The sequence below is a fragment of the Dysidea avara genome, chromosome 4, assembly GCF_963678975.1.
Source record: "Dysidea avara chromosome 4, odDysAvar1.4, whole genome shotgun sequence".
Taxonomy (NCBI): domain Eukaryota; kingdom Metazoa; phylum Porifera; class Demospongiae; order Dictyoceratida; family Dysideidae; genus Dysidea; species Dysidea avara.
In genome coordinates this window covers 10,314,285-10,368,859 of record NC_089275.1, presented here as the reverse complement: position 1 = coordinate 10,368,859, position 54,575 = coordinate 10,314,285, and the positions used below count along the sequence as shown (strand labels likewise).

Genomic DNA, 54,575 nt, shown 5'->3' with positions numbered 1-54,575 from the left:
GCCTTCAGACAAGTGTAACTCAATAATGGCTAAGGCTACTGGCTTGATTTTTTCACTATTCAAGGTTGTGCGAGATGGCTTCCCTTCATAACGGAAATCATCCATATTTTCCATAGTAGCTATTTTAATTGCAGAGGCACTTTTCAAACAGATCTTGATTCATAATGCTGTGTAACAGGCTGGACATAGCTGACAATGAAGCATAATAGATACTTCACTTTTCAGACAACAATTTATAGCTGGACCATTCCTTCTTTTGATGCGATATGCAATATTAGAATTTTAAATTTGAGTAGGGACCACGAAAAGGAAATGAAACAAGTAGAGTTGCTTATACCATACTGGTGTAAATTTATCCCTACTTTAGTTGTTTCAGGATAGCTTTAGCTATAACCATGACTAAAGTAGGAATAAATTTGCACTAGTGTGGTTACATGTGTAGGAAACTTCCCTTGTTTCATTGCTTTTTCTTTCTACTGTGGTCATTTAAAATTGCTAATTTTTCCATCCACTTGTGTTAATTATGGATGTTGCTACCAGTACACATTCAAGATATGGGAGTACTAGTGTTCAGCGATCAACACATATTCAGAATGGCACAGAGTTATATGTAGTACAACTTATGGAGATGGATTGCTTGAATAAAATCAATTTGTGGATGATGAAAAATCTGCTCTAGGCACCATGAACATATATAAGTGCAAGAAGTGGACAAAAGTCAAGAAATTGGTAAGTAAGTGATCAGTTTGCAAGTTACGTATACAGTAACTACGTGAGTACAACTTCATCAGTACCTATTTTTAGTTCATCACTTAGACTAGCATCAGAATCATCATCTTCACCAATGCTTATATTATTTGCATCCACTGCTTCCACTCATCCATTGAAAATGGTTCACTTTTACCATCATCATCACCTGAGGCTGACTGATGTGCTTATGCATTGCTAGTGGAAGCTCTTGGTGTAGCGGTCACTCTTCTAGATTTCTCCTCATACCACATGTTTAGGGAATCGGAGGCATCCCACTTCTCAACAGGTGGACTATCAACCTTGATTAGTACAAGTTGGTCAAGTCAGTTTTCAGATAGATGAGTACGGCTGTCATGTTTGATTATCTTCAACTGTGAGAAGATGCTTTCTAGGTGACCATTTGAAAGAGAAGGCAAAGCAATAATTCAGTAACGCCTAATACATTACACCAGTGTTTCGCATCAACATAATTGAACAACTTCCACCAGATAACCTTGTAGTCATTTTGTATTGTTTGCTGTACAGGACCATGTCATCCCATTCATCTTGAACAGTGGAAACACCGATGTCTGCCTTCTCTAAAGGCACACTAAAGTGATGGCATATTGCCTGTAATGAGTTATGCCCGAAAGAAGGAGAAGTCATTTGTTCCCAGCCTTGTGTAGCAAAAACCGTCATGGCATGTGTGTAAAGGACCAATTCTTCATCTTGAGCTTTCATCCTACTAACCAGACACTTACCTATATCATTGAGCCAGACTTTGTAATCTTTACTCAAAGATGAAAGTGCTTGTGGGTGTAAGTGCAAATCAGTACCCTGGTATGTGACAATTGTACTACTGCCACTGGAGGCTTCTTTTTGTTGAATTCATCCTAGAACTTTCTTGACAGTTGGAAAGTCTTCGAAATTTTTCACTTTAAGTTCCTCTAGACTCTTCTTTGTTCTTAAGAGCGCTTCAATAGCCCTTACAATGCACAGCTCCTCCTATTGTAATATTTTGCTGAGTATTCCGATAGGCTTTAAAACGTCATTAAATCACAAAACCTTTGACTTTCTCCATCGTAACACGTAGCCCTTTAATTTCTCTTGATCATCTGACTTGGCTTTTCTGTCTTGTGACAACATCGTTAGGTGATTCAGGTAAGCTCCGTATCTGTCAATTAACCGTGCCAATGCAGCCACTTTGTGAGAAACAAACCTTGTTCCACATGCTCTGGGTGGCCTAGTACCTCCTTTCATAGGCATCTCTGTTTCTGTCAAGCACTCCTTCAGGTTGTCGACAATCTCCTTCAATTCATGGCACTTTTTAGGTGAATTCTCATAGACATAGTAAATCTGCAACAACAATTTCTTTGAAGCAAGTATCTTTCAAAGCATCTTTAATGGACAATTCCAACCTGTGGGCAAAGCACCAGGAAACAACTAACCATAGGATGTTTTTCAGGAGGTAACTCTTTCAGACCACTATCACTTCCTATGTTAGCATTGGTGCCATCACATCCTAGCCCTACCATCTAACTCCTCCATTCTACTCCCATGTACATCAGAGATTTCTTCACACAGTCATACAAACCCTCTCCAGTCCCATGTGCAAGGTGATGTACTGCAAAAAAGTTATCCCTAACATGCACTGTGCCTTCCTCAGCACTGCTGTATGGATCAGAGAAAAAAGCTAAAAATAACTCTTCCACATTGCTGCAATCAGTGCTACCATCCAACAGCAACGAGAAAAACTTAATGTTACTCATCTTCTCTTTCAGTTTCCCTTGTAGATCTGCAGCAATAGCTTCCACAAACAAGGCATAGCCATGATCATTCCGGTAGCTAGCTCCAATCTCTACTCTGTGTTTCTCCTCAATATCACATAGAGGCTTCATCTTTTTGAAAGATAGGATTTCTTTTGTTACCATATAGACTTCTAAGCTAGTTTGAATTTTCGCTTCAACTTATGCTTGGTGGCTTCGTCCATCGATGGTTGCAACAATGCTTTAGCGATAGGCGCGTAATCACAAATATTTGTTGAGTGCTGCTTCCAGTACAAGGGCATTGTGCACTTGTGCATTTCCCTGTCTGCGTGGTCCTTGAAGGCTGATGTTCTAGTGTTCTTAGAGCCATTAATAAACGCTAGGTTGTAATTTCAAAGTGAAACTAACTGTTCGTTAAACTGAATACAGATGGCACACTTCAGAGCTGACACGTGCTTGCGGTCACCTTTGACAGCATCATACTTCAGCCAAACAGTCATGTCCAAGTCTTTTTCATTTTCAACGATCCGTTTATCTACAGTTCTTCTTGTTAAAACTCTTTGTTTTGCTTGTCCTGACATAACTTCCGAATAAATGACGAGTTTATCGTACCACAAATCTCCGGAAACTGTCCAGTGACCAACCGTTATTTCGCACACCAGTACTGTATGCTCCACTTCTACCAATCTGTACACAAATTAGAAGGTAAATGTGTTATAATATGCTCTTTTTACACCCTCCTCCAAATTTGAAAAGAATCCAATAAGGCTTGCACTAGTTATGACAATTTTTGTCAGTATTCTGGAAAGAAAATTATCAGCAGAAAAAATATGAAGAAAATACGACAAACTTTGAAGACATGTATAATCACTGGATTGAATTACCCCAAAACAGAAGATGTCATACCCTGAGTGACTTTTATTGACTATTTTTGCTTAGCTGTTACCAGTGTTGGGCGTAACGTGTTATGTAACATTGTTACGTATTGCAGTACTGAACTAATATACAGTAACGCGCTACATTTCTTAAGCTAGCGATATCTATTGCATAGTTATTTTACTGAAGTAGTGCATTACTATCTGTTACTTAAATATTACCTAATGAAGTATCTTTATACATTATCTAATATGTAATATAACATAATTATTACTAGTTATAAACTTTTAAACTATAGCAATATATAACTGTAACACATTTCATCGCAGTGGCAGTGACGTGTAATAAGTAATATATTGCTCTTTAAAAGTAGAGACCCAACACTGGCTGTTACTAAGACACGAAGGCGTGAAAATAGCATTACTTGCTTCCTGTAAAATGCACGCTTGTCGTGTGCCCGAACACGTTGGTTTCCTTTGACCACACAACACACTATTGTGTGCCCTGATAATGATGACAAATTACATGGGTACTAGAAGACAATACTAGATAATACTGGGTACTAGATGAGTACACTATGAAGACAATAATGATGGTGATACACACTTCTGGTTATTTCACTAGTTACTAAAGTTTTCTCCTTTAGCAAGCAAGCTTTGACTAAGTGTGATACATGCCAAACAAGCACTAGTCTAGTATAGTCCTTTGCAGAAAAACTTAGTTTCATGCATGCATGACATGGTGGACTGCTTACAGACTGTCAGTTCAAAAAGCAATTTTAATTGCTACTCACCATCGCGATTATGTGCCTTGGTTTTCTGGAATCACTTTATAAATATATCATGTGCTTATGGTGCAGAAATCCAGCTGAATATGTAACTATAAATAAATGTTTGTATGTGCTTGGAAACATGTGTGAATTACTCAAATGCATACATATAATAGTGTACGTTTGTAACAGTTCACAATGCTACTGGTGTGTGCATATGTACATATGAAAAATCGAAATTATAAAATATGCTTGAGGGTCATTGCATTATGCTTTTTATAAGTCAAAATTCACAAGTGGTTCCCTCATTTTGTTAAAGTATACTTTAGGAGGTACATGTATATCTTCATAGTAGCGAACTTTCCCTAGATTGAATAACATAGCGAGTTGTACATTTGTGGTAGCTGCAATCTTCTGTATCCTGTGTCTAATCACTCCATTACAAGTATAAGTGATGATGTGGTATATGATAATGAAAGTGAATTGAACTGCAGCTATGGCAACCACTATATTGGTAGAAGTATCTGTGTCTTGACTGTACAACAAAATGAGAAACATCATTTGAAGATAAATTATAAACATTAACTCATTCAAGTTTTTAAATTTTATTTTAAATGGTCGAAACCATCCCTGCAATACTGCTATGATAGTAAGCAACATAATGCTAATGGTGAGGTTGATATTCCTATCCAGTGATGATATTCCATAGAATACAACTCTTATCACAAGTTGTATACCAGTCCAGTAGTAGAATTTGATCTTGTATGGTCCTTGATAAGCATCCAGTAGTGGTTTAAATTTTTTGATGAATTTAAATCTTGATAAGGTTTTTGTGAACAGGAGAATAATATTGAATGGTAGTAGAAATGAGAAGAACACAATGCATGTTATAAACAATATGGCAAATTTAACTCCAAACAGAGGTACATTAGCATCGACTGACCACACCATTGTTGTATGTTCACTGGGTAAGTGGATTATTTTTGAGTAATAAAATAAAACACTGGATATTGTAAGGAGTATTTTAGTATAGGACAATAGGAAGAGTGTAGCAAGTACTGGTAGTGCTCTACGTGCAGTGAGCCTCTGTATTGTAGTGGAGTAACGACTTGTTATGATGAGTGATGTAGCAATGAAGATGAGGTAGAAGGGAAATGCTAATTGTAACCACATCTTAGCATAGTCATCCATACCATTGTAGAAACATGTTTGAATACCCAAATCAAGATTAGCTAGTGAAATGAATGTGTGGGCTGGTGTAACTTCGCTTGATGGAGGAAAGAACACTGGAGTGTTGATAATGATGATGTTAACGTATAAAATAAATGCATTGATAGTTCCATCAGTTACTGTGAGGTTGAGAATAAAGAGTAGTAACACCAACACAAGACCTGCTATTGCAATGGGTACAATTAGAAACAGGTAGATATTTGAACATTGTTGACAGTGAGAGGAACCAAATACAGTACTGAGACCTTGTTGACAATGTCCACACAATATACCAGATCTGTTAAACTGACATTGTGAGTTAGGAGTGGAGAAGTGAAGATGTGATGAGTAAGGTAGGCAGTAGTGGAATGGACAGTGTAGTGAAAGGCTGTATGTTTTATGAGGTATTGGTACTATCCATATATTGGCTGGACGTTGTAAAGTTTGATCATTGATATTACATTTAATATTAAACTTGTAAAGAAATGAAGGGCATTGACATACACCATTCTTCTTGACAAAACCAGGTGGACATGGCAGTTGTTCAATGTAATAAATGTCTGTTACATCATCACCATCACTAAATCCTTTAAGGTATAGTTCACACCATCCTTGTGTTGGGAATGCGATTGTGTATTTTAATGATGTACGAATGCCGTTTTTAATGGTTTTTGTTAACTCGGAAGAATTAGTTACAATACAAGCTGTTGATGGTAGCCAGTCTGCATCATTCACAACAGTGATTATTATTATGCTATTATAAGATTTGAATTGTTTTGGTGTATTTACGTTTTCTGGATGAATATTTAGTGTCATTGTTTGACCAGGATATATGGCGTCCAACAAATCTTTGTAACAATCATAAGATATTTCAGTGTCACAAAAGCATAGGTTCTTCTTTTTCACAATTAATTGTGATGGTGAATTGTATATCCCGGATTGGTTTACATATCTTATGTATTTACTGTTCACTTCAAGTGGCATCGCAGTATTAAACGCTGATCCTGGTAGCCATCTGCAGTGTGTAGTAGGCAGGTTCTTAACAATGCGCTGTACTAACCATTTATTACTGTCATCTAATAGTATAGAATAGTTGTGAGAGCTGTACTGATCATCTAAAGACACATCACTTAAATATTGGAAGTAACAAGGTGGATGCTCATACAGGTTTGGTTCAGTGGTTCTGTGTGACACAAAACTGAGAACATTATTTTGAGTGATATTAAGTTTGGTACACTCCTCCATATAAATAACAGGGTATGTATGGAGATGGGAAAGTTGGTAGTCAAAAATTGATTCTGTACTAATGTTTGCAAATTCAATGTAGTTAGAACTTGTGATGTTAGTATATCTCAGTTCAATGATGCTGCTGGAATTACTTATGTTCTTAAATATTATTGGACCTCTTAGATGTAGGTCAACGTTTTCTAACATGACAAATCCTCTTATTAAATTTCCTATGCTATGCGAAAATGTTGTATTAGTAATGGTGACTTTAGTAGTAAATGTAAGCATCCATATAAATGCTACCTTTGTAAGGATCACTACATTCTTATTTTGAGTAAACCTGCAATTGGCAATGTGTATATCCGGACCACTTTTTATATGAATAACTCCATTATTCATGTGTGGATTTACATAATGATTGGAAACTGAACAATTCTCAAGGCATACAGCATTACCTTGTTGAATCGTATAAGATTTTATGTACAATAAATTATCATGATTATTTGAAAAACTACATGATTTGATTATAACAGTACTCTTTCCTAGTCCTGTGTTATTGTAGCGAATATGAAATATTACATAGTTGAATTGAATTGATGAATTTATGAAGCTAACTCTCACTTTGTAAGTCTGCTGGTTGAATGTAACCTTTACTTTTGCTTTAGCATTGTTGATATCATTAATGTGATAGTGGTCTATTGTAAGACTGTGATTCTCCATATCCACTGTAGTGTCATTGTAAATAGTTATCATGGCATTGTTTGTGATATAGGAGAAATGTGAGTCACCCAAAATGTTGATGCCAACTATACCATATGAGTTATGGCTCTCTTCTATCACGACATGTCTCAGTTGAACATTTGTACATTGTTTGATCAAGACTGTAGCATTGTTATATTCATTACCCAAGCAGCTCCTAATTGTTATATTAGTTGCTATCAAGTTAGTAATATTAGTCATTACAATACCAACTGATGAGTTACACTGGATGACCGTGTCTGGTGTTGTACCATTAGTTGTACTACCAATGAGTGAAATGTTGTGAACATTTTGTATGATGAGATCAGTGTGAAGATGATGTAGTCCTGTTAGGAAGAATAGTTGAGTGTTAGAGGTGAAGTATTTGGTGGTATTGAGCAGGTAGTGTTGTAGGTTATGACAATGATGACATGTAGTGTTAGGGTAGTAGTGATCATCAGGTGTCACATTGTAGACATTACTAGTTGTAATGTGAAGTAGTGATGATAGTAGCAGCAGTGGAAGTGTAAACATGATGACCTAAGAATTGCCAATCATACAGTATGGTAGTATTGTATAGTAGGTATCATAAAGATTGACACTTTAAAGTATCACTTAAAACTAGCCTAACCTTTGCTTCATGACAGCTTACAGCTACTATATGGACACATACCGTAGCTACAATGTATGGTAATTGTTGTGTATGGGTTTTGTGTTAAATATAGAAAAAATTTAGGTATAGAAAAACAAAGTATGGTTAGATGTAAATACAGTATACAAATACTGACGTGTGTACAGTATCAAGACACACGATAGTGTGTCGTGCGGCCCAAGAAGCCGGCGCGCCACACCGTGAGTATATTGACAGGAAGAACGAAAACGTCATTTTCACATCTTTGTATCTCGGTGATCACTTATCTGATTGGAACCAAATTTGCTACACAGTTGCCCGCCAGCCAAGGGAGTCTACATTCCAAATTTGAAGGAAATCGCTCCAGACATTTCCGAGATACGAGCTGCCAAAGTTTCGTTTTTTTTTCTTCGTTTTTTTTTTCTTCTTCGTCTTTTCGCACACTTGCAAAAATTGCTATAACACGCAAACGCGTACTCCTATCGCCTTGAAATTTGGCACACAGAAAGGGAGTCCAAAGGCGAATCCTAGCATCAAATTTGGTACAAATCCGATGAATGGTTCAGGAGTTATGACCGATTATTCGCGTAAAACAAGATCGATTTGTTGTCACGCCTACAGGGTAAACCGCTTCATGGAATGAGTTGAAAATTGCTATGTAGATGGAGTAACATCGTAGGAGTGCCTTTTGGTGGTTTGAAATGAATCAAGATAAAGACCACGGAGATATGACACAAAACCCAACCTGTGTCACAATTACGCGATCGATTTTTATGAATAAAAAGGTATTAGTTTTCACGCCTACTAGGCAAACCGCTTAGAGCAATGAGCTGAAAATCGGTGTATAGCTGGAATAATCTTCATAGAAAGTCCTTGCAGTAGTACAGAAGAATCGGATTACAAACCACTGAGTTATGATTCGAAAGCCAACTCCGTGTAGCAAATGCGAGATCGAGATACTCTAATAGAACAGTCACCCTAATAGAGCATTTGGCTAATTTATTTACTCCATTATAGAATTTTATTACATCACAAGTTATTCTGTAGGGAGTTCAGCTGCAAACAGTTAATCTTATAGACAGTTCAGCAAGAAGACAGTCACCATGTGGAGAGTTAAGCAAATATATCACTATAGAGATTCAGAACATTACAAGTCACGCTGAAGAAAGTTCAGCTATAAACAAGTCATGCACTGTGTAGAGAATTCAGCTACAATTAAGTCACTCTCTAGAGAATTCAGTTACACAGAATTCAGCTACACACAAGTCACTGTGGAGAGAGTTCAGCTACAAACAAATTACCCTTTAGAGTGATCAGCTACAAACAAAACACTTTGCAGGGTGTTCAGCTGCAACAAATCAACCTTTAGAGCGATCAGCAATGAACAAATCAACACAAATCTACCTGTAGAGAGATCAGCTAGAAACAAATCACCCTGAAGAGAGTTCAGCTACAAAAAATCACCCTGTAGAGACATCAGCTAGAAACTAGACACAATGTAAGGAGTTCAGCTACAAGCAATCACCTTGTAGAGAGATCGGCTATAAACAAATCAACCTGCAGAGAGATCAGCTACACACAATTCAACTTGTAGAGAGATCAGCTACAAACAAATCACCCTGTAGAGAGATCAGCTAGAAACTAGACACAATGTAAGGAGTTCAGCTACAAGCAAATCACCGTGTAGAGAGTTCAGCTACAAACAAACCAACCTGTAGAGCGATCAGCTAGAAACAAATCACCCTGAAGAGAGGTCAGCTACAAAAAATCACCCTGTAGAGATATCAGCTAGAAATAAATCACCCTGAAGAGAGGTCAACTACAAAAAAATCACCCTGTAGAGAGATCAGCTAGAAACAAATCACCCTGAAGAGAGGTCAGCTACAAACAAAACACTTTGCAGAGAATTCAGCTACAAACAAATCAGCTTGTAGAGAGATCAGTTACACACAAATCAACCTGTAGAGAGATAAGCGCTAGAAACAAATCACCCTGTAGAGAGTAGCTACAAGCAAAACACTCTGTAGAGAGTTCAGCAACAAAGAAACCACCATGTAGAGAGTTCAGCTGCAAACAAATCACCTTTTAGTGAGTTCAGCTACAAACAAATCACCCTGTAGAGAGATCAGCTAGAAACTAGACACAATGTAAGGAGTTCAGCTACAAGCAAATCACCCTTTAGTGAGTTCAGCTACAAACAAATCAACCTGCAGTGAGATCACCTACAAAAAAGCACCTTGTACAGAGTTCAGCTACAAACAAATTACCCTGTAGAGAGATCGGCTACAAACAAATCAACCAGTAGAAAGATCAGCTACACACAAATCAACTTGTAGAGAGATCAGCTACAAACAAATCACCCTGTAGAGAGATCAGCTAGAAACTAGACACAATGTAAGGAGTTCAGCTACACAAGTAAATCACCCTGTAGAGAGTTCAGCTAAAACAAATCAACCTGCAGAGAGATCAGCTACAAATAAATCACTTTACAGACAGTTCAGCTACAAACAAATTACCTTGTAGAGAGATCGGTTGCAAATTAATCAACCTGCAGATAGATCAGCTACACACAAATCACCCTGTAGAGAGATGAGCTAGAAACTAGATACAACGCAAGGAGTTCAGCTACAAGCAAAATCACACTTTAGTGAGTTCAGCTACAAACAAATCAACCTGCAGTGAGATCACCCACAAAAACGCACTTGTACAGAGTTCAGTTACAAACAAATCACCCTGTAGAGAGATCAGGTAGAAGAATTCACCTTGTAGAGAGTTCAGCAACAAAGAAACCACCATGTAGAGAGTTCAGCTGCAAAAAAAACACCCAGTAGAAAGATCAGCTAGAAGAAGTTACCTTGTAGAGAGTTCAGTTACAAAGAAACCATCATATAGAGAGTTCAGCTACAAAGAAATTACCCCGTAGAGAGTTCAGCTAGAAGAAGTCACCTTGTAAAGAGTTCAGCTACAAAGAAACCATCATGTACAGAGTTCAGCTACAAAGAAACCACCTGCACAGAATTCAACTACAAACAAATTACCCTGTATAGAGATCAGCTAGAAGAAGTCACCTTGTAGAGTGTTCAGTTACAAAGAAACCATCATGTAGAGAGTTCAGCTGCAAACAAATCACTCTGTAGAGAATTCAGCTACAAAGAAACCGCCATGTAGAGAGTTCAGCCTCATACAAACCACCTTGTAGAGAATTCAACTACACCAAATCACCTTGTAGAGAAGAAGTTACCTTGTAGAGAGTTCAGCTACAAAGAAACCATCATGTAGGGAGTTCAGCTACGAAGAAACCACCATGTAGAGAGTTTAGCTGCAAACAAATCACCTGTAGAGAGTTCAGCTAGAAACAAATCACCCCGTAGAGAGATCAGCTGGACGAAGTCACCTTGTAGAGAGTTCAGCTACAAAGAAACCATCATGTAGATAGTTCAGCTGCAAACAAATCACCCTGCAGAGAGTTCAGCTGGACGAAGTCACCTTGTAGAGAGTTCAGCTACAAAGAAACCATCATGTAGAGAGTTTAGCTGCAAACAAATCACCTGTAGAGAGTTCAGCTAGAAACAAAATACCCTGTAGAGAGACCAACTAGAAGAGGTTACCTTGTAGAGAGTTCAGCTACAAAGAAACCATCCTGTATATAGTTCAGCTACATTTCAAGTCACCCAGTAGAGAGATCAGCTGCAAAAAAATATCCTGTGGGGAATAATGGGCATGTAATAAATATATGTATATAATTTGTATAATTACTAATGAAATCAAAAGTAATTTAAGTACTAAAATTCTTCTTTAAGTTCTTTTCTTCTTCCTGTAGTAAAGAAAAAAACACATGGGTTAAAAAATCCCCAAAGCCAGCCATAGGCCGGCTTTGCAGTATACAAATACAAAAAAAAAGTGATATCTAATCAAAAACAGCCAAGCTGTAAAAAAAGGTGCGGCCCCCAAAAAGGCCATGGTGAAAAAAGATGTGAAATCCAAGGTGGCGGCCAAGAAATGGCTGTGATGGTAGGTTAATGGTTACATTTTAATAACGACAATTCAGGTGAATTTTGTGCCGCTTGGTCTTGGCACCAAATTCACCTGAATTGTTGTTATTAAAATGTAACCATTAACCTACCATCACAGCCATTTCTTGGCCGCCACCTTGGATTTCACATCTTTTTTCACCATGGCCTTTTTGGGGGCCGCACCTTTTTTTACAGCTTGGCTGTTTTTGATTAGATATATACATAGTCAACATATATAAGTACTGCAACCTGTTTCTTATCTGTTTCTTAGCAGTTATACGTAGTACTTTTGTATTTGTCTGTGTATCTTAAATCAGCCACTGTATTTTTGTGGTGGTTTTGTTTTTGATTATATACGTACGTACAGTGATGTATACATACTCACTGAATGCAGACAGAATAACGTAAACAGTTTCAGCATCTATTTTATTATTGTCTTTCAACAAAGAAACATTCAAAAGTTTCCATGTTGTGCTCAAGCTTCATTTAGTGCAAATAGTATTCAGTTACTCTAGTACACACAGGATGTTTTTTTACTATCTGAAGAACAACAATAGTATAATAAATTATTCACAACTTTCCATTGTAGCATTTTTGTTAACATGTTCTCTATGGAAAGTAATACATGGATTTACCCAGGTTTAATGCACTGAATTGGTAAAATCTAGAATGACGGTAGTTTGTCGTGCGGCCAGTAAGCCGACATGCCACGCCATAAGTTTATTGACAGGAAGAAAGTGAATGCGATTTTCACACATATGTAGCTCCGTGATCTCTTACCCGATTGCAACAAAATGTACAGTAGAGATGCTCGCCTGGTAGGGGAGCTCACATACCAGAAAATGACTCCAGAGATACAAGCGACTAAAATTTTGGCTTTTTTTTTTGCACACTTTGGAAATGTTATAAAACACATTATCGCAATGAAATTTGACACACCTAAAAGGGTTCCAAAAGTGAATTTTAATATCAAGTTTAGTGCAGATCCAGTAAAAACTTTAGGAGTGATGACCGATTATTCATGTAAAAATAGAATGATTTGTTGTCTGCCTACAAGGTAAACTGTTTCATGGAATGAACTGAAAATTGGTTTGAAGATAGATTAGTTATCATAGGAGTTCATTTTGGTGGTTTGAAAGGAATCAAAAAAGACCATGGAGATACATATAAAGCAAAACCAAAGGTGTGTAACAATTGTGTAATATTGTTTTGTGAATAAAAAACATAAGTTTATACCAGGTAGACCACATAAGGGAATGAGCTGAAAATTGATTTGTAGATGGAATAATTGTCATAGAAGACCGATTAGTAGTATAGAATAATCAGATTAATAGCCAATGACTATGATGCAAAATCCAACATGTGTAGAAAGAGCACGATAGAGATATGTACAGTCACCTATTAGAGCATAATTATTTACTCTATTAGAGCATTCAGTTACATAACAAGTCACTCTATATAGAGTTCAGCTATGTAAAGTCACTCTATAGGGAGTTTAGCAACAAAAATGTCATCAGGTGAAGAATTCATCAACAAAAAAGTCACCGTAGAGGGAGTTCAGCTACAGACATATCACCCTGTGTAGAGTTTTAACTACCAGCAGGTCACCCTGTAGAGAAATCAGCTATCCTATAGAGAGTTCAGTTACAGACAAGTCACCCCAGCTACAAACAGTGGAGAGTTCATCTTCAAACAAATTACCCAGTATAGAGTTCAGCTACAAAAAAAATCACCCTGTGGAGAGTTCAGCTACCAATAAAGTACCCAGTGCCGATTTTGATAGTGTAGGCCGAAGCCTTTGGAGAGTTCGGCTGAAAACAAGTTACATACCTAGTGGAGAGTTCAGCTACAAACAGGTTGCCCTGTAAGTATTTAGCTAACTGCAAACATAACCATCCTGTCAAGAATTCAGATACAAACAAGTTACCTATAGAGAATTCAGCTACAAATAGATCATCCATTAGAGACTTTGGTTACAAGAACAAGTCACCCAGTAGAGAGTTCAGCTACAAAATGTCACTCTGTAGAGAGCCCAGCTACAAACAAATTCCCTGTGCTGCGAACAAGTCATCCTTTAGTAAGTACAGCTACAAAGAATAGAGGTTTTAGTTCCAAACAAATTAATCAGTAGAGTTCAGCTACAAAGAAATCACCCTGTGGGGAGTTCAGCTACAAACAAGTCACCCTGTGGGGAGTTCAGCTACAAACAAGTCACCCTGTGGGGAGTTCAGCTACAAACAAGTCACCCAGTAGAGAGTTCAGCTACAAAAGAAATCACCCTGTAGAGAAAGCAAGTAACTCTGTAGAGAACTCAGCTATAAAGTGGAAATTTGGTTACAAGCAAGTAGGGAATTCAGTTACAAAAAGTCACCTGTAGAGATTTCAACTACAAGCAAGTCACCTGGTAGAGGATTCAGTGACAAAAATTTCATGCACACTGTATAGAGAGTTCATCTACACACAAATCACCCAGTACAAAGTTCACTACGTACTGTACCTGGTAGAGAATTTAGCTACAGACAAGTCACCCAGTAGAGAGGTCATCTGGAAACAAGTCACCTTGTAGAGAGTTCAATGAATAAATCACCATGTAGAAAGATCAGTTAGAAATAAGTTATCCTATAGAGAATCAGATAGAAATAAATCACCCAGTAGAGAGATCAGCTACATACATACAAACCACCATGTGGAGAGGTCAGCTAGAAACAAGTCACCCTGTAGAGAGATCTGCTAGAAACATATTACCCTGTAGAGAGATCAGCTAGAAACAAATCGCCTTGTAGAAAGTTCATCTAGAAACAAGTCATCCTGTAAAGAGAAGAGCTGGAAACAAATCACCCTGTAGAGAGATCAGCTAGAAACAAGAATCCTTGCTACTGGTAGGATAGATTGGTACATGTGATTTAGACAGATTTGTTTTGTTTAATACATAGATATCATTTTAGTGTATTGTGGTTAGTCAATTATAGTACATCATAACGCATCAGGCAAAGAAACTTGAGTATGCGTGAGGTGCCATTATAGCGACAGAAGTGTCCATGTACAACTGGATTTGATTTAGTTTCATGTCATATCTACCATAACAACTTGAAACACAGTAAACTTGACTACAGCCAGTTACAAGCCTACTGATGAATTTATGCTGGTCTTAGGGCACTAGCCTCGGGTAATTTGTTTCAGTAGCTGGTACCCTCCAGCTGTGTAGCACTTGACAGCCAATGCTGGGGGTGGTAGCCAAGGGAAGTCTGTCTTGGGGTGAAGAACACCTGTTAAAGGGACTGTAAATCAACAGTACAGTGGCCGAAGCACATTTAAGTTCATTTCTTGGATGTTTTGAATAGAGCATATTCATGTGACATCACAAATGCAGCGTTTGTTTAAGACACGTGCAGCATTTATTTGAGACGTGTAGATAAAGCCCCAATGGTACAATAGGAAATAATTACTTCTTCGTTCTTTCTAACAGACCTTGTACAGGAGCAGCTATTTCGTAACTATGTGGTAACCACCTATGAATAGGTAACAACGTACTAGAAGCATGAACTTGTAGCTGGCCTAGTCTACGTCCTGATGTAGCAGTGGAACACTTCATTTTGTGTATAGGCCTGGCGGGCTCCATGATCTTTTTTTTCAGAAACCATACTAATTATGTTCGTATCCTTGTAGTACTTTATTTTCTCCATTGATAGGCAACTACTGCACTTCCACTAAGTGGCTGTTCAGTGCATTTGTGACGATGAGAAAACATGTGGAAGAATTGTTTCATCTTGGCCCATGCATAGTTTGTTGACACCAAAGGTAGAAAGAAAACCAATTCGTGCAGTACGGCAACAGTCTATTAATGGATATACTACACAGTCTATTAATGGAAAACACATACTAGAGGTACAATGGAGTAGCTGGTCTGTTTTTTGAAATATTCACCACAGTGCCTGCCATATCGTGACATGCGTGGGTATACAGATGGGGTGTTCTAATACAATATCAGAAAATAGGCTAGCTACAAGATTGTACTTCTGGTATACTATTACCCATCCACTGGTGATTACCACATATAGCCACGAATTGGCTGCTACTGTACAAGATCTGGTGGAAAGAACAAAAACATTATATTTTGTGTTGTAGCATAGGGTTTCCCTTATAGTGCTGAGCGATAGTAAAAATTTTACTATTACGATAGTTACTCATTAAATATTGCGATAGTGAATACTATCCCGATAGTTTATGAAACACTTTGCTCTTAACAAAGTCTTAGTTGTATAGCTATGATTTGTAGTCATATAGAAACTTACTTTGCATGCACAGGACATTTGTTAATTAACTGTGTGGGCGGCCGATGAATATGTACTTTGGTATAGCTTTTATAGGCCACTACTTTGTAAGAAAGCTGGTATAATTAACTGTAAAACAGTATAGAAGGGTTGTTGATACCATTTTAATGCAGATCTGAGCTTATCATAACTATCACGATAGTGATATCCCTACTATCGCGATAACGATAGTGATTTACTATCGCGATATATCGCACTATCGATACTATTGCTCAGCCCTAGTTTCTTACCACACATACTTTAAGTGCCTAGTTTATAATTTCTTTGTGAATACGCTCTATATGTTTAAGGATCCAATGAAGGTAGAGAGATGCGAGGAAACACAATTGCAATGGCACGGAGAACGACGATTTGACAATTTTGTTTACATCTACCACATCATAAAGTAACACGCATACTGTTGGGGCTACAGATTTTTAAACTCTCCATGGGCATATATTTTTAATCTATTTGAGTCATTTTTCTGTAAGCGATGGTTTGAATAAAAAGCTTGCCTATTTTTTTTGTAGCATGCTTTTTTTTTTTCAAAATGCATGCTTGTGGGAACTACTGTAGGTGGGTTTTTGCTGAGACGGTCACATTTATGTTAACAGTCACTACTTGTTTAGGTTTTATGATGATATTTGAAGTGATTCATAGTATTGTTTCAGTAAAAGTGTTACTGTGTCACCTGTTACATATTATATTTACTACATTAATGTTGTTTGTGCACCTGTGTGCAGGATAAATATGGCCGTACACCACTGCACATGACTGCTATAGATGGCTTCTATCTCAGGACGGAAACTCTTATTCACCATGGTGAGTCCTTCATGCTTAGTGTGTAAAACACCATGTATTACCACAACGTGTACATGCGTGATTATGCTATTATATAACAAGTAAAATTATGACACTTACAAAGTGCCATTGCAAATGTGTACATACGTAGGTGCACGTGTGGAGATAACTGACAGTGAAAAGAACACAGCATTGCATATTGCTGCTAGACATGGCCATGGTGTGGTAGTGAAGACTCTCATTGGTAATGGGGCTGACATCTTCAAGTAAGGCCGTTGTCGAAATTTTAATAGAACTGTAACAACTGTAACAACTTTCTTTAATAACTGTCAGGATTTTATAGTGCAATAGAAATGTTACAATAAACATTTCATAGGGTGGGAGCTAGTGGTATGCTGCCAGTTCACATGGCTTGTCTGAATGGTTATTCCAACTGTGTGGAGAATTTACTATCTACTGGTAAGTATGGATTAAAAGAGAAACAAAATTCATGTAGGGGTTCTTTAAAGTTCCCCAGATTAATTTTCATGGTAGGCTATTAATTTTTATTGAATGCAAAAAAAAATTAAGTATCCCAATTACTGTTCTTTGTGATTTAGTCTCGTGCATTTTTTTACTGCTTTTGTGTCTTCTATTTTTGTGACAGAGCGTAGTGTGATGTCAAACTTGGATGACAATCGTCGGTCTTGTCTCCATGCTGCAGCTTGTGGAGGGTGCGTAGCTACATTATGTACAGTAGATAACAGCTGAGCATTTTATTGATGTATTGTTGTATGGAGATATATGTATGTACGTACGTGTGCTGGTACAGCTAAACCCTATTTAAGTGTACTCATGGATTCAGATCAAGTTACAGGGGGATATGTGTTATGTTGTCAACTTACAAGCAATCAAAGTACATATTATGTGCAAACATTTCCTTTGTCCTTTAGCATTTTCCTATGGAGTGCATAAGTTTTGTTGATACCTTTGTAGAAGTGACTGTACATTGGTAATGATAAAGTTTTGTGCCCATATCTGAAAGTTGTCTATTCTTTAGCTATCTCACGTTCGGCATGTGTGTATTTATTAGTGATGCACTGTTTCCCTAGCGATCCGATACCAATACATTTGAGGCAAGAAATGGCCGATACCGATACTTTGCCCCACAGGCATTTCTCTCAAGAAACAGCTAGTGATTTAGCTTACTAAACTCATTTGCTAATCCCATCAACTGCAGTTTGCTGGTTTTGTGGCTATCAATTACACTAAGATAAGGCCACTCCAATTTGTTTTTATGTTTCTGGTCATCTGAAGTTTAGTTTTAGATGCGGGCGGGCGGAATTCAGCAACAAAGCAATAATGAAGTGACTGCTCAATTAGAGTATTTTTGTGATTTTCTGACTGTTTTATTAGAGTATATCGATCCGTACTAAGCACTATATGCTCATTTCTTGCAGGTTTTCACTGACAAAAGACATATAGTGACACGTAAGCAGTTAGATTTAGCATATTTGTAGCAGCCCAATATTTGTTTCTGAAATCCAGCTTTTTCAAAAATCTGATGCGGGCATATTCCCCATGTATTTCTGAAATTTCACTTTCTGTAAAGAAGGATGCGGGCGGTGGACCAGAAACATAATTACCAATTGGAGTGGCCTAATAGTTTATGGCTTCAATGAATCTTATTTCGTGGCTTACTTCAGTTTCCACTGTATTAATAATGCTAGTAGTTGGCTTCTTGTAAGGAATTCATGGCTTATATCAGCTTTTGCTCAAGTCCATTCAATGCGCTATGTACGCCGCCATCTTGATGAGAAAGTAATTAAATGGCGTCGTTTAAAGTATGGGTTGGTGTCGGGCATTTATAGCTTTACCGATACAAGTTCGATACTGCCAAAATAGGGCCGATACCGATACTAGTATCGGTATCGGTTCATCACTAGTATTTATAAGCTTGTCCAAGTTGCATGCACTGGTTAAGGTGTTCATGTCCACTCCACATGCATACCTCTGAGTATAGCTATCTATACACATGTGTGTTTTGTCTGTTTATACTCTACCTCTTTGATAATAGGAGTGTTGAGTGTTTGGAGATGATGATCCATGAAGGATGTGATGTCAATGCTGTTGATGCTTCTGGGAGGTATTATTGTGTAGATATGTCATTGTGTGTATATAGATACAGTGTTGGGGCACTTCTCCAGTATAAAATTTTGTAATTCGGTTATTTGTTTGAAGTACGTATGTTGTATTATCTGTATGTCTGCTATAGGACACCACTACACTATGCAGCTTCCACTGCCCAGTTCCAGTGTGTGCTTAGTTTAGTTGCTAATGGAGCATTGGTCAATGTCTTGGACAATAGCAAGAGGACACCACTTCACTATGCCAGTTCAAGTGATGGTGATGCTAATTAAGTTCTGACCTTTATTGATACAGTGTATGAGATGGTTGCAACGGTCTATGTATGTAATTTTACGCCTTGGCACACATTTGCATGTAAATCATAATCATTTTCATAACTTGTCTATAGCTTACTATTTCCAGGCGTTTTCCAATTTAATTCTCTTATTTGTTTATAGCTGTGTTACCCACCTGCTCCGCAACTCTGCAAAGACTGCTCAAAGAGATGACAAAGGGTTTTCTTCTCTACATTATGCTGCTTTGAATGGGAACAGGAATGCTGTCCGAATAGTAGGTTGACTTGAAAATACAGTATATAAATAGGTCTAATATAGGAGTCTTAATACAGCAACAAGTTTTTTTTGTTTTATTTTTACGTGGGGAAAGGATAGCCAGGTTCTCAGTCTGCATGGTGATCAATCACCTGCTGAGCTATAATGTCATTGTATGCTTTAGTTGTAGTGTATAGCTATTTTCCTTGTTTAGGTTGAACATAACTGTCAAATATTCTATATTGTGATATGTTATTATGCATAGCTGCTGGACTCAATGAGTGATGGGAGTGCATTTGGTACAGCCAACTGCTCCACTACACCATTTCATCTTGCTGTGAGTTAACTACATTAATACATTAAATATTTTACCCAGTAAGATACGTACGTCCTTAACATGAAGTCCTAACTGCTGTATATTACACTCAGCTACAATGCATTCTTGTATATAGGCCTACTACAACCACATTGGGGTCATTGAAGAACTGCTGTCAAGAGCCAGCATTAACCTTGACATTGTGGATGACAATGGTAAGTGTGCTTGACTGTATGACTTAGTCACACTTTATATTATGCATTGTCATCTACGTATAACTGCTTCTTTTCTTGCCTAGGCCGTACACCCCTGGATTTAGCATCTTTTCAAGGCCACAGGTGCAGTTTAGTGAGAGCAGTTTAGTGCATATATTTATATACCTAAACAGAGACATTGTGGAGTTGCTGCTGTCCAACAGTGCTACACTGTTTGTCGCAGACAACATAACCAGAAGGACTCCTTTACATGCTGCCGGTTAGCTAACAGTCTATGTTGTCACAAATTCCACACGATGGAGCCACAGTTGTTCGGTACTTTTGACAAATGCTGAAGTAATGATGGTTGAACAACTAAAGATTCATTACATGCATGTTACACACATTAGATTTTTACAAATTTGATGAACTGATCATGGTTTTAATGTGGTGCATTCTGTAGCTTGCAATGGACATGCTGACAGTGTGCAGACAATGATGAGCTATATGACCAATTCAGCTCACATTGACTGTGTGGATTGTTATGGCAGGTATAAGGTGTATGTGTTAGGCATGCTTTGTTGAATGCAGTGTGGCTACACACATGCATGTACGTTAAAATATATCTAATGTATGTACGTGTGCACATACATATACATACTTGCAAATCAGTGTAGTGATATTTGCATGTGATTTTTTTTTAAGGACTCCACTGATGTTGGCTGTCATGAATGGCCATTTTGGTGTGGCTCAAATTCTGGTGGAACATGGTGCTCAGGTTGATTGTGCTGACAAGAATCTTCACACTGCTCTTCATGCAGCTGTAAGCTAACACATGGCTTTAATGTCATTAAAGAATGCATACAGTACATGTACAAGGGAAGGACTGGGTAGGATTTGTGTATAACTATTTAGATACGTAAACGCAGTTGAACATTTTTGGCTATGGCTTCAATACTTTTTGTAAAATATATTTAGGCAGCCAATGGGACTGAAGAGTGTGTTGAGATTCTGATACAGTACAAGGCTGACCCCACCGTCTCGTAAGCTATTTGTATGTGTAGTGTTATATACACAACTGCATAATATATACTGTATACACATAGATATTTTCTGGGTTATGTATTTACCCAATGTGTGTATCTCAATAGAGATTACAAGAGTCGTACTCCTGTTCACTTTGCTGCTCAGTCTGGACACTCTGGACTGCTTATCACTTTGCTACGTGCTGGAGGCTCACCAACCTGCCCTGACAAAATAGGCTACACTCCTTTGCATTGGGCATCTTACAATGGTAATCTCGTTCGTGTATATGTGTGTGTTCTATTGACTGTAGCCAGATTACTAAAAAAAGATGTGCGTACCTTGTGTAACTGTTTAATGTGAAGTGTTTGTTTCATTGTGTGTGTTTTTCATTAAGGATGTTGTGTTGTTACTTTACAGGACATGAGAAATGTGTTGATGTTTTGATGGAGGTGAGTTTATACCTGCAGGCATATAGGTACCAAGTTTTGCTTTCTTCACATATAGCCAGCACTTCTTTTGATGGAGACATGAATGTCCAATGGCGGATCCAGGATGGGGCATTTGGTTGCAAATGCCCCCCCTCTCACTTCCACTGAATGATTGAAATATTAAAAGACCTAAAATTTATATAACTCATCAAAATATGCATATTATTGCATGCAAACTCACCTAAAACAAAGTCAAACAATTGTCAAATCGTCATACAGCCTTCATACGTACTAAGCACCTCTATGACTAATTATCGTGTTGTTGGTATTTAAGACATTTATAGCCTTTTAAACAGCTTTCAATGCTTCACAACCGTCTGCAAAGACCAAAATGGTAAATTCAACAGTGAGCCACTGCTTCAAAAATAACAAGACAATGTGCTCCCTGTTTGTGCCCCTCCCCTTGCCAGTTCCTGGATCCGCCCTTGATGTCTGTTACACATTCAAAGCTAACATATACGTTTTGATGATCTCTGAATGTCTGCTCTTTCATATTACAGAATGATGCTGACCTCACGGCCGGGAGCAGCTTTTCTCCACTGCATTGTGCCATGTTAGTCATGCTTCGAGATCATGTTTGTGTAATGTGTATTTACATACATGTGTGGTCTTTTCGTGCGCATATACTTTGTCTGTATTATAAATTTGATCAGCATCAATGATCACGGCTACTGTGCTGAGAACATCTTGGACACAATGGTGGGTAAAAGCATCAATGTGGATGTTGTTGATGAGTGTGGCAGGTAATAATACTACCTATTGTTAACATGAGAGTGATTATGTCGTGGGTACAGGGCAGCTACCCATGCAGCAGCTTTTGGTGACCACGTGGAGTGCTTGCAGATGTTGTTGAAGCACAAAGCAAAAGTTGATGTTATTGACAACCTCGGCAGAAGCCCACTAATGCTAGCATCTCAATTGGGTCAATTCAATGTTGTGGGTTAGTTGAACATTACACAAGCTAAACATGCTGAACAAAGCAAATGCTACTGTGAGTAGGGATGGAGTATTTATGGAGCCTGTGTTGCCATGGTTACAATGTCTCAAATTTTACCCATACGTATATCACTGATGTACATGCAATATACTCCAATATAACACACAAACATTCTAACAGTATATCAGTTCATGGTAACTTTAAGCAACCCTGGGTCTGCATAGCAGCCAGCTACAAAATCACTGTATATATAACTTCAGTGGCCACTGTTCAACCAACAATCTGGCTATGCCTTTTGTGAATACTATATAATCTGTCTGGCGTCTTTGCTTAAGAGTATTCAATTGCAAGTAGTAGTATTCATAACAGCTTACTGTACTAATTATAAAATACTGCTTACCACACTATAACTGCCACATTTATAATTTTATAAAGACAAGATATTTTTGGCTTGATTACCCTATGTTAGAATACCAGAGATATTATTACTTTTGGCTGTCATTCTTATAATTTACTAGCTGCTTTATATCAGACTGTAATTTTATTATACACTTTGTAAACTATCGGAGGAGGGTGGAAGTGCTGCTCAAAAGAATTATGTTAATTGCATACCTCTGTTTAGAATTTCACGTGAGCCTCAATAGTTGCAATACAAAACTAGCGAACAGTGGGGATCACTGGGTATTTAGATTGTATTTTGTGTAAGCATTACAATGATGTACTTTGTTTTGTAAAATCACTTAGTTTTCAGCGCAAAACTGATGAAACACTTTCGCGCGTAGTACGCTTCAGGTATGTATGTATATTCTTCAACAAGACAATGATGCCATACTGTTAGACCATTTACATGATCTAGTTAATCGCAGAAAACAAGCATTTTGCATAATTCATTTTAACGGTACTTAAACCGCTTCCACCCTCCTCTGGTAAACTATGTAGAGATGAGTAGAATTTGTTTTTTACACTGGGACGCCTCAAACCTACAAATAAGTTGCAAGGCCACAACATATATCCAGCAAATTCTGCATCTTGCACTTAAATATATTTTCCTTTACATACATACAGCATATCTCATGGACAATATTTTCCTTGAAAAGTTAAAGCTGACCCAGCAAGATCAGTTTGGAAATACAGCATTGCATCTGGCTTGTATCAAAGTAAATCTTGTACAAAAGTGTAATGCACTAACTTTTGTTTGTGTTGAATGTTTGCAATTGTGTGTGTGTGTGTGTGTGTGTGTGTGTGTGTGTGTGTGTGTGTGTGTGTGTGTGTGTGTGTCTGTGTGTGCACGTCTGTGTGTGTCTGTGTGCACGTCTGCGTGTGTGTGCACGTCTGTGTGTGTGTGTGCACGTCGGTGTGTGTGTGTGTGTGTGTGTGTGCACGTCTGTGTGTGTCTGTGTGCACGTCTGCGTGTGTGTGCACGTCTGTGTGTGTGTGTGTGCATGTCGGTGTGTGTGTGTGTGTGTGTGTGTGTGTGTGTGTGTGTGTGTGTGTGTGTGTGTGTGTGTGTGTGTGTGTGTGTGAGTGTGTGTGCACGTCTGTGTGTGTGTGTGTGTGTGTGTGTGTGTGTGTGTGTGTGTGTGTGTGTGTGTGTGTGTGTGTGTGTGTGTGTGTGTGTGTGTGTGTGTGTGATTTTAATATATTGTACATACTTCCTGCTGTTTGTATGTACTGTATGTGATTGTTTAATGTATCAATTACAGGGTCATGAAAACTGTGGGCTGACTATCCTAGAGAAATGTGGTGATGAAATAATGTCCATTGCCAATCAAGACCAAAAAATGTTAGTTTTATTATTGTCAACCTATGAATAGATATGTAGCAAGTAGAGGAGGTTGAGAAGCACTCTAAGCATCACCTAATGATATTGTCCTTATTTGCATTGTTTTATGATTCACATAATTAACCCTCAGTGGTCATAATACAAAACTGAAAAATGAGAGGGTTAGTTAGATATTCAGATTGTATACTTCACATTTGTTTCAATGTACTTTGTAAAGATTCTTGAGCCCTGGGTGAAATTAATAAGTTACCAAACTTGTCATGTACATACATACTGTACATATTCTATAAACGGAATAACAATGCTTTACTGTATTATATTGAGATCTCCTTTATAAATGAATTTTGCGTAATTTGTATGTGTCCAACCTCTTTAATTCAACTTGTTCTAAGTAATTAGATATGTATTTCATTTTTTTTTTTTTTGTAAAATTATGTACTTGAACAATATGCCAAATAACTATCATAGGCCTCTTCATGTGGCAGCCAGGAGTGGTTGTGTGCAGGTTGTGCAGAATCTAGTGACAAGAGGAGCTGATTTGTTTTCAGTGGATAACGAAGGTAATAAAGTAGTTTTGCAGGCCATGTAATATTAGGTACGTACAGTATGTTACAATAATGCATGTTTCTCAATAGTTAGAACCATTTTATAACAAGGGTGATTTTATCCCTGCTATGAAACAATGAAAAACATTGTGCAATTCATTTAGGGGTGGTCCACAATTTTCTGCTTTTTCACGAGCGCACAAACCGTACACTAGGGGAGGGGATAAAATCACATGTACGCTTTTTTGAAATGTCAATCACATGAGTTCTTTTCTAAAATGTCAATCACGTGAGTTGGCGAGAAATCCGAATGTAGTGATAAGGCTCTAGTAGTAAACCTCTACTGCTACTTATTCAGTGTCCAATTACAAACGGTGGACTAAAGTCACCTGATGCTGTTAATGCATTGGCCCAAGCCAACATATGATTGGACGAAATTGTGCTTCGGCAACTCAGCGAACTCTGGAAAACAGTGTAACTAGGGTTAGCTACCAATGAAAAGAAGTTTTATGAATCTACTGGTAAGACGGTTATCAGCGTAATAGCACATACCACAGGCTTTATATACCTTTATAACAGCACTTACTTTTCTTTCTCTTTAGTCTTAGCCTAGCAATTAACACTGATAAACAGTTACAACTGAATAGCTTGTAGCTACACTGCTTGTTGCTTTTGTTTTCTACCTGCAGAAGATGTTGTTGTGGGTTTAGGAATACTGTTGGGTATGGGAGGCTGGATTATGTGGGTACTAATTTGTTTACACTACATAGATGTGGTAGTTGTGGGTTGCCTATAGAGAAAACCTGTCTCTGCAGTGTTCACCCACTGACTACCCAACAAACTAGTACTACTGTTGCTACTACTAGTGTTCAGATGGTTTTGTATGAACACGTTGAAGATAGCCAAGAACTGTTTCTATGATGTGTATGTACACATTTGCAAATGTGCATCAGCTGCAGGTACTAATGCCCATTATGTGTAGGAATGTTTCTTTCAGAGTATCAGCTTCAAAAGCATTAAAATGATAAGATGCCTAACAGACAAAACAAATACCTGCTATAATAATACATCCATGTGTCAACATTTATGCAGTACGCTTTGGGCTGGGGGGTTAGAAAAAAGAGTACTAGTTGTGCACTTGCAAAAAGGCAGAAAATTGTGGACCACTTCTTAAGAAAATATGTACATGAGAGAGTAGTTAGAATTACAGTATGTGAGTACAGGTATAGCAATGCTCCATACAGTGTGGGTATTGCAAACTACAAAAGTAAAGTTACTTTGTGCCTTTAAAAAATGCATACCGTGGCTACGTATATTGACACCAGCTAATAGTGCATGTCTTGGGCAGTCTTTGGTGGGATAAGCAAGACACTGATATAAAGTTTAAGTAGCAACAGTGAAGACATCAGTTGTAATGAAAGACTTTATTATTACAAGTACACGGAAAAGTTTGGAATTTTCAAGTAGAGTAGGGACCATAGCACATCGATAAAAGTACTGAAACAAATTGGAGTAGGCGCTATATTAAATCACAGTAAAACAATAAGAAGTGTTATTATCCCTACTGTGCATTTCCATTATGGTATCTTGAGCACAGTAGGGATATAACCCTTCTTATTCTTTTACTGTGATTTAATATGGTGCCTACTCCAACTTGTTTCAGTACTTTTTATCACTGTGCTATGGTCCCTACTCTAGTTGAAAAATTTTTCTGTGTAGTTGTATGTTTACTATTTTTGTAAATAATTATTATGACTGGTGAACCCATGCATAACACATCTGAAATGGCACCGCGCACCCCAGCTATATCAATTATTGTCTAAAAAGTGAAGTATCCATTACGCTTCCTTGTCAACTATGTTCAACTAGTTACACAGCATTTTGGATCAAGAACTGTTCAAAAAGCACCTCTGCAATCCACGCATAAACTAAAAGAAAGAAATGGTGCCATGCGCTCCAGTTATATTATCGTCTGAAAAGTGAAATATCCATTACGCTTCGTTGTCTGCTATGTTCAACTCGTTACACAGCAGTATGAATCAAGAACTGTTTGAAAAGCACCTCTTCAATCAAAATAGCCACTACGAAAAATACGGACAATTTCCATTACGAAGGGAAGCCATCATGTGTTACCACCAAATCGACATTTTTCACTGTCTGCAAAGATGAATGATACACAAAGGAGGACACTGGTAAGTCGATGAAGAATGCATTGTACATACTGTGGTATGCCAAAAGGCACCAGTCAGGCCGAAGCAATGTTGAACAGTGAAAAAATCAAGCCTTTAGCCTTAGCCGTTATCGAGTTACGCTTGTCTGAAGGCATCAGGCAGTCAGTCAGTAGAAAATTCTGTTAAATAAATTATTTTTTAAATTCCATAGCAACTTGTTGAAAACGTTTCGGGTCAATCTGAAAGTTTGTTTGGGCTTAGTTTTACCTATCCAATACTACCCCATCGTTGTCAGGGAAAATTGAGGCTGGTTTTTGGGTGATATTATTCTGTGGGCCATGCCTACTCCTTTGTGGTCCCTACTATACAGTAACTATCGTACTGTATGATGCTATGTAGTCAGTTATTGTTCTGCTTTGAAGTAGATTCAGTTTTTTTTCTTTACCAGTGCTCCTTCTAAAGTTATATTCTTGAAACAAAGGAGGACTCTAGCTGGCAGTTAGTTTTGTAGTTACTGTATGTGTTCCGGCATGGACTAAATCTACAAGTTTTGTCTAAGGTTTTTTTTATGGTCAAACAGTGTCTCAGTAGTCCTGGTCACGTTATATTTATGGTAAACATGATTAATGTAATAGCTTTAATGTATGCTTGTATACATTGAATGAATAAATATTCGACTATAGATGCACTGTATAACACTACCAGTGTAACACTGTAAGGTGGTTTTGTTATACATGTAATGTGTATCATCATCATCATTAGGTTATATGCCAATTTTGTGCTGTGCTCCAAGTATAAAGATTGCTGAGTGCCTAGACTGCATCTTGCAAGCTATGCTGAATGCTAAGAAAGAAAATGACTAGCTATTAAGCACAGGAGTGTGAATGTTGAACTGTACACATTTTGTAGTATATTATTAGGTACTTTGTAGAGAGGTTTATGCAGTATTGTACTATATTGTACAAATTTTGTGTTGTGTGAAAAGTTTAAAATGTTATAATGGTAATGACATGGTACCAAGGGTTTGCACGATTGGTTTGTCAGATTGTCACAGTTGATGTATGCACCAATGGCGGATATAGGATGAGGCATTTGGGGCAAATTCCCCACCCCCTCCTCCACCCCACTGACAATGTGTAGGAGCCAGCCATACTTCTATTAAATACTAAGGTCAAGGTCAAGATCAGTTTATGAAACTCATGAAAATAATGCGTATTTTAATATATATTTATTACAAATTCACCTGTAGTGAGGCGGTTAAGTCATACAATCGTTCACTTTGTGATAAGAGCACCAAATTTGGTGTGGTGATACTTTACTTCATGCATTTTCATTTTAGGATGGGTACCATTAAAAATTACAATGGTAAACCCACCATTATTAACATTTTTGAAAAGCTTTGAACCAAGGAACCTTACAAACGTACACTTCTTAGCTCTACATGCATTCAACATATAAATGAACATGAAAACATGTTTGTGTGTAGCAAGAACATGTTTATAGTAAATTGCTTGTATTTTTCAGTATAATCATGGCCACACACTAGAGCTGCATTTTACATGAAATGCATTGCAGCCAAAATTTGTGACCGAATTTGACAAAGCAAGGCTTCTACACATTCAATTTTCTGACTTTAACAAACTGTAACTTGACTACTCAGTAAGTTATTTACCTAAAATTTTTACACAATTCTTTCCCAGTAAATAACAGGTCAAAATTATTAACAGATTACATGCTCCTTCATCAAGTTATTGTCCTTCAAAGTCATAAAACTGGATGTGTGTGGAAGCCTTGTTTTGTCAAATTCGGTCACATTTTAACAATTACATTGATACTCTGAATCGATTAACAACATGTTTTTTTGCTGTTGTGGATCACTGTATAGTAGGGTCCACAAAGGTTTGGGTACGGCCCATGAAAAACATCACTCAAAAACCACCCTCACTTTTCCCTGATGAGGAGGAGGCAGTGTTGGTTAGGTAAAACTATATAAACCTATAATAGCCTTCAGATCAACCCGAAACGCTTTCAACAAGTTGCTATGGAATTTTAAAATAAATATATTAAACAAAATTTTATAGTGACTGAATGACTAACTGATGCCTTCAGACAAGTGTAACTCAATAATGGCTAAGGCTACTGGCTTGATTTTTTCACTATTCAAGGTTGTGCGAGATGGCTTCCCTTCATAACGGAAATCATCCATATTTTCCATAGTAGCTATTTTAATTGTAGAGGCACTTTTCAAACAGATCTTGATTCATAATGCTGTGTAACAGGCTGGACACAGCTGACAATGAAGCATAATAGATACTTCACTTTTCAGACAATTTATAGCTGGACCATTCCTTCTTTTGATGCGATATGCAATATTGGAATTGTAAATTTGAGTAGGGACCACGAAAAGGAAATGAAACAAGGGGGGTTGCTTATACCATACTGGTGTAAATTTATCCCTACTTTAGTTGTTTCAGGATAGCTTTAGCTATAACCATGACTAAAGTAGGTATAAATTTGCACTAGTGTGGTTACATGTGTAGGCAACCTCCCTTGTTTCATTGCTTTTTCTTTCTACTGTGGTCATTTAAAATTGCTAATTTTTCCATCCACTTGTGTTAATTATGGATGTTGCTACCAGTACACATTCAAGATATGGGAGTACTAGTGTTCAGCGATCAACACATATTCAGAATGGCACAGAGTTATATATAGTGCAACTTATGGAGATGGATTGCTTGAATAAAATCAATTTGTGGATGATGAAAAATCTGCTCTAGGCACCACGAACAAGCTCTGCACTACCAACCACCTTTTGAAAAATAGGTTAATACTACTTCTATTAAGCTGGGCAATGCAAAGGAGATGCTGGACCCTAAGGATTGATTTGAATGAAGATGCAGTCAATTATATTTTTATGCTAAACAATTAGGCACAGAGGCAAACTCGCTATTACAGCAAAACTTGTTTAACTCAATAATTGGAGCCAAAACACTGTTTAAAACAGCAGCACTCAAAAAAGATTGTCAACTCTCTGCTAGGTTGTTTACTGTATGGCAGTCAAGAGAATCAACTTTTAAATTAGAAATGCTTTAAAGCTTCACAAAAGTTGTCCTGTACTTTCTCCATCAATCATATGGCTTAAGCTTACCAAATCCTTGCATTAGGTAATGAGTCAAGTCTGATCTGCTGTTGGTAATATCAAGACATTTTGAAATAATTATGTGGACAACAATCTGATGCCATTTTTGGTTCCCAATTTGTTTGCAGATGTTGAGAGGCTAGACATTGTATTGGATCTTTATTCTTCAAGCAATGCGTTCATAAGGCTGGGGGAGGTTCCAGAAGATGTGTGCTAAATAACACAATTACCTATTATATACTGGTCTACCTTTTGAGTAACAATAATACTATAGAAGAGAAATATCTTTGCTACGTATATTTCTCCAAACACAAAATGCAGACATTAACCACAAAGTAATTAATTAAATAGCTCATCTTAACAGAGATCTTTCAACGAACAAAGTTAGCACTGAATTGATAGCAGAAATTGAACCTTGGAACCATGAAGTGACTGATACTACACTGTTACCAATTCCTGCTACTCATGCTACAAGACATGGTCCACTAAAATTAATATGGACACTGATGTTCTAGTTTAGTAATTGCCCCATGCCAGCAAACGATTTGGGTTTGACAGAGGAATGGGAGTTTAAAGATTTACCTTTATATATTTCTACATAAGTAAATATCAAAACTAGGTTATGAAAAGGCAAATGCTTTGTGGCTTTTCTTCCACCCATTTGACACTACATCAGCATTTGCTAGTGGGAGAAAATCTGCATGGGATATTCAAAATGTTAAATTTAACATTTGGCTTACCTTTATAGTGCTCCTAATAGTGATTGTGCTCTGAATGATGAGATGCTTGCAAAGATGTAATATGTTGTTTAAAACATCCGAAGCCAAACAATGTAATGGAGCATGCCAAACCTTTTTGTCAACTGTAGTTATAAATACTTCACCCACAAAAGAAGCATTATGCCTCAACATATAACACATGCAAAAAGGGTTGAACAGCACAGGTTGGCTCAGAAGCATTTGCATAGTCCTTGCATGGCAAGATCTTTTGAAGTTGCAACAAAACATAGGAAGCAATCCATTTTCAGACAGTTTCCATCCCCATTCTATTCAGGAAGAAACATAACTTCTTGTTAAGTAAATTCAATGCTTGTCCCCAGGTCCCCATATAGAGGTATGATATATCACTTCATAAACTGCATCCATTGTAGCAAACTATTTATGTACTGTAAATTAATGTACGTGTGTACTGACCTATCATTTTTGAAATGATACTGCCCTATCAATGGTATTTAATGGTTTATTTTTATTGTGTAATAATCCACTAAATTAAACTATATTTGGGTGATACCCATCCTACAATGATTCAGAATGCCTTACTCTACATCTCCACCAAATTCCATGCTTTTATTACAAAGTGAACGTTCCTCTTTATTTTTGAGGCTTAACCGCTGTACTACTGAAACCAAAGCGAACCAAAGTCAAACTAACTGTGAAATTGTCAACCAACACCTTCGTGCGTACTAAGCGCCTCTAAAAATATTATCTTTGCCGTTATCTAAGACATTCAGAGCCTTTTAAATAGCTTTTAGGACTTCACAACCATCTGCAAAGGCCGAAATGGCAAAAATCAACAGTGAGACACTACTAAGAGGTGATTATTTGCTTCTTCTAAAATGCATCAACTAACAAGAGAAACTGCTCTTCCCAACCACCTACTAACTTAACCTGTTTGTGCTCCTCCCTTTGCTAGCTCCTGGATCCGCTCCTGTGTACCCACTACCCAATCAAGCTTTTCTTTATAGACAGTAGAGGGTTGGAGGGAGTTACAAAACTACTTGAAGCAGTAATGTTTCAAAAGAGCATGTTAAAAGTAGATCATATGCACATCAAATACAGTTGTTTACTAATACATACATATGTTTGCCCTTTCATAGGGGCACTTACATTCTCTGGTTGATAAGCAATATCCGAGAGGATGAGACTAGGGTCAAGTCATTAAAATTAATGGTTATGTCTAAGTAGATACATGCAAAAACATTGCATGGATACATGGTCTTTTGCAGCTGACAAAATAAATTGCATATTGGCCACTTGACATTCAAACTTGTTTGTTGCAATATAAGATAATTGTTTTCTCCAACTGTTCCATCACTCATTGTAGTTTGTCATGTGTAATTAGCTGGCAACTGGGTATGTACTTCCATAACCTACCAGAAATATGCTACGTAAGAATAATATTTATAAAAAGAACAAGTTAAGATAATATGAATTTGAACAGCCAAGTAACCTAGTATTAATTTTATGCCTCCGGCATGCAGGATTGAAGAATGGATATTGATAATTACTACATATGTGAAGACAATAATGATGGTAGTGCTTAGTCTTCCCCTATAGCAAGCTTGTGAACATTTACAAAAATGCAATACTGACCATACAACTAGTAGTCCCAAGTCTGGCAAAACACTTGCTGATACCTGTAACATGCATATGGCAATAGTAGGGCGACACTGACAACCTCTAGCAGTGACACAATAATATTATTTAGATATATAAACACAAACTTCCTTATTAATGTAGAAGCATTCTTGTATGCATGACTTGGTGAACTGCGCAATTCAGAAAGTAACATCATTGCAATTACATGCCTTGGTTGTCTGAAATGGCTTTAAATACATAATAATTATTTTTTTGTGTGGTGGCTTATCAGTTATGGTGCATAACATATAACTTAATATATAAATGTTTGTATGTCTTGGCTTCTAAGGATCCTTAAGGGTGCTCTGTACAGTCCGCTTATATGGCTTCCCATGAAATTTACTTTGTTCTATAACTTACGAATGGTTTTAGCAAATGTTCTGTACTTTTTTACTGGATATAAGCTAACACTAGTACACAGTTTAGTCCAAACCCAACTGCCAAATATGCTTTAAAACTTGAGTTACAGTTTTTCCTTTATACTAGAACTAGTCCTACAGTTTACCCACAAGAGCCTTGATACTTTTATGATACACTATGCTAAACAGCACAAACCATTGTGCGTTTTTATTTTTGTCTTTTAACTTCTCAATCATTACATATTTATCTTTCGGGTTGACACTCCCAGAAATCTTTTTCTTTACTTCCATGTTATTCGTCATCTGGACTTGCTATTTCAAAATGGCAAACGCTCTTCTCTGGCAAAATTACTAAAGTAGCTTGTGTGAAAATTTCATGTCTATTGGATTAAAAATGATGGAGTAGTTCTAATTTAAGTGAGAGGGTGTAGAATGGCAAGATGCATGTGCTTGTTGCTATGGGATACCTAATTTACAGGTACTAAAATGCGTCAACATGTCACAGGCTAAGTAAGTGACCATAATATTTCTTTTAGTGCAAAACAGACTATGTCTTGGGAAGCCTTGTACAAACTGTACAGAGCACCCTTAATTGTGTCTTCACTCTAATACATCAAGTAGTATAGTCAAAATTATGTTTGTAACAGTTCACAATGCTACTAGTGTGTGCATAATATTATTATGTATACACACGTAATAATTATAATATGCATGGAGCAATTGCATTTTGCTCATAAGTCAAAATCTAGAAGTGGTTCCCTCATTTTGTTAAAGTATACTTTAGCAGGTGCATGTATATCTTCATGGTAGTGAACTTTCTCTTGATTAAATAACATAGAGAATTGTGATTTTGCTGTAACTATAACCTTCTCTATCCTGTGTCTAATCACACCACCACTAATATAAGTGATGATGTGGTATATGATAATGAAAGTGAAATGAACTGCAGCTATGGCAACCATTGTATTGGTAGACATTTCTGTGTCTTGACTGTACAACAAAATGAGAAACATCATTTGAAGATAAACTATAAACATTAACTCATTCAAGTTGTTGAATTTTACTTTAAATGGTTGTGACCATCCCTGAAATACTGCTATGATAGTAAGTAGCATAATGCTAATGGTGGGGTTGATATTCCTATCCAGTGATGATATTCCATAGAATACAATTCTTATCACAAGTTGTACACCAGACCAGTAGTAGAATTTGATCTTGTATGGTCCTTGATAAGCATCCAGTAATGGCCTAAACTTTGTGATAAATTTAAATCTTGATAAGGTTTTTGTGAACAGAAGAGTGATATTGAATGGTAGTAGAATTAAGAATAGTATAATGCACACAATGAACAATATAGTGAATTTGACTCCAAACAGAAGTACATTAGCATCAACTGACCACACCAATGACATACGTTCACTGGGTAAGTGGATAATTGTTGAGTAATAGAATAAAGCAGTGGACACTATAAGGAGTATTTTAGTGTAGGACAATAGGAAGAGTGTAGCAAGTACTGGTAGTGCTCTATGTGCAGTGAGCCTCTGTATTGTAGTGGAGTAACGACTTGTCATGATGAGTGATGTAGCAATGAAGATGAGGTAAAAGGGAAATGCTAATTGTAACCACATCTTAGCATAGTCATCCATACCATCGTAGAAACATGTTTGAATACCCAAATCAAGATTAGCTAGTGAGATAAATGTGTAGGCTGTAGTGAAATTATGTAGCTGTGGGAAGAACACTGGAGTGTTAATACTGACAATGTTAACATACAATATAAATGCATTGATAGTTCCATCAGTTACTGTGAGGTTGAGAATAAAGAGTAGTAGGACCAACACAAGACCTGCTATTGCAATGGGTACAATTAGAAACAGGTAGATATTTGAACATTGTTGACATTGAGAGGAACCAAATACAGTGCTGAGACCTTGTTGACAATGTCCACACAATATACCAGATCTGTTAAACTGACACTGTGAGTTAGGAGTGGAGAAGTTAAGATGTGATGAGTGAAGTAGACAGTAGTGGAATGGACAATGTAGTGAAAGGCTGTACTTATATGAATTGTCATGCGGTATTGGTGCTATCCAGGCATTGCTGGGATGTTGTAAAGTTTGATCATTGATATTACATTTAATATTGAACTTGTAAAGAAATGAAGGGCATTGACATACACCATTATTCTTCACAAAACCAGGTGGACATGGCAATTGTTCAATATAATAAATGTCTGTTATATCACCATCATCATGAAATCCTTTAAGATATAGTTCACACCATCCTTCTGTTGGGAATGCAATCGTGTATTTTAATGATGTACAAAAGCCATTCTTTACAGTTTTTGATAATTCAGAAGAATTAGTTACAACACAAGCTGTTGGTGGTAGCCAGTCTGTATCATTTACAACTGTGATTATTATACTATTATAAGATTCAAATCCTTCTGGTGTATTTAGGTTTTCTGGGTGAATACTTAGTGTCATTGTTTGGCCAGGATAAACAGCATCCAACAGATCTTTGTAGCAATCATGAGATGTTGCATTATAACAAAAGCACAATTTCTTCTTTCTCACTATTAATTTTGATGTTAAATTGTATATCCCGGATTGGTTCACATATTTTATATATTTACTATTCACTTTAAGTGGCATCGCAGTTTTAAATGCTGATCCTGGTAGCCATCCACAGTGTGTAATAAGCAATTGCAAGTTCTTAACAATGTGCTGTGCTAACCATTTATTACTGTCATCTAATAGTATAGAATAGTTGTGAGAGCTGTGTTGATCATCTAATGGTACATCACTTAAATATTGGAAGTAGCAAGGTGGATGTTCATTTAGCTTTGGTAGACTTGTGACTGACCAAAAACTGTTAACATTATTTTGAGTGATGTTAAATTTAGTGTATTCCTTCATAAACATAATAGCATATGTGTGGAGGGATTTGGATTTTCGGTAGGCAAAAACTGAATTTGTGTTTATGTTTGTAAATTCAATGTAATTAGAGCTTGTGACATTTGTGTATCTCAGTTCGATGATGCTGTGGGAGTTAGTTATGTTCTTAAATATTATTGGACCTATTAGATGTAGGTCAACACAGTCTAATTCAAAGAATCCTTTTATATTATTTCCCGTGCTATGTGAAAATGTTGTGTTAGTAATGGTGATTTTAGTAAATACAAACATCCATGTAAATATCAACTTTGAAAGGATTATTCCATTATAATTATGATTAAAACTGCAATTGGCAATGTGTACATCTGGACCATCTTGTATATAAATAACTCTTGTATGTGTGAAGCTTGGATTGATATAATGATTGAAAACTGAACAATTCTCAAACCATACAGCATTACCTTGCTGACTTATATAAGATTTGATGAACAATAATGATCCATCATAATTATTTAAAAAACTACATGATTTGATTACAACCATACTTTTCCAAAGGCCTGTGTTATTGTAGTAAATATGAAATATCCTATAGGTGAATTGAATTGATGAATTTATGAAGCTAACTTTCACTGTGTAAGTTTGCTGGTTGAATGTAACCATTACTTTAGTTTTAGTGCTGTTAATATCATTAATGTGATAGTGGTCTATTGTAAGACTGTGATTCTCCATATCCACTGTAGTGTCATTGTAAATAATTATTATGGCATTGTTTCTGATATAGGAGAAATGTGAGTCACCCAAAACGTTGATGCCAACTATACCATATGAGTTATGGCTCTCCTCTATCACTACATGTCTCAGTTGAACATTTGTACATCGCTTGATCAAGAGTGTAGCATTGTTATATTCATTACCCAAGCAGCTCCTAACTGTTACATTAGTTACTATCAAGTTAATAATATTAGTCATTACAATACTAACTGATGAGTTACACTGGATGACTGTGTCTGGTGTTATACCATTAGTTGAACTACCAATGAGTGAAATGTTGTGAAAATCGTGTATGACGAGATCAGTGTGAAGGTGATGCAGTCCTGGTAGGAAGAGTAGTTGAGTGTTAGAGGTGAAGTATTTGGTGGTATTGAGCAGGTAGTGTTGTAGGTTATGACAATGATGACATGTAGTGTTAGGATAGTAGTGATCATCAGGTGTTACATTGTAGACACTACCAGTTGTTGTGTGAAGTAGTGATGATAGTAGTAGCAGCAGCAGCAGTGAAAGTCTTAACATGATGACCTAAGAATTGCATATAGTCAAATTTAGGCATGAGGCTATTATGCTCCAAAAATTGAGCCATTATGCTTTTGAGCAGTGCTCAAAAAATCACCTATTATGCTTTGGAGAATTGCCCATTATTCCCAAAATTATGCCACCATAATTGGCTAATAATGCCAGTGTATTGCTGTATCAGACGATTTTCATTGATGTTTAAGCTTTAAATAATCTTGAATTCTTTAACTGGTTGCTGTATTAGAGTATTTCATGTCAACGTGACTGCTTTATTAGAATAAATAATATTCAGTGACTGCTCTATTAAAGTTTCTGACTGCTCTATTAGAGTATCTCGATCTTTTTTAACGGAATTGTGCAGTCTGCAGATTTTCCTACTGTTAAAGCTTTATAATCACCTCAAAATGCTAGCATAATTCCTGATTCCCACACATACCCATTATGCTTGAAATTATGCTGGCATAATCGCCGCATCCCTAGTCAAATTGTGTGCTAGTATTGTATTGGATAAAAAAGATAGTCACTTTACAGTACTTTACCCAAAAACCAGTCTCACCTTTGCTTCATGACAAATTAGCAATATTGGTTAGTTCAAGCCTGTCTTCAGAGTCACCAAAAGCATTTCAACGAGATACCACAAATTTTTATTTAACCAAATTTTCAACTCATGCTTTCAGCCAAGTATCACTAGGCTTGGTATATCTTTACTGTTCAACAGCACTTGATTGTGAGTCATGCCTTTTCACCTACCAATGCTGCTACGTATGATACATGTCATGTTTCATGGACTTGTGTCAGTCCTGCTTTGAGTTTTTCTCCAGCAAGTGTTGATTTGTGAGTAGAGCAATCATGACTTCTTATGACAAATTGTCTGTAATTTGTATGGTGAGTGGATTGATTGCAGAGGTGTTTTCATACTGTCTTTTTTTTTGCACCATTGTGTATGATCGGTGGGTAAAATGGCCATGTTGCTTTCAGCAACTTATAGTTGGAGCACATGCATATGCATGTTCACTCTTGCTGGTGTTATTGCTTCGGTTCTCCAGTTTTATGAAAAAGTAAACAAGCAAGTGTAAGAAATTTTACATTTCTGACTGGATTTTAGAAAATCAGCCTTAATGTCACATTTTACAACTCAAATATTTATGATCAAAATGAGGCTTTACGATGATTACGATCATCAGCCAGTAACTTGAATTACAACTGCAAATTCTAATTCTATGAAATATTTAAATACCTGCACAATAGCTTTAATGGTGACACAGCAATATGTAGATTTCTATGTATTTTACATGTGACATTAAGACTGATTTTCTGAAATCCAGTCGGTTAAGTAGGAGACCATAGAAATAAACAAGGAGGTTTCCTACACCTGCTTTGACACTTGCAGCTATAATAGTGAACATTTGTTTCCCACTCCAGCCCTGGCTATCCTGTCAACAGGCTTTATATGGCTGGAATAGGAATAAGATGTGCAATAACATAATTATTTTAACTGTAGATTTTAGGGAAGGTGTTGTTGACCTTCTTATTGCATGGCTGTTGATGCCATGGATTTCTAGTCTATGATCTCTATTCAAATGTAAAAAAAAAAAATTATGTGCACACTTATGTGGCTACAGCATAAATTTTTGTGTATGAGTCTTGCTTTAAAAAATAGAACAATAAAGTATTTAAATATACTAAGTATCACACATACATAATACAGATTTGCACATACACTACAATTATATTCACAGTTATCACATACAAGTATTGCAAACTTTAGCAAAACTGTTTCCCAGCAGATATACAGAGCAATCGTGTATCTCTGTGTATCTTGAATCAACTGCTGTATTTTCTGGTGGTGTTGTTTTCAGCTATACATGCATATATAGCTATGTACGTATTTACCAACTGAATGGAGACAGAATAGCAGCATAAACAGTTTTGACATTTATTTGTAGTTTCATTTTTGTTGTAGTTCACCAAAAGTGTATTCAAAAGTTTTCATGTTGTGCTTATGTTTAATTTAGTGCAATAGTATTCATTTATTCCAGGATGTTTTTTACTATCTGAAGAACAGCAAACTTATGAATAAGCAACTTACAGCTATACGTACATTATAATATTATTCTTATTCAAATAAGTTGAACAGTTTTGACATTTATTTGTGGTTTCATTTTTGTTGTAGTTTACCAAGAGTATTCAAAAGTTTCCATGTTGTGCTTATGTTTAATTTAGTGCAATAGTATTCATTTATTCCAGGATGTTTTTTACTATCTGAAGAACAGCAAACTTATGAATAAGCAACTTACAGCTATACGTACATTATAATATTATTCTTATTCAAATAAGTTGCAAGGCATTTTTCCTTTACATGCATACAGTATAACTCATGGACAATATTTCCTTGAAAAGTTAAAGGTGACCCAGCAAGATCAGTTTGGAAATACTGCATTGCATCTGGCTTGTATCAAGGTAAATCTTGTACAAAAGTTAAATGCACTAACATTAAATAATTGCATTGTGTGTGTGTCATTTTAATATATTATTAGTACATACTTCCTGTATGTTTGTATGTACTGTATGTGATTGTTTAATGTATCAATTACAGGGTCATGAAAACTGTGGGCTGACTATCCTAGAGAAATGTGATGAAAAAATGTCCATTGCAATCAAGACAAAAAAATGTTAGTTTTATTATTGTCAACCTATGAATAGATATGTAGCAAGTAGAGGAGGTTGAGAAGCACTCTAAGCACCACCTAATGATATTGTCCTTATTTGCATTGTTTTATGATTCACATAACCCTCAGTGGTCATAATACAAAACTGAAAAACGATAGGGTTAGTTAGATATTCAGATTGTATACTTCATATTGAGATCACCTTTATAAATGAATTTTGCGTAATTTGTATGTGTCCAACCTCCTCTGGTAATTCAACATGTAGCAAGTAATTATAGATAAGTATTTCATTTTTTTTTGTAAAATTATATACTTGAACAATATGCCAAATAACTATCATAGGCCTCTTCATGTGGCAGCCAGGAGTGGTAGTGTGCAGGTTGTGCAGAATCTAGTGACAAGAGGAACTGATTTGTTTCAGTGGATAATGAAGGTAATAACGTTGTTTTTCAGTCCATGTGATATTAGGTTCGTACAGTATGTTACAATAATGCATGCCTCTCAATAGTTAGAACCTTTTTATAACAAGGGTGATTTTATCCCTGCTATGAAACAATGAAAAACATTGTGCAATTTATGTAAGGAAAGGTATACATGAGAGTAGTTTGAATTACAATATGTGAGTACTGGTGTAGCAATGCTCCATACAGTGCAGGTATTGCAAACTACAAAAGTAAAGTTACTTTGTGCCTTTCAAAAGATGCATACTGTGGTTACTGACACCAACTGTTAGTGCATGTCTTAGCCAACCTTTGGTGGGATGAGCAAGAAACTGACATAAAGTTTAAGTAGTAACAGTGAAGACATCAGTTGCAATGAAAGACTTTATTATTATGCTATGAAGTCAGTTATCATTCTGGTTTGAACTAGATTCAGCTTTGTTTTTTTCTTTACCGGTGCTCCTTCTATAGCTATTTTCTTGAAACAAAGGAGGACTCTAGCTGGCAGTTAGTTTTGTAGTTACTGCATATGTTCCCATGGTCTGGGTGGCTATAGTCAGGGATTGGGTTGGTTTAATTTTCATTTATATCTACAAGTTTTGTCTAAGGTTGTTGTTTTTTTTTGGTCAAACAATGTCTCTGGTAAACACAATTAATGTAATAGCTTTAATGTATGCTTGTATACATTGAATGAATAAATATTCGACTATAGATGCACTGTATAACACTACCAATGTAACACTGTAAGGTGGTTTTATTATGCATGTAATGTGTATCATCATCATCATTAGGTTATATGCCAATTTTGTGCTGTGCTCCAAATATAAAGATTGCTGAGTGTCTAGACTGCATCTTGCAAGCTATGCTGAATGCTAAGAAAGAAAATGACTAGCTATTAAGCACAGGAGTGTGAATGTTGAATTGTACACATTTTGTAGTATATTATTAGGTACTTTGTAGAGAGGTTTATGCAGTATTGTACTATATTGTACAAATTTTGTGTTGTGTGAAAAGTTTAAAATGTTATAACAGTAATGACATGGTACCAAGGGCTTGCATGATTGGTTTGTCAGATCATCACAGTTGTATGTACCCAGTCAAGCTTTTATTTATAGACAGTAGAGGCTTGGAGGGTGTTACAAAACTAATTAAAGCAGTAACATTTCAAAACAGAATGTTAAAAGTAAATCATGTGCAGATTACATAATTATAGTTGTTTACTAATACACGCATGTGTGCCCTTTCATAGGGGCGCTTATATTCTCTGGTTGATAAGCAATATCAGAGAGGATATAGAGACTAGGGTCAGGTCATCTAAATGATTTATGTCTAAGTACGTACATGCAAAAACAGTGCATGCCATTTTTGCAACTGTCAAAAAAAATTGCAAATTGGCCACTTGACATCCGAACTGTTTATATTTGTTGCAATATAAGATAATTGTTTTCTCCAACTGTTCCACTACTGTAGTAACATTGTAGTTTGTTTCAGGCTAAATTTCAATAGTGACCGGGAATGCCTGCAGTTTTTGTCATAAAAGTAATTTGCTGGCAACTGGTTAAGTATTTCCATACCCTGCCAGAAAGATGCTACATGTAATAGTTATACCAAGGGCACGAGTGCTTTGCCTAATATACACGCACAAGCACAAGGGCCGTAGGCCCGAGGGCGAGTGAGTATATGCAGGCAAAGCACGAGTGCCCATGGTATAACTAATATGTTCTACTTTAGCATGTAGACCCACCTAATATAACAGTTAGGAGCTGCTTGGGTAATAAATATAACAATGCTACAGTCTTGATCAAGCAATGTACAAATGTTCAACTGAGACATGTAGTGATAGAGGAGAGCCATAACTCATATGGTATAGTTTGCATCAACATTTTGGGTGATTCACATTTCTCCTACATCACAAACAATGCCATAAGTATATGTTAAAACATAGCCGCAAGTGCTACGAGGAGCGCGGCCAAGTACTTTATTTTTCATATAGCACGAGCAAGGCTATGCTTTAAATGATTTATGGAACTTTCTACTCGTGTAGCTTCACCATACACTAGAACTCGTAATTAACACACATTGCATGAACTATTAGCAGCCTGAACACACACAAACCAGTTTAACAAAGTAACTCATGCGTAGTTCACCAACCATTTGTTAGAAATAATGTTTCTAGTGCTTGTGATATCAATTTAAAGTTAATTTTGTGACCACAGTGTCTTGCTTTAGGCCATATTGTAGTCATATTTCAGCAACTGCAGGTATTATTCACAAATGCTCTTATCAGTCCCTCACAAGTGATGTTCTTCAAATCTTAGAATTGTTAGTAAGTTCTCATGGTTCTTCATTGGTCTGATTTTTGGTTCACAGTTTTCACTAATTGGCATGGGGACAACTCCTGTTTCCATAACAACATTTGAATTCCACGTCAATTAATGAGAAGTTAAGAATGCATAAATTATATATTTGATAGCAATGCTGCTGCTGCTGCTGCTGCTGCTGCTGCTGCTGCTGCTGCTGCTGCTGCTGCTGCTGCTGCTGCTGCTGCTGCTGCTGCTGCTGCTGCTGCTGCTGCTGCTGCTGCTGCTGCTGCTGCTGCTGCTGCTGCTGCTGCTGCTGCTGCTGCTGCTGCTGCTGCTGCTGCTGCTGCTGCTGCTGCTGCTGCTGCTGCTGCCACTGCTGCTGATGCTACTATTATCACTACCTCATATTACAACTGGTAGTGTCTACAATGTGACACATGATGATCACTACTATCCTAACACTACATGTCATCATTGTCATAACCTACAACACTACCTGTTCAATACCTTCACCTCTAACACTCAACTACTCTTCCTACCAGGACTCGGTGGCGGATACAGGGGGGTTGTAATGGTTTCAGCAGAAACCCCCTCTGGAAATAGCGCACCCCTAATTTATTTATGACTCATCATGTGGGTGATAAAATCACCAAGAGTTACACATAGTGTATTATATTAGGACTTCTACTGGAAAACCTCCATGCTGCAAGTTGTGACCTTTCCTTTTTCTTTTTTTTTTTGCTCTTCGACCTTCAGCTAGGCTGAAATTGAGTCAAACTTGAAACCCCCTCTAAAAGTTTCTAGATCCGTCACTGGGACTACATCACCTTCACACTGATTTCATCACAAAAACTGTCACTCATTGGTAGTACAACTGATGGTACGTCCACAACACCAGACACAGTCATCCAGTGTAACTCATCAGTTGGTATTGTAGTGACTAATATTACTAACTTGATAGTATCTAATATAACAGTTAGGAGCTGCTTGGGTAATGAATATAAGAATGCTACAGTCTTGATCAAACAATGTACAAATGTTCAACTGAGATGGATTTCATTTCTGATACGATGGATTTACGATGGATTTCATTGGTCCTCTTCCTAGAAGCCGTAATGGGAACCGATTTTGACAATCTGTGACTATGCAACATGGCACCCTGAAACAATCCCTTTACCCAGTACAGAAGCTCCTAGAGTTGCAAAAGAATTGTTGATTTTATTCTCCAGAATGGGAATCACTGATGAAATCTTGACGGATCAAGGGACAAACTTTATGTCTGCACTACTTTCTGAGTTTTACCAGTTACTGCAGGTAAAACGTATTAGGACCACTCATTATCATCCGCAGACCAATGGACTGGTGGAAAGATTCAATGGCACTCAAAAGATGATGTTGAAGAAATTTGTTAACAAGCAGCATAAGGAATGGGATGAATACCTACCTTACTTGCTATTTGCTTACCGGAAGGTATCACAAGAGTCCACAGGTTTCTCTCCGTTTGAATTACTTTATGGTCATAGAGTGCGAGGGCCATTAGGTGTAATCCGAGAATCCTGGACAGGGGAGAGTGAATCTGAGATCCCAATGGAAACCTATGTGCTGGAGATGCAACAAAGGCTTAAAGCTATGGCAACCCTTACTAGCAATAATTTACAGAAAGGCAGAAGATGTATTATGATAGCAGTACTAGACCCAGGATGTTTAAGTCAGGTGATCAAGTGTTAGATCTACTACCATGTCCTCAAAATGATTGAAAGTCCAATGGGTTGGGCCATATAAAGTCTTGAGAAAAATCAATGAGGTGGATTACGAGATTGAAATGACAGACAGGCAGAAGACAAAAAGAGTTTACCATATTAATATACTAACTTGCTTCCCAAATCCACCGTGTTAGGTGTGGCTCTGGAATATGATGATGATGATGAATTTACTGAAAGCACAGCAGCTGATGATGACATGTTTCCCTTAGAAAGCATTGACCAAGACCTGAATGTAGCTGTCCATGAACTTCCAAGTGAAATACAAGAGGTAGTGTTTAAGTTTCCAGAAGTGTTTACTGCTGTGCCTGGAAGAAATTCTGCTGCTCTACATGTTGTGCACACAGGCAAATTGAATGCAGCTCCAATCAGACAGTCTGCTTACTGGGTACCATACTCAAAGAGGGAGGCATTGAAAACTGAGCTTGATGAAATGTTGAAAGCTAAGATTGTGAGACCTTCTACAAGTCCATGGGCTTTTCCAATTTTGATGGTCCCAAAAAAGGATGGAAGCATTCAGTTTTGCATAGATTTTAGAAAGATAAACACGATTGCTAAGTTTGACGCTCACCCCATGCCTAGAGCTGAAGAGATTTTCGAGTCCATAGGTCAAGCAAGGTTTATTTCAACATTGGATTTAGCAAAGGGTTATTGGCAAATTCCCATGGAGGATAGTTTTAAGGGAAAGACTGCATTTGTTACACCATTTGGTCTCTATCATTTCGAAGTAATGCTATTTGGTTTTGCACGATGCGCTACTCAACTTTTCAATGAACTGTAATCATGTACTAAGAGGTTGTGAGCAGTTTGCAGGTGCTTATATTGATGATGTGATTACATTCAGTTCAACATGGAAAGATCACCTGAACCGTTTGAAAGAAGTGTTGAAAAGATTTCAAGAAGCTGGACTAACTGTAAAACCTAGCATACATATGCCAGTTTGGACAATCCAAAATAAACTATCTTGGTCATGTTATAGGACAGGGTCAAATCCAGCCAGATCCACTTAAGCTGCAAGTGATTAAAGAGTACCCTGTTCCTTCCACAAAGAAAGATGTGAGAGCTTTCCTAGGACTGACAGGCTATTACAGATGATTCATCCCAAATTTTGCCAGTATTGCTGCCCGATTACCGATATGACCAAGAAAGGTCAACCAGAAGTGGTTCAGTGGAATGGTATATGTCAGCAAGCATTTGAGAGCCTTCAAAATCATTTTACAGGAACTCTAGCTGATCCTGAGAAACCATTCATTTTACAAACTGAATCTTCCGATCAAGGTCTTGGAACTGTTTTGAGTCAAGCTGATGATGGTGGCATTGAACATCTGGTAGCTTATGTGAACAGAAAATTGCTTCCTTGGGAACAAAAATATTCCACCATAGAAAATGAAAGTCTGACAATTGTATGTGCTTTAAAGATATTTCACACTTATCTTTATGGCATCAAGTTTACTATTAAAACTGATCACTCCAGCCGCTAGCTTGGCTATACATCATATGAAAAATGGCAATGCAAGGTTGACAACATGGGCTCTTACAATACAACCATAAATGTTTGAAGTTCAACATATTTCTGGGAAGCAGAATGGAAATGCTGATGGACTCTTCAGAGGTATAATTGACAACAGAGTAAGACTTATATTGCAGAGCAAGTGCAGTCAGCCATCTTAAGGAGGGAGGAATGTGATAACTTTAATTGGACTAATTAATTGTTTTTGTAATTATACTTAATTATAGTTTCAACATTGGTTTGATGTATACTACACCCTCTACTAGTATACACAAAAACACTGCACCTAGGCTAGGATAACCACCAAACATATACAGTTATACACTGAGCCTTACTTTTGTAACCATATTAAGTCACATTTTTACCAAAAGGCCACTCATAGTCATGTTGTTGTACCCATTCTGTTGTATATAAAAGAGAGTGTGCCAGGTTGTAGAGCAGTTGGCTCTCACTGTGCAGCAAGAAAGCCTTTAGAGAACTATAAGATCAATTCACCTATGTAGACGCTCAACTTCTCTACACATTGTTTCCTTTGATGCTGATTCACCAGTTTTGCAAAAAGTAAACAAGCAAGTGTAAAGAAATTTACATTTAAGTAGGGGATCATAAAAATAAAAGCCATATGCATGAAGCAAAGAGGCTGCCTATACCTGCATTGACACTTGCAGCTATACTAGTGGACTTTTATTTCCCATTTCAGCCATGGCTATCATGTTAACAGGCTTTAATTATATGGCTGGAATAAGACGTGCAATAGCATACATAGCTGCAGGCGTCAAGGAAGATGTTGGCAACTTTCTTGTTGCATGGCTGTTTGTTGCATGTCATGGATTTCTGTCCATTTTATGCAGTCTATGATTCCTACTGAAATGTAAAATTTTAATTTTTCCCTTATACTTTGTACACTATGTGTGTGCCTATATATGTAACTACAATATGAATTGTTGTACATGTATATTATGGCTTTTGCTTTACAAAAAAACACTGTACAATCTATATGCAAATACAGTATACATATTATACAGACATGTATATATAGTAAACCAAAATTGTTTCCCAGTAGATTTAACACTTCTGTATATATCTCTTTGTGTATCTTGAGTAAACCACGGTATAATTATTTCTGGGGGTGTTGTTTAACTTGTTTTTAATTTTACGTATATAACTACATACATAATACCTACTGAACGCAGACAGAATAGTGTAAATAGTTTCAACATTTATTTGTGCTTTCATTTTTGTTGCAGTTACCAAAGGAGTATTCAAACATTTCCATGTTATGCCCATGTTTCATTTAATGCAATAGTATTCAGTTACTCTAGTACACACAGGGGATGATTTCACTATCTGAGGAACAACAAAATTGTTACCGGATCTGCAAAAAGGGGTCTTATAGCCTCTTCAAATTTCCGTGTTTGATAAATCGATCATGTGTTTAACCCATTGCCTTATAATTACATCCAGGAATATGACATAGTGCTATGTTAGGAGTGTACAGTGACCAAATTTCAGGCTGGTACCATGCACACTAGTCAAGTTATGGATTGCTAAGTACATGCAATCGGAACCCCATTTTGCAGATCTGGTCACAATTATAAATAAAGTATTAAAAGTGCTTGCTTTTTGTCAGCCCCCTCTGGGAAATACAGTACCAAGACACAACATAGGGGTGCATACTTAATTGTTATATGTAGTTAATAAAAAAACATTACAAAGCATGATACCCCTAAGTTTGGCAACGATAAGCTTTGCTTTAACAATAATTAGCGTCAAAATGCTTTAACAAGCAATCAAATTAACAATTGTTAAGCTTCTTTAAAACAGTCATCCATCAGTTATGCGACTGATTAGAACATCTTGATCTTTAAATTTCAAATTAGTTATGTGTTTGCTAGTAATTTCATTTGCAGTTGCATAAACTGATTTTCTCTAATTGGAAGTTTTCAAAATGATTTTAATGTTCATAATTGAAATTTTGCATTATAGTACACTGTGAAAAGCAGTAATGTTGAGTATATGCAGGACAATTGAAATCTGTACCCATTAACCTGATCTGATTAAAGTGGTGCTTGTAATAGTAAGCAACATCAGCCCTCTATCAGAAATGAAATGTTCTGTGCAAATAGTGATACTTTAACAAGGTGTGTATCTGACCCATCCCTTACATAAATAAAGTTTATTGGACAATGACATTGTTTTGTACAATGCTCCCTTGATTATCTGACACCCTTGGGACTAAAGAATGTCCAAAAGTTCAGCCCATTTATTTATATAGAGCCCTGTTAAAAATACTCTAATAGAACATTCATCCATAGACAAATTACTCTAATAGAGCAGTCATTCAACTGTTTGGATAAACAAGTGTTAAGATAATTGAGGGAGTACTGTACGTGCTATTAGAGAATTTACTATCCTCAATCTTCACCACATCACTACTTAATATGTTTTTATGGTTTCCCTGTGGTGTCAGTGTGAATGGTTCTGACAGTACGTACAAACTTTACTAAGAAAGCAACAACTCCTGTGTCTCAATTTTTTTAAATATACAGCTGCTGTAATTATTTCATTAACTAATGTGTGTAATAAATATAATTCATTATGTGTATACCCTTTTTAAATCAATAGAGTAAATGCAGTGGTCTTAGTATTTTTGTCTTGTTTATGCTCTTTTATTATGGAAGTTTTTGTCCATACAAACTCCTTATCCTCCTTTCATAGGAATACTGCTTATCTAATTTGTCTCGTATTGTACACTTTTCTTGCAAGATGCAACATATGTCAATTTTTTTGGGCCAAAAGAAGTGCTGATCATTACAGACTAATGGCCTACAAATTTCTGCATGCTGTTTGTCATCCAAAACATAGCTAACTTGCTGTATATGGTTAAAGTAATATAATTCAAACATGAATGGTCTATTGTTATTATGAAATCAAGTAAACAAATATTGTATAGATGAACATTGTTTTCAGTTACATAATGTTTGTACACAACTTCAAAAACACTTCACTAATAAAAATAAGACACACAATCACACATACAGTTTTCACTTAATAATGTACACATGTATGTAGATAAAGCATACAGATAAAGCCTATGGACGACAATAGTAATTTATGATATGCAAACTTATTGAAGGTATGATGTATGTAATTACACAACACAGATTATATTTACTGTACAGTGTATGGTATACGGTTAAAACTGTTGTTCTACAGTGGAATCTATAATAAGAGCTACTTTTGACTGCTCCAGTCAAAATAGCTATTTAGTTGTACATATTTGCTTGTGCTGTAAATCCTTTATAAATAAAGTAAGAATCCTGTGCATTCTTTGTACTATGGACTGAATTAAAAAACATGAACAATCTAAATCTTCATGCAGCTAGACATGTACTCTTTGAGTTGGTATACACATGTAGTAGTTGACACAGTGTTGCAACATCATGCTCTGCTAAAGGTCGTGTTGCATGCCAAAAATTCAAAAGTATACTTAGTTACCTCACAAAAACATTATAGTTTGATTTAAACTATACCATCACTTGTTGTATGGAGCTCAATTTGATGTTCAAAGAAACCACAAATAAGTATAGTGTCCAAAAGAACATTGCTATTACAATCCAGCTGACTTACAATTAAATCAATTCTCTATAGAGTACAGAAGCTATATAGTTTAATTAATGTTTCATGGAGATATAATTTCCGGTTCTCCATGTATAATGTTAGCTATGTAACTAGTAGCGTACAAAATCTTTCAAGTGATCAATATCACAGGTTCACCCTATCATCTCTTCACCTGGAATCAGTCCATAGTGAACATGATGTTGATGCTACTGCTGCTATCATCACTACTTCACATTACAACTGGTAGTGTCTACAGTGTGACACCTGATGATCACTACTATCCTAACACTACATGTCATCATTGTCATAACCTACAACACTACCTGCTCAACACCACCAAATACTTCACCTCTAACACTCAATTGCTCTTCCTACCAGGACTACATCACCTTCACACTGATCTCATCATACAAAATGTTCACAACATTTCACTCATTGGTAGCACTACTAATGGTACAACACCAGACACAGTCATCCAGTGTAACTCATCAGTTGGTATTGTAATGACTAATGTTACTAACTTGATAATAACTAATATAACAGTTAGGAGCTGCTTGGGTAATGAATATAACAATGCTACAGTCTTGATCAAGCAATGTACACATGTTCAACTGAGACATGTAGTGATAGAGGAGAGCCATAACTCATATGGTATAGTTGGCATCAACATTTTGGGTGACTCACATTTCTCCTATATCACAAACAATGCTATAATAATCATTTACAATGATACTACAGTGGATATGGAGAATCACAGTCTTACAATGGACCACTATCAAGTCAATGATGTTGATAAACTATTTCAACAAAAGATAAACTTTAAACTCCATCAGCTAACCTACAGAGTAAGAATGCATTTACTTAATTCAATATTTCATTGGCTCAAAAATGATAGTGCACTTTTCATCAGTTTTAATAATTTGGGTATCAGTGACAATGTTTTGTTGGTCAACAATTGTCAGTTTGCTAATAGTGAAAATGCCTCTGTCAGGATTAGTTTGATTAATGCACATCACCACAATTGGCAGCAAATTAATTATGTGTGGTTTCAAAATTGTGAGTTTTTCAATAATCAGATTCTCCATGAAACAGAACTTGGAATTATTCACATCGTTTATGGTCCAAACGTTCACATAAACCATTGCAAGTTTTACCACAACTATCAATGCTCAGTAGTTACCAAAGTAGCAGTATTTACATTAATGAAGTTCAAAGTCACCATTTCCAACACAACGTTTACATCTTCTTTTACAAATGAAATAAATGGGCTCTTGCACATGCAAATAACAGAGTTGCAATTACAAGGTGCAGTAGTGTTTTACAACATCAGTACAAAAAATGCCTTGATCAGATTAAAAAATAGTGAAATAACATGTTCAAAATACATAGAGTTTGTAAACGTTACTGGAAGAACTATTCTTGAACACACACATGGCATATCTAATTACAAATTTATTTATATTTTTGTAAAGGAAGGTACTACAATTAATGTTACCAATAGTAAATATCTAACATTTGCATCTAAAGGAAAAAGTTTGCTTGTATATGGACAACGTTCATACAATTATCCTCCTTGTTATTTTCAATATTTAAATTATGCTAAAGTCAGTCATGGAGACTTCTCCATAATATTTGCCAACAATTATGAAAATTTAACACTGTTAGCATATAAGGATCTTCCTCTTGTTCACTGCAGTTGGTTACCACAGTCAGCATTCAATACTACAATGCCACTGGAGGTGAACAAGAAATACATAAAGTATATTAACAAATCAGGTACATTTGATATGTTACCACAACATATTCGAGCAAAGACATTGTGTTATTGTATTGACAATAACCATTATGATTGTAATAAGGAGTTGCTTGATCCTATATATCCTGGCCAAACAATGATGTTAAACATTTACACTAATGTTGCAAGCTTTAGGGATATAGATACAATAATCACAGTACTAAATAATATTAACTGGTTGTCGTCTACTGCTTGTGTTATCACCAATTCTTCTAAAATGGTACAAATCAGCAAATTCCATAAATGCACTACTATAAAATATACCATTGCATTTCCTAATCAACGGTCATGGTGCGAATTATTTTTGAGAGGATTACGTGATGGGACTGATAGAATAGATGTATATTATGTCACAGAAAAACCTTGTCCAGCTGGTTTCATTAAGATCAAGGGTGTATGCCAGTGTTATCCATTCCTTGCTTATTTGGATATTAAATGTAACATTAATGATCAGACTATATTACGTCCAGCAAATGCTTGGATTTCACCAATACTTGTAAATAAAAGCACTTCATATTCATTTGAACTGTCACTACATTGTCCATTCCACTATTGCCTACCTCACTCATCACATCTTGACTTCTCTACTCCTAACTCACAGTGTAAGTTTAGCAGATCTGGTGTATTGTGTGGGCATTGTCAACAAGGTCTCATTTCTGTATTTGGATTTTCTCACTGTCTACAATGTTCAAATTTCTACTTGTTTTTGACTCTCCCCATGGCAATAGCAGGCCTCTTGTTGGTGTTGCTACTGTTTATTCTTAACCTCACTGTAACTGATGGGACTATTAATGCATTTATATTATATGTTAATATTCTAGTATTAATACTCCAGTGTTCTTTCCTAAGCATAATAAAATCACACCAGCTTACACATTCATCTCACTAGCTAATCTTGATTTGGGTATTGAAACATGTTTCTACAATGGTATGGATGACTATGCTAAGATGTGGTTACAATTAGCATTTCCCTTCTACCTCATTTTCATTGCTACATCATTCATCATAACAAGTCGTTACTCCACTACAATACAGAGGCTTACTGCGCGTAGAGCGCTACCAGTACTTGCTACATTGTTCTTATTCTCTTACAATAAAATACTGCTAGTGGTATCCAGTGTCTTGTTCTCTTACTCCAAAATAATTCACCTACCCAGTGGACACAATACGATTGTGTGGTCAATTGATGCTAATGTACCTCTCTTTAGTGTTCAATTCGGTGCTTTGTTCTTAGTCTGCCTTGTACTTTTCTTTATTCTGCTTCCATTCAATATTATCTTGCTGTTCACAAAAACACTATTAAGATTTAGTTTCATAAACAGGTTTAGGCCACTACTGGATGCTTATCAAGGACCATACAAGATCAAGTACTATTATTGGACTGGTGTGCAGCTTGCAGTAAGAGTCATGTTCTATGGAATATCATCACTGGATAGGAATATCAACCTCATGATTGGCACTCTACTTCTTACCATCATAATAGGTTTTGAAGGTGTTTTACAACCATTTAAATCAAAATTCAAAAACTACCAAGAATTGATTTTTATTTTAACCTTCAGTCATTGTTTGTTGTTTTACTGTACAAAGAGAATGGAATGTACTTTGTCAATGTAATGGTTGCCTTGGCTGCAGTTCATTTGTTCATTATTGTTGCACATAATTTCTGCTATTATGTGTATGGAGGAGCAATAAGGAAGCAGATAGTATCAATTATCGCCATATTAGCAGGACATTTCATCAGTTTGCTCAATAGACTACAAATAGGTCAGAAACCAGATATAGAGCTTCAAGAAAAACCACTCCATGCCATACCAGAAGTTACTTTCAATTACTGTGAATATCGAGAGCCTTTAGTTGGAGTGGACAAATAACATTAATGGTATACATGTATGTATACTGCATAATTTCCCTTGTAGCATTAGCTGTGCATGTATTTATTTAAGTATTTGTTAAGTAATCAGTAATATAGTGTGCATTATATACTTGTATGAGTTACCTGTACTTGTAACTGATCTATACAAACTTAATATACACTTACTTTGCTTCAAGGAACGAAATGCAGAACTGTAATTAAGGGCCATAAAGCAGTAAACATGCACTAATGATTATGCCACCATGATTTGGGACATAATAAACCTGCAAAGCCAAATACATTTTCTTGTCAGTGTTTGCCTTTCTAGATGATGTTTTAGTACCATTGGTGACTAAATGCAACTATTTGGAAACTTCAAGTTAATGACTAGAGCAGACTTACAGGCTTTTGTAATCATGTAGGGTAAACCCTGCCTGTCAGAATTGCTATATAGTGTGAATATTAGTGAATCAATGTTTTATCTATTGTCAAACAAGTACTAATATAGATGGTTACACTAGCTAGCTATAAATCACTAGCTAGCTATAAATCACTAGCTAGCTATAAATCACTAGCTATATGGTACATAACTACAACCATGATAATATGCTCAAATACCCTAATAGAGCAGTCAGAGTGCTTTTAAAAGCATTTTCTATTGAACGTAGTAAAAACATTTTTTTGCCTATAATCGAACCACTGACCTCTTACTGTAAGAGTCAGTATCTTTTCATTGTCCAAAGTGTTTCATAGCATTTAGCTACCTAAATGCTGTATAGTTATCATTAACACCTGTATCTAGTGAATAGCACTAAGATCTTTGCAAAGTTGCTCTTTGTTTTAAAACACTTTGTCAATGCAGCTTTTAATTGACTGCAAGTAGCAAAATTACTTAATGTGATCTATTATGTAAATTAGTGCATATGACTGGTGAATTTTAAGACATACCTATAGTTACAACTTAATAAGAAGACACGCACACCATGTAGACTCCTTGCTGCCGGAGATTCTATCAGTTCCCCCTCATATCAACTACATCTTCTGCCACTGTGGATGCATTACTATTGTGCTAACATTTCACCCTTAATATACTCTGTGCATATAAAGAAAATAATTACATATGAGACAGTGTAAAGAAAACTAATCTACTCCAATCAATGGTTCCTGATACTCACAATAGTTGAAAGTGACTTCCGGTATATTTAGGAGTGAAATTTCTTGAAGTTGTGCCTGTTGAACTTTTTGTCTGTTAGGCAAATTGCTGAACCATCCTGAAGCATACGACAACAACTTGTTTCTGATTGATCTCCCACACACATAATAAATGCTATGATATG

The 54,575-nt window shown here is 36.5% G+C and overlaps 3 protein-coding genes and 1 long non-coding RNA gene across 5 annotated transcripts; 3 read left to right on the top strand and 1 right to left on the bottom strand.

The window, feature by feature from the left end:
* Nucleotides 1–4,197: 4,197 nt before the first annotated feature.
* On the bottom strand, nucleotides 4,198–18,856 carry LOC136254495 (uncharacterized). 2 transcript variants are annotated; one of them, XM_066047199.1, is made up of 2 exons: nucleotides 18,750–18,856; nucleotides 4,198–7,854 (listed from the first exon to the last, which is right to left on the bottom strand). In XM_066047199.1, the coding sequence occupies exon 2, from the start codon at nucleotides 7,846–7,848 to the stop codon at nucleotides 4,417–4,419; it is 3,432 nt and encodes a 1,143-aa protein (XP_065903271.1). In that variant the 5' UTR covers nucleotides 7,849–7,854; nucleotides 18,750–18,856; the 3' UTR covers nucleotides 4,198–4,416. The 2 variants fall into 2 exon arrangements, with proteins under 2 accessions (XP_065903271.1, XP_065903272.1); XM_066047200.1 differs by lacking the exon at nucleotides 18,750–18,856 and adding an exon at nucleotides 12,208–12,272.
* Nucleotides 16,906–19,468, top strand: LOC136253541 (serine/threonine-protein phosphatase 6 regulatory ankyrin repeat subunit A-like). Its single transcript, XM_066046209.1, has 7 exons — nucleotides 16,906–16,938; nucleotides 17,012–17,090; nucleotides 17,221–17,335; nucleotides 17,446–17,528; nucleotides 17,716–17,782; nucleotides 19,126–19,194; nucleotides 19,324–19,468. The coding sequence occupies exons 1-7, from the start codon at nucleotides 16,906–16,908 to the stop codon at nucleotides 19,466–19,468; spliced, it is 591 nt and encodes a 196-aa protein (XP_065902281.1).
* A 168-nt stretch (nucleotides 19,469–19,636) lies between these two features.
* On the top strand, nucleotides 19,637–28,195 carry LOC136254059 (serine/threonine-protein phosphatase 6 regulatory ankyrin repeat subunit A-like). The gene is made up of 17 exons (XM_066046721.1): nucleotides 19,637–19,745; nucleotides 19,992–20,063; nucleotides 20,179–20,257; nucleotides 20,341–20,380; nucleotides 20,431–20,516; nucleotides 20,700–20,787; nucleotides 20,942–21,059; nucleotides 21,215–21,279; nucleotides 21,388–21,530; nucleotides 21,680–21,711; nucleotides 22,251–22,303; nucleotides 22,404–22,493; nucleotides 22,545–22,690; nucleotides 23,753–23,844; nucleotides 24,391–24,470; nucleotides 24,939–25,030; nucleotides 27,949–28,195. The coding sequence occupies exons 2-17, from the start codon at nucleotides 20,004–20,006 to the stop codon at nucleotides 28,047–28,049; spliced, it is 1,365 nt and encodes a 454-aa protein (XP_065902793.1). The 5' UTR covers nucleotides 19,637–19,745; nucleotides 19,992–20,003; the 3' UTR covers nucleotides 28,050–28,195.
* Nucleotides 28,196–39,479: 11,284 nt separating this feature from the next.
* Nucleotides 39,480–41,425, top strand: LOC136254275 (uncharacterized). The gene is made up of 4 exons (XR_010700413.1): nucleotides 39,480–39,748; nucleotides 39,885–39,960; nucleotides 40,300–40,390; nucleotides 41,189–41,425. It is a non-coding gene; the product is annotated as an uncharacterized lncRNA (long non-coding RNA).
* Nucleotides 41,426–54,575: the final 13,150 nt, after the last annotated feature.

What these genes read in the sequence shown, in the direction of transcription:
- LOC136254495 (XM_066047199.1), bottom strand. Translation starts at nt 7,848, where the DNA reads ATGTTTACACTTCCACTGCTGCTACTATCATCACTACTTCACATTACA.
- LOC136253541 (XM_066046209.1), top strand. Translation starts at nt 16,906, where the DNA reads ATGATATTTGAAGTGATTCATAGTATTGTTTCA. An exon ending in TGATTCATAGTATTGTTTCA is followed by an intron (nt 16,939 to 17,011) that starts GTAAAAGTGTTA and finishes ACCTGTGTGCAG; the next exon opens with GATAAATATGGCCGTACACC. An exon ending in GCTGTTGATGCTTCTGGGAG is followed by an intron (nt 19,195 to 19,323) that starts GTATTATTGTGT and finishes TGTCTGCTATAG; the next exon opens with GACACCACTACACTATGCAG.
- LOC136254059 (XM_066046721.1), top strand. Translation starts at nt 20,004, where the DNA reads ATGAGTGATGGGAGTGCATTTGGTACAGCCAACTGCTCCACTACACCA. An exon ending in AAGGCTGACCCCACCGTCTC is followed by an intron (nt 21,280 to 21,387) that starts GTAAGCTATTTG and finishes GTATCTCAATAG; the next exon opens with AGATTACAAGAGTCGTACTC. An exon ending in GCATTGGGCATCTTACAATG is followed by an intron (nt 21,531 to 21,679) that starts GTAATCTCGTTC and finishes GTTACTTTACAG; the next exon opens with GACATGAGAAATGTGTTGAT.